Raw genomic sequence first — 72,089 nt, 5'->3', positions numbered from 1 at the left:
CTGAAAGTTGCTGCTAAAACAAGACTGGGTTGTTTTCTTACTGCAAATCCAGTGTTTATCCAGTCCTTCCTTTTTCAATTTCTGAGTTTAGTTGACCTAACAACAAAACATATAACCCTTGGATTTCTCACAGAGCGACAAAGAGCAGAATAGTCACGGCTCTGGTCAACATTCTCAGGACGAAAACAAAAAGCTATGATTCTCAGTCCTTTGAAACATTCACAAATTGTATTTTAAACTATGAGATTCTAGAATATGCTTCTAGAACAAAGAAAAAAAAAGGCCAGGAAATGCAGTTCACATCAAGTGTGTCAAGCTCATGAAGAAGGGTAATTTCTACTGTGGATAAGAGCACAAATGTTCTCTCAAACTACTGGAACAATTCTTTTCCCCCACTACGTTTTTTGAAATGAAACATCTAATGCACTCATACTCTGAAATCATAGAAAACTCATTATTAAACCTTCCACACAAAGATAACCTAAGCAAGGCTTTTCCTACAGCAGACCAAGTTCTCCTGTATATTCAGGATACGGTCATCTTGCCATCAACTGGGTTATGTATTAAACATTTTGAATTAGATATCATTACTATTGATTTCCTTTTAGAAAAGCAATTAGATTTTTATAATTACACCATTCTGAACATTTAACTTCTTTAAAAGTTCTACACAAAATACATGTCTAAGGAGAAAAAAAACTAATTAAAAAAAAAAACAGAACGAAAACCCCATATAGTATCACAGAGTTTAATTTCAACCACCTGGTATAACAATGAAGTGTCAGACCTTCTGAAAATGCCCTAGGAATAATGAATAAATTCTTGTGTTCCTCTGTACTGCATTTTTTCTTTCTTCTTTCCCAATACTAAAACTTACTAAGGATAGGTTTTCGAAAATAAAGTATCTTTTCTGGAAAATGGCCTACATTCAGAAATGTCTCAGAACAAGCATTAGAAAAAAAAACTAATAAATAATAAGTCAAATACATTAAAATAAAATTACAGTACATCATCCCTCCTAGAAGGTCCACCAAACTGGAAGATCCTCTCAAAGGTTCATAAATAAAGCCTTCTGGACTCAAAACCTTTCCTGCATTGTGAAGAAGAGGATGCAGAAAATAAGTGGAATCACGAGTTATCAGTCGGGTTCTGTTCCAACTACTTGATTTGGTGCGGGGCGGGGAGACTTGCTCTCGATCCAAGTGAAGACAATAGAAAGGTGCTCATCCTGCTTCCTCAGGTCCCCAAAACCTGGAAAGAAATGACACGGACGGAAGTGAGAAGCTCGGATTCCCACCAGACCCAGTTCTCTTGGCATCTGGCCCGCGGACAAAGGAGCTCAGACAAACACGGGGGTCGCTCCCTCGGGGGCCCACAGTCCAGCGGCGCCGAGAGCGCCAGGAGACGGCCGGGGGCGCGCGTCCTGGACGCGGGCGGGTCGGCGGGTCGGCGGCGCTGCGGGCACCTTCCCGCCCAGCGCGCATTCCTCAGCCTGCCCTCCCCGCCCGGCCTCTGATGCCTGCAGCCTGTGCCCTTCTCCCCACCTCCCAGAAACCTAGGTTCATTGCTCCCTTGCCCACCCAAGAGCCGAACCCGTGAGCAGGCTTCCTGCTCTGACACCCCCAGAACCCGCTCCCCGGACCCGCGCCGACCTTACCGTGTTCGGGCCGGGTGCTGCCCTCTTCAGGCCGAGTTGGAGGTGCTGCGGAGGAGCCGGTGTCCGTGCGCCTGCGAGAGCGGCGGTGGGTGCGGGTGCGGTAGTGGGTGCGCGTGCGGATGCGGGTGCGGGTGCGAGTGCGAATGCGGGTACGGATGAAGCGGCTGCGGCTGCGGCTTCGGCTGAGGCTGGGGTTTGGGCTGGGGCTGCGGTTTGGGTTGGGGCTGCGGCTGGGCTTGGGACTGAGGCTGCGGCTGCGGCTGGGCTTGGCTTTGGGGCTGAAGCGGCTGCGGCTGCGGAGGCTGTTGCTGGACCAAGTGCTGTTGCTTCTGCCGCGTGGACTTGACCGCCAGGATGGCCTGGCGATTCTTGTACTGCACCATCTGCAACGTGATCTCGGCGTTCCAGCCCTGGTCCTGCGGGCACCGAAAGTCGATCTCCTTGCCCTCAGCCATCACCACGGTGAAGTACATGTACTTGCCCTTGCGCTCCACGCAGTCCACGGTCTTCATGTTGGAAAAGTGCAATTCCTTGAGCTTGACCGGCGGCTCGAGGCTGGCCACGGCGGGGCCTCCGGGTTGGGACGGCTCGACCGACCCCTGCCCGGGCTGCTGCTGCTGCTGCTGCTGCTGCTGGTGGTGCTGCAGCTGCTTGGGCGGGATGAGCAGCAGCCCCTCCTCGGTGAGGATGCAGCACTTCTTCTTCCAGAGCTGCAGCAGCCCGTCGCTGCGCTTCTCCAACACGCCCTCCTTCAGCGCCTTGCAGCCGCTGCTCTCCAACATCCTCCCTGCATAGGGGGCGCCGCCGCTTGGCTCGGCCTCTCCGCTTCCAGCCGCCCGGGTCGGGGGCAGCAGCAGCAGCCGCGCGCCGTCCTCGCCCCAACGGCTCCCGCGGCCTCCGGGCCGGAGCGCGCAGAGGAGGCTAACGCGCAGAAAGCAGAGCGGCGGCGGCGGCGGCGGCGGCTCGGGCTCCGGGCAGCAGGGCAGCCGCGTCCTGATGCGCCACAACGTCCCGGAGCTGCGAGCCGCCGGGGCTCTGCTGTCCTCCTGCGAGCGCTCACTGAAGGGCACTGGCCGGGCCCCCTCGCGGCGCTTTTGAATGGGCCATACCCCCCACCCCCGAGTGACACCCAGCGGAAAAGGCGGCTCCTGGCGCCCGCGCCGCGGGGGAAAGCCCAGCTCGGAGAGGCGCTCTGCCGCCGGCGCGCGCCTCATTCACTTGGGGCCTTTCCAAAGCCGGCCGGTCCACGCCCCCCGCGCCCCTCGCCCCGCCTCCCGCCGCCCGCTCTCTTCCGCGCTCCTTCCCCAGGCTGGCGGCCGGGACGCGAGCCTCGGAAACTCGTCTCCTCCGCCCGGGGCCGCGGCCGAGGGCGCCCCGGCTGCCGGGCGAAGAATGCCGACGCGCAGACGGCGCCGAGAGGCCATCCCCAGCGTCGCGCCTCTCCGCCCGGCGGGGCTCTCCGCGAAGAGCCTCGGGTGGGCACGGGACTGCCCAAGTGGACGCAGTTGCCAGACTGCCAGGCACGCCAGGCGGACCCTCTGCGCTCCGGAACTAGCCCTGAGGATCCGCGCTGGGTTCCGAAATCTCGGAGAGCCCGATCCAGGCCTGGGCCAGCGAGGAACTGGGGCTGAGGTTCGCACACCGCGGAGTCCCGCGAACTGTGCCTCCCCCGGACTCCACGTAGACATCTTGGTGCGCAAAGGGCGAGAGGACATGGTGTCTTTACACTCACATTCGCTTACGGCCACTACCCAGCTCTTCTTAGCGCGATTGTTAGAGCAACCGTCTGTCCCTTTTGGAGTGGATAGAAGGGGACCCACTAGAAATGACATTTCGCCTTCCTTTTTTCGAGCCTGGAGCGCAAGCACTCCTTATCTTACGTGACCCAAGCCCTTAGGCTTCCTCTGGACCCATCCGTACAGCCTGCAGTATCTTACAAGAGTAACTGCAAATTGCGGTAACATCCGGTTCTGAGATTCCGCACTTTAACCTCCAAAGGGCAGGTTGGCCTCCGCGGACCCGTCTCTTTGCGAACGCCCAACAGGTCATATCTCTCCTAATCTCATTTATCTGTAACCCCGGGGAAGGTCATTCTGTGCTCGCCCCTAGCTCCCTCCTATTCCATTTAAGCAATTTCTATAGAAACTCTGGGAAACAAAGATTAAAGAGCATAAACCGAAACCAAACCTCTTAAGGAAATGTACTAGAGAATGCCAATTATGTACCCACCCTGGAAAATATGAATTACACAAAAGAAAGAAATGAGGGGTGGACAGGGTAACAGGAAAGGCTGCTACTTGTGCCCAAGGAAGAAAGGAGAGCTGAGTTCATCTGTAGTGTCTGTCATCTGGCTGGAACAAAGAATTCAAGGGGGAAGAAGTGACACATGAGCTTGAAGAGCCCCTCGAGAGTCAAATTCTTTGTGTCACGCTTAAGAAATTCGAGGTTCATCCCAAGGTAATCGAGAACAAAGGATAACTTTTAATCGCGGGAGGGTCCTGAATCTTGATGAAAGGAACAATGTTTCAGCACAGAAAACAATTCCAGCAGTCCTGAGACCCACTGAACTGCACTTAGCATTCTCAGGGACTTCACATTGTTGATAGATGAGCAGTCTCGGTAGGAGAAAGGCGATTAAAATCATGTAAAGATCTCTAGTAAAACAATTCTGTATAACAATGACAAACACTACACCTGGTATGTTTTCCCCCTGCCTTTGCAGGACAAGTGAGCATTCCAAAGAATTTCCACATGACCAGCTGTTCATCTTTTTAACAGAATGCCATTCTTCAGCTCCTTTAGAAAGGATGCTTCCAGTCTTTGAGGCAGGTGTAGTGGGGAAAGACATTTCATATGGAAAAATGATACAATACAAAATTGATTGGCTAAAAGTAAGACATCTCCTGGCAACCCAACTCATTTTCTTAAGAGAAACTGAATGTTTTGGTGTTATCTAACCTGCAGTTTATCAGGATGCATCAAATGCATTTCATCTCAATTACTTAAAAATGTCTAACCAAACAGCGTAATTTTCAAAAGCACTTCTTATATAACTAGAGACTTTAAAAATCAGAATTTTCAGTTGTCTATTTGATAGCTTAGTGAACAGTCCGTAAGTCCAGTTTGCCTTCTCCAACCACCTGTGAGCGTGCTGTTGCGGCTGCAGTCTTTGCAGCCCCACGGACCAGGCTCCTCCGTCTGGGATTCTCCAGGCAAGAATTCTGGAGTGCGTTGCCACTTCCTCCAGGGGATGGAACCTGTCTCTCCTGCACTGGCAGACATGTTCTTTACCACTGTGCCACTTGGGAAGCTCTCCAACCACAGTGCAACTGATTATTGGAAATTTCAGTAATATAATACAGAAATCTTGATTAACTTCACCAGTCACCACCAACTCATACAAATGGCCATATTACCATTTGTAAAGACAATTTATTTCACAGAAAATGAATAACAGGAAATAACCGTCCCCCTTCCTCTCCCCCACAACTTCAAGTGTAGATAATGAAAACCTACAAATGTCACTTAAAAATACTGAAGTTTAGAAAGCTAAGTAATCCATTGCTCTGGTAAACAAGTCTGAAACAGCTAAGTCAAAACGGATATTATAGTCAACTGCATCAAGTTGTCTATCTGCAGCATCTGACAGAACTGGTCACCTTCTCCTCTGGAATACAGTTCTTTACTGGCTTCAAGAACATCATTTAGCTTTCTTTCTCCCTCCCTAGGCACATGGTCTGATTCCTCTAGAGATGCCTCCTCTTCCCAATCTTTTAATGACAGCCCCAAAGTGCAACATGTGGTTCTACTCACTCCCCTGATGATCTCATCCAGTGTTATTCTCAGTTAACATCTGTATGTCCAAGACTCCCCAAATTATATCCAACTAATTGTTACTAAAGAATAAAACAAAAACTATCGCCAACGTTAAAAAATAAAAATGGCAACAACCTGGGCAAGGGAACATATACTGGTGAGTAGTTTATTAGAGGGAAAAGTCTGAGGGGATCATTGGTCACAGAAAGCAGAGTTCTTAGAGCTTTTGCTAAAAAAATAAGATAGTGTGCTGGATAGGATGGAATCGAGAGGCTTATATACAATTGGCTTGATTGTCCATAGGCTGATATATTTACCTTAATTCCTAGACGGAATCAGTTCAGTAAGGGTCTGGAGTCATTTAAAGTTTGTGGTTTTTGAAGAGACTTCACTGGTTAGTATAGCTGTAGTGAAAAACTGCCTTCAGTTTTTACATATTCCAGGCCACTGTTAATGTTAAGTTGAATTTTTTCTTTTTCCTTCTACTACTGGGTGTCTAATAGAGACCTCAAATATGTGCTTATCTCCTCACCCTAACCTATTCTACCTACCTACAATCTCAGTACACGACAATTTTATCTGTACAGCTGCTCAAACCAAAACCCATGGAACGGTGCTGCCCTTAAAACAGAGAAGCCCTGAGCTTTAAAGAACCAATATTACACATCTATCTGGAACTCATATTCACTCTAAACTGCGCTCCAGGTATTCAGGATTCCAAACATCCTGTCGAAATGACCTCGGCAATTTCTATCACCACTGTGTGCACTGGTGTGTAAGGGAAGTGGACAGATTTCGAGCATGCAGGCTAAGGTGTTCACACAAATGTGCTTGAGGCCCCCTGCCATACAATCAGAGGCAGGGATGGGAGAAGGAAGGTGGGACACAGACAGAGGACCAGGTCGCTTGTAAGGAAGGTTCTGGCACAGGACTTTTAAGGATCTGAAATTCAAACCTGGCCTTCCACATACTTATGAAGGTGTATTTGGCAAAACAGTAGCATGGGACATATTTTCAGGGAACATAACTTTTAAGATATTTAATCATTGGTGTCTCCATTGCACTTACCCCAGGATGGAAATGTTTAGAAGCATGCCTGCCTTGCATGAACCCAACTCACTTTCCAGTACTCAAACCACAAGCTGAGTCAAGAAATCCCATCAGTTGTCTTCAAATTACATCTATATTCTTTTCATCTCTCTCTGCTTCATTACCACCCAGATCACCTCTCCCCTGAATTACCGCCATGGCCTCCCTAACTTGCCTCCCTGATCCTACCCTTGCTGTCTTATCATCTATATTATAATCTCTAAGTCATCCCAATCATTTTCTTCATCTTTGCTCGAATGTTATTTCAATGAAGACTTTCATAATCACTCTAAAACTGCAACCACAAATTTCCCTTAATTTTCCTCACAGCATGCATCAGTATTACCTCCTACCTTCATAATTAATAATAATTTATAATGCCTACCGCTTATTTTTGTTCCCATTCCTAGACAATGTAGCTCAAGAGGGCAAAGATCACTGTTCTGATGTGTCCTGATCACCTAATACATTTCTTGACACAGAAGTTCAACACATGTAGAAATTCTAAATTGACACAAAAGCCCGTATCTGTCATAAAAAGAAAATCAATGTCTTTAAATACTTGACAGATTTTCATAATGCATCCTATTTAAAGTTGTCAAACTGTAAGAAAACTTAATGAAAAGAACTTCTAAAACCTGACATACTAATACATGTATTTGGTGTTTGTTAGTTTTTAACAGATTCACTACTATACATGGTAGGCCTCTCTGACTTTTTTCTGTAAATAGTTTATTTTTTGGCTGCATAGTGTGGCATGCAGGATCTTCATTCCCCAAACAGGGATGGAACCTACACCCCCTGCAGTGGAAACAGAGGCTTAACCATTGGACTACCAGAAGTCCCTGGAAAATTTCATGGACAGAGGAGCTGGTGGGCTACAGTCCATGAGGTCAGATCAGAGAGAGTCGAACACAACGGAGTGACTAATGCTGTGGATTTTTTTTAATAACCTACAAATGCTATCTAAAATAAGTCTCACAAGCCTTTTACCGAGCAACATGCAACTTAATATTGAGAGGTATTTATATATCACACTATTACTTGTTTTTCTTTTAAAGTCGCTTAGTCACGTCCGACTCTTTGTGACTCCATGGACTGTAGCCCACCAGGCTCCTCTTCTATGGAATTCCCCACTGGAGTGGGTAGCCGATCCCTTCTCCAGGAGATCTTCCCAACCCAGGGATCAAACCCAGGCCTTCGGCATTGCAGATGGATTCCTTACTATCTGAGCCACCAGGGAAGCCTGTTGCTTGCTAGTAAGAATAATTAAAAAAAAAAAAAAAAAAACAGTAATGGAACAGAATTGGTAGCAGTTTCTTAGTTGGCTGTCAGGTATTTGCTTAGAAGTTCATTAATCAATACTGGCTTAAAGACATGTAACAGAACTTAGTTTTAGTGTATACTTGATTACCAGATTGTAAAGCTTTTAATCTATAGACTTCCTAATTTGAAATATAAACAAACTCATGAAAAATGTTGTTAGTGAAGATGTGGATAGAGTTCAAATCTTTTCAGAAACAGTTAAAAGCAAAAGCCGAGTAAATCATGAAAATACAAGTGAGGTCCTCTTCATCAGTGTATAAAGGCCCACATTCAGACGGCATTTTAGATTTCTTAACCATTCACTTTAAAACACTCTATTCAGTAAAAATACTGCATAAAAATGCCAAGTTGAAAAGCTTAATAGACAACTCTTAAGACTGTATACATAGCTATCTGATTTTCACAGATGTGGCCCTCTACTTCCCTTCCTTTTCGCCGTAAAGTTGATGAACTGTGCCTCCTAGTGACCAATCTGTGTAACAGCTTAGAGCAATTTACAGTCAACAGTAATTCACAAGTCATTGTAACCGGTTCACAGACAGCACTGTCAATCAGCTGTCTCTGTCCTTTCTGCCAATAACCTCAATTTTTAGGTTCTCATTTCTCACTCATGCTCTTGTAATACCACTTGAATCCACACCAACATACTGCATTGCTAATATTTCTGTCCATAGAACAGGAAACATCCAACCTCCTGTTCATCAGAGAGCACCCTAACTCCTCGCTCTAGCATGGAAAGCTATCCGCAAGACTGTAATGCCCTGCTTGCATTTACGTTTCCTTCCGCACAACCTACCGTCACTTGTGTACTCGTTCTGTCTTTGCTCTTCTAAATCCTCAGCAACATTTCATTTTTCCAATGACTATCCCCCCTTAGCTTTCTTTAGGCTGAGTTAATTCCTTCCTAATCACACTGCACCACTTCCAACCTGCTATGTAGTTAATATTTGGGGTTAGTACTTTCCATCACTGTACCTAGGAGCACAGTGTTCTTGGTGGAGACTGCTGATTAAGTGCAAACTGACAGCACTCAAACTGAGACTAAATGTTAGTTCTGGCTGGAAATACACCAACATTCAAAACAGGGTACACAGGCTAAAGACATTTTACTGAACAGTCAGCAACTGAGTCCAAGAGAATCTGGTATTCATTAAAGACACTTACTAGGGTAATAATACCTTTTAAGTGATAAATGGAAATATGAAGGTGAACGAAACTCAGCAGACGTTCAGCTCTGTACTGACTACATTTGAGTACGCAAAATTATGATGATACTCTGAATTCCAGCAGAGTGGACGTAGAGAAGCACCAGGTATGCCAGCAGCAGACAGTGGAAGCACAGTAACTTTTTAAACTTTGAGCATTGCGCTGGCAGGTTAGCCTCTGCCTTCCAGTAAGACCCTTAAACACCTAATGTTCTAAGTCCAATTCTACCCAAACTGGGTAAATGCTTCTCTTGTTTACAACTCAAATAGTTCATGGATAGCCAGTCTGCAAACCTCTCTGAAGGGGCTAAATTACACGGGGAACTCTTTTTCCAACATAGCACACAGTCTGAGAACAGACGTTTGATCATTACTGGTACCTGCCAAAAAATGAGTAAATCAGTAAATGAGCAAAGGGTTTTTTAGGTGGTAAAGGAAGAAATGTACAAACAGTGAGTATAGGTAACTCCAAAAATTTAAGGATAAAGGGGAAAGATGGTATGTTAAAGTTGCTTGGGTGATGTGATAAAATACAAGGTTACTTTAGAAGAGGAACTTGGGTTTTAAAGACCAAGGATAGGAAGGTGGAGGATGGCTCAAAGATGACAGGGCAACTGACAGAAAACCAAGAGCAAAAGAGAGAACTCTATGCATGGCCAGGCTCAGAAAGATTAAAAAAACACTTTTTTTTTTAAACCAAAAGATAGAATTTTTTATGGCAAGCTTACACACTGCCACTAAACCTAACAGGAAAAGCAAACCCTCCTCTTTGAGGCAACAGCAGCAAAGTCGCCATGCAACTCATGCCTACGATTTAAGTCAGGATTTAACAATCCTTTAACAGGTCAGACAACTGGAGCACTTAGTAGTTCTTGTTTCTAATGAGATTCTATTTACCTTTTTGCTTAAGTCGTCGTCACTGTCTCAATCTCTCTTATCCAAGCAGGGTTTCTGGGAAAAACACTGCTAGGATAGTTAAAAGCCTTGGATAATGGATAAGACTCCAGTCAGAAGTCATCCTCAGGCTGTACGCCTAAGTTACCTTTCTGGGACGGCTTTACTTACTTCCAAAATGCAGCTGGTTTGTTTCCTGTCTTCCAGGGTATCCTCAATCCTTTTCTAAACCTGAAGCTCTTCAGCATACACACCTGACGTGGCTGTGATCCCAGCCTTCGTTCTCAACAAATTTCACTTTGGCTTTAGATACCCAGGGTCTACAGCATTAACAAGATCCCTGCCCCACTCTGCGCCCCGACGCTGGAAGCACTGATCGAGCTATCCCTTAGGACGGCATGTGAATTTCGCCTGCTTTAGCGCTCCCTGCTGTCCAAAACCTGCACATCATGGGTCAGTGGCAGCAGCGACTTCAGGACAAGAAGGCAACTGTAAACATGGAAGCCATGTGTCAAACACAGCAAAGCAGAGGAGGAAACTCACACAGGGGAGAACACAGGCAAAGGCCAAAACAGCTGGCATCAGACTCCAACACACATCAACTGTGCAACATTAACGCTTATCCTACATATAGAGAGGGAATTACCATCCTCAATTAGTACTAAATAGAACATTATTCCTATTATCTTAAATATCTGAAAACACATTTGGGTTTTTTAAAAGATGCTGATGAAGATTTACAATGCAAATTCTTACCTAGTCTGAAATACAAACAGTACAGCAATGAAACTTCCCTCTGAACTAACTATGGATCATACCCATCCTTTGAAGAGAAATGCATACTTTATGGTAGGATTGTATATGGATCTGCAAGGAGATCCAGTCCATCCTAAAGGAAATCGGTCCTGAATATTCATTGGAAGGACTGATGCTGAAGTTGAAACTCTAATACTAATGCAAAGAACCCACTCATTGGCACAGACCCTGATGCTGGAAAAGACTGCAGGCGGGAGAAGGGGACGACAGAGGATGAGACGGTTGGATGGCATCACCAATTCAATGGACATGAGTTTGGGTGAACTCCGGGAGTTGGTGATGGACAGGGAGGCCTGGCGTGCTGCAGTCCATGGGGTTGCAAAGAGTTGGACACGACTGAGTGACTGAACATCAACAATAGAGAAATGTTGTCTACCTTTTTGTTCCTGTTAGTAGATTACAATTCTTTCCATACAATTTTTGCTTACTCTTGTTAGCAGTGGCAAACAGTTTTCAACAAGATGGATGCTTTCGAAAGTGGACTTTTGAAATGACAACAGAAATTATGCTAAAAAATGTCAGGTCAGGGGAGCCTGGAGTGCTGCAGTTCATGGAATCACAAAGAGTCAGACAGGACTTGGTGACTGAACTTTATGGTCATTTATACTTAGCATTTAAGGTTCTTTTACCAATCAAGCTTGACATTATCATGGTCCAGAATGACCTAATTATGTATACATTTGGTAATCTTTGCAACCCCACGGACCGTAGCCTGCCAGACACCTCTGCCCATGGGGATTCTCCAAGCAAGAATACTTGAGTGGGTCGTCATGCCCTCCTCCAGGGGATCTTCCCAACCCAGGGATCAAACCCAGATCTCCCACACTGCAGGGGGATTCTTTACTGTCTGAGCCACCACATCTGACCTTCATAATCTTGATGGCCCAGATAAATTCAAATTATGAGTGCAGTATGATAAAGTAAAACATTCTTTCTCCATAGATACGCATACAATATATAATTTGACCTTTCTTCATGTTTTAATTAACATATTTGGGAAAACTTTTGCAGCTTTTATCAATACTATTACAGCCAACTATTTTCTAAAGACAAATTATGGTCACTACAAGATCCCAGTTCCTCTCACCTTCCCCACACTTTATCATTTCTCCAGCAAGATGGGGAGACCTCTCCCATTAAACTTTGGTGGGTTTGACTGTAACCAATAGAGTACAGAAGAGATGACTTAAAAACAATAAAACTAATTCTTAAAACCCAGCCATCATGCTATGGAGCCAAGTCTAGGCAGAGTTCTGGCCACACCCCAGCTGAAGTCCCATCCAGCACTGACCACCTGAGTCTAGTCCCCAGCCTTCAAAGTTGCCCCCTGATGAGAGAAAATGAACTACTCAAGTGCAGTCAGCAAAAATGAATCCTGAAGAGTGGTTGTTATGTACTATAATACCAAGTAACTGCAACAACCACTGATTCAACTCCCCACGTTCCCACTGAGACGACATAATATACAGTCTAGTTTTGTGTACATACACAAGTCAGTATGCAGAAACGGGACAACTACAAAGGCTCTTAGAGCATCTTGGTTGACTGAACTGAGAACCAATCACTTCCTTTACTACACGGCCCCATTCAGTATTACAGGTGGTAAACTGGGAGGTGACCAGATAAACCCTAGTTGTTTGATGCATTTGTTGTACAAAAACTTTCTGTACACCTATCATCTTCCTGGCCCCAGACCAGAAGCTAGGGAATCCAGTAGTGAACAAGCATTCCTATAATAGTACTTCTTGAACTGTTAAAACTAGGTAAGAACTAAGAAACCAAATGAAGTACATACTAATTCAATGCGGAGAGACTGTTGAGCTAATGAGATAAATGCACACAAGAATCAGTAGTAAGTGAAAGAAAAGGCAGCCAAGCATAACTGAAACAGAACACAAATACAAGTTACACAGGACAGGTGGTTGACATTCAGGTTGTCCTGAAGATTTTGCATATTAAAACATATGCATACCACGTTCTATGTACTTGAACTACTTCAATAAAGAATGTGAAGACATCACAGCAATGAAGCTGAAAGAACAAGTGGTAAATGAACTCCACTCACCAAACCAACTGGATAGCAAAGACAACAAGCCTGATCCAAGTTTAAAACCACATCTGGACTGAAGACAGACACCCGTCTCACTGTCCACCCGCCACGTCCAGGAATCGAGGGAAATAAATGTTAAGGATGGAGTCAGATGGGCTGACTCATGACAGCTTGTTAGTTTTGGAGCAAGAGGTATCAACTGAACTTCATTTAATTTTATTCTATATGACTTCTGGATTTAACAAAGGAAAATAAATCAGCACTTAAAAAATATTAATTTTAAAAACTGACTTTACATAAGGGTAACAAATTATTTTTTCTATTTTTACCTTTATATAACACTAAAACCCCTCAAAACGGGGACACAGATTTATATTTATTATCCAGTCTTAGTCTCAGGGTTCTTTTGTACACCGAGGGCCACCTCTTAGCCAAGAGCCATTTTGCCTTTAGAACCAACCAAACATAAAAACATAAAAAATAACCAACCAATTCTGAAACTGTCAGAATCAACTATCCAAGACGATCCAGACCAAATTCTAGATTTTATGTTTAGGAGACACATTTACTAGTTGCTCATTATGTATTAAAACATATGCATATCATGTTCTATATACTTGAACTACTTCAATAATGAATGTGAAGACATCACAACAATGAAGCTGAAAGAACAAGTGGTAAATGAACTCCAAACTTGTATGTAACCACTCTACTAACCAATGTACCAACTATTTTATTCCCATACTCATTAGAAAGATGTTACAGTACCTGTTTAGGGCTGCAAGGTTTTTAGTCTAAGTCTGAGCTTTTCCACTTTTATTCCTGGTTTCTTATTCCTATGGAGCAACCTCACCTATAATTCCCAGCTGGATCAGTTATTACCAACCCTACCTGTTTGAAGGTAATTACAATTATGTACTGGAGTAAGCCTAGAATAAAATCCTAATATGTTGGATTAATTTTGAGGTTTTCAGTGTGTACTAAGGTTTTACTATATTTCCTAAGACTCACCTGAAAGGACCTAGAAAAAAGAACATCCCAGAACAAGCAAACTCACCATCTAGACTTGGTTTCCAAGTATAACTCCCACTGAAGGGAATCAGGGATGCTTGGGGAAATAGCCAGTTTCAGAGGTGGGACCAAAAAAAAGCCCATGATGAACCCAGAAAGGGCTTCCCTGGTGGCTCAGTGGTAAAGAATTTGCTTGCAATGCAGGTAGTGCAAGAAACATGGGTTCCAATCCCTGACCCAGGAAGATCCCCTGGGCAGTGAAAATGGCAACCCACTCAGGTAGCCTTGCCTGGAGAACCCTTTGGACAGAGAAGTCTGGCAGGCTACAGTCCGTGGGGTCAGACATGATTTAGCAAATGAATTTTGAGACTGAAGTGCAGAAAATCTTTTTGAGCTATAAATATGCAAGTGTGCAAATGATGGACACACAGGAACCAGCTTTAAAAGGATACCACTGATCGAATCTGAGATGATTTAAGCATCAAAATGAATTGTATGTTGTAAAATTTTGATTTTGATTAAGTGTACTGTGATCTCTAAGAATGTCATCCTAGTAAAAGAATACAGCATTTAGATAAAGGGGCACAATGTCTACAACACTGCCAAATAGCTTAGGGAAAAGATATATGCATTAATTTAGAACTATGTAGAAAGTAAATAAATGGCGATTTTGTGTCAAAGAACATGGAGGAATTCTTTTAAAGATTGTAATTTTAGAGTTAAGAGAAAAGCTGCAATATTGATTGATAAAGGCTCCCCCACAAAAAGCAACCTGGAAATCTAAGCAGATCCGTTGCAGATAGCCTTTAATCTATTTTTCCTTTAACTTCAGTCCTAGCCTCTAGCCAGCCCCAATGTTCTTTACCAACAGTTGACAGCATGTCTTTAAGTCATCCCCACCCTCACTTGGAGCCTCCCACTCTCTTACTGCCTTTCAGGTGGCGTGGACAGTCCTACTTTAAGAACTTCCTGGTCCCATGCTCACCTTCAGCTGCTCTATCCTCCACCCCTTGCTACATGAATTTGTACTCCCAGCTAAAAGCACAGGATTTGAGTACTTTAGCAGACACGACCACTCTGTAAGTTTCTAAACCACAATTACCTGAAGTTCATTAATAAAAAAACATGAGTATTAATACCACTAATTCTTGATATGAGATCTGTCTGCTTTTGGCACTGTCATTTTTCAATACCTATACCCAGTTACTTTTTAATTTAAAAGCAGCCTTTCTGAAGAACCAAGGTGGCAGAAGTGGAACCACTGGGTATGACCTATGAGCAGCAGACAGTTCACAGGATGCAAGAGGCAGAGGCGGCAGCAACCCCGCCAACTGCGGAGAAAGCAGCGCTCGAGGCTAACGCACCTGCGCAAGGCCAGGTAGGTAGGAGGCTAGAGGTGCTGAGTTTCAAAATAATAAAGCTCTACAAAAGCTATAAACTCTCATTTTTCAGTATGAATATTAAGCAATATGATTACCAACTTATTTCCTGCTGGCAATTTATTGTTGCTAAGTTGTTAAGCTCCATTTCTCGTTTATTTCACACTTAAGAAAATCAGTCAATACCTCAAATTTTTAAAAAGCTGAAAAACAAAGTACAATATAACATCAAATTGAAGAAACAAAAGATACAGCTTATATTGTATTTTTGAAAATATAATGAACTGAATACATCAATTTTTCTAATAAACATTTATCCTTAAAAGTAATTCCATATCCCAACAAAGATGTTCCCATTTCTCTGAAGTCAGTAAGCAAACCTTAATTAGTCCAAGAACTTGGCTTTTCCTCTAAGTTAAATTTTTAGCATCTGGATTTTTAAACTAGTATACAAAACCACCACTATATATATGTTAATTTTGCCATTATCATTTACATTTATTTTTCAGCTATTAAGAGACTTAGTGCTTTAAGTAGCAAACTACCTAAATTATAAACATGTATTTTCAAAACAAAATCCAGTTCACATATATACAGTGCAGAAGATTAAAAACTACATTAGCATGTGATTTCTTTTTCCTAAAGTTCCTATAAAGAATGTATGCTTGTTCTATACTATCCATTAATTCTGTACATTTAAAACAACATTTGGCTTGACTTAGTCAAAAATATAAAGGCTAAAATTTTTATAAGACTAACTCATTAAAAGTAGGACTCAAATTCTAAACCAAGTCCTAAAGCCAAGCAAAGAATATCTGAATAGTTTTAGTATTTCTGCATGGTATGATGAGGTTTCAAACAATAATTCATAAGTTTTATTATTCAATGATGGGAATGTCCTACAACTCAAGATAACCCACAAATTCATAGTTTTACAAGCAACAGTAATATAAACAGTTAATTCAGTTAAAGACCTCATTATCTACCAATCAATACCATTAACCTGTTCACTGAATAATTAAAATATTTCTATCAAGTCTAATGTGTCCTTTTAAGGTTTATGTGTTGCCATTAAATGTGTTATAAAGGAATGAGGTAGAATCCCATTTTTTAAAGTATTGCTAGGTAAGCCAATTTCACACTATTAAGACATTTTTATGTCACGTAAATATTAATACAGCTTCAATGAACTAGGAACTTTCAGAGCCATGTTAAAGAATTTATGGAACTGTTGTTCTCTGCTTATTACCATATTTGAGTAACCATAAAGACAGAAAAAAATCTTAAGTGTATTACTTTGGAGGTATTCGTATGGGATTTTACCATTTCTAGAAAGAAATGAGAGAACTTTTTGGTAGTCACAGCCTGGACTAGAGAAAACTATAAATTGAAAATGTCAAGATAGAATTCAAAGGGCTTCAAAAACATCTGTAGTAACTGAGAGCATAATCTGCAGAACATGAAATTCCTTCCTTTCTAGTCTCCCAGTAACAAACTCCACTTAGCAGGGCTTGGGAAGTTGCTTTTAAAATTATACATTTTACAGGCCATCATGGCCTAAGCACAGAACAGCCTACTCAAAATATCTCCACTCTTAAAAAAAAAAAGCATACATACTTATCCTTTTTCAAAAATGACCCAAAATATCACCAGTACGTTTTATAAAATTAAATCCAAATTTTATTAAGGATTTCAAATTACATGTCAGATTTCTAAAATGGAATAAAACCATACTGAAACTGGAGAGATGGCATTGATGAACACTGATATCCCTTGCAACTCCAACTTTAAAAAACATTCCTCTGCAGACCATATTCCCCCGATATAACAAGAAGCAGTGACCTATCTCTTCTCGACAGACAGACCTGTTGCTCTTGGCAACAGCTATTTCCTAAAGGAATGGTTTTGCTGCTACTTTTAAGTTCATTGAAAATGGGATTCTATCTTCAGATTAAAATTTTCCAGTTCAGAAAAAGCTGTGTTCAGATGAGCTACGGGTACAAAAAAAAAATCAGTGCAGAATATCTAATTAAAACAAGCAAAATCATTTTGAAAATAAAGAGGAAAAACAGGTGTTTTCATGGCATTTTTTATAAACTACTGCAATTGGTTAAGGATTTCCAGTAGCTAAAATTAAAATTTCAGGAGGAATGGATAGTACTATACAAATAACAAAATGTGTTTATATTCTAAGACCTTAATACTAAGTTTTTAAAACAGAAGCTCTATCACCTCTAAAAATGAGCCCAATGTAGTTTTATTAAAACCAGGAATTCTAAGCTTTCCTATAATTACAACCCAATTAGTCCACTGTCCAACCTTTAATATTCATCCCCAAAAGTAACAGTATTTAGCCTGAGGTATTTTAAATGAGGCTTTACAGTCCCTAATTTAATGGCATTTCCCCCCTCTAACAATGGTCTTATTTCCACTTTAGTCCCATGCCATCTATAGTATTTACTACAACATAGTCAAAAATTAAAATAGCTGGAAAAAATCCTAGGACCCCTTGAAACAGCTGCTCATTACCTACTTCTGTTGAAATAGGAGCCACACAAAGGTCTGCAAGTGTTGCCTGACTGGATCCAGAATAAAGGGTCTTAAACTTGGTTAACCAGTTTAACTATTCATATCAAGCCTTGGTATAATTAAGATGCTGAATATCACATACTTATGGTACAACAGGTCCAAAGTTTTGAGCTTTTAATCCAACTGAGAAACATTTCATAGAATTTTAAACTTAATATGCCTTAACACATCTGTGAGGTAGTTAAGTCAACAGTACTACCCATTTTAATACACAGTAAAACAAAAGGCAAGGGTAAATAAATGACACACGGTAAGCAATAAGAATTGGAATTAACTGTAGAGGCTTGGGGCCTTCAGTCTAGTTAAGACCAAAGGAAATGAAATTTAACCTTTCACTTTTTCTATGCAAACCATGAAATCATCTAAGAATTTTCTGTCTTTTTTTTTTTTTAACACTTTCTTATTAGTAGGTGCAGTAGCCCCTCTTCCAAATCTGGCACCCTTCTCTTCAGATATGGTAAACTGGGCACATAATTTAGGCCAGGCCTCTGCTTCTACCTGCACTAGTACGAAATTAAGACATTATCTTTTGAGAACTAAAATTATACGACACTTTTATTTTAGGATGCAAAAACAAAAATGAGCAAACAAACAAACAAAAAACTTGAAATAGGCTTGTCAAATGATGTAAATTCATCCTTTCCATGGAAGCAGAAGGTAGATCCTACCACAAAGAAAAGATGCTTAATTAATGGAGGTTAAATTTTAAAAGTACAATTGAAATGAAAATAATGAGGCATAACTTTCTGAAAATACTAGGTTTTATTCACCTCCCTAAGATAACCAATAACCATACTATTAGTTAATCAGCTTTTCTTATAGTAAATAATGTCACCTGACATACAAAAACCTGTTAATCTAAATTATCAGGTGTAGTCTTACTGGAAATTCTTAACCATATACTTGTCTTGACAAGTTTTGCTTTTCGAACGATGAATTGTCTTAATGCAAGTCATTGTATTTCTGTAACAAAGTAATGAAAGGCACAGCTCTTGCAAGCAAACTGAAACCCATTCAACCAGCTGAAAAAATACTTTGGTTCTTCAGGAAAAAACTTAGCAAGACAAAAAAATCTGGTTCATTTCACAGTTCTGTTCATTTTCATAGCTTTAATCTGACAGTTACATGATAAAAATATTCCAAGAAGAACCAAACTATATAGCAATGGACGAACATGCGTGAGAGATTCTGTGCATTCGATGCAGCTGGCAGAAAAACTAGTTAAAATGCTAAGTAGAACAAATTTGGTCTTTAAAATATCAGTTCCTTTCCTTTAAAAAAAACCTCTGAGTCTACCAGGAAAATACAAAAGCATAAGGCTGTAAGGAAACAATAGCTGTGTCCAGGCTATTACAGTGCGGTCATCCTCAGGGCCTCATACACTCTGCTTCACTGCTGCTTGCACTCGGCTGGGTTTTGATCCTTCTGTTAAAGGAAAACGACAGTCAATCTATCTTTTTCTATCTGCTTCAGTTAATTTTTCAATAATAATTATTTTAATTATCACACTATCTCACTGTTCTGTCAAAATGTTTGCCGAATTAAAAAAAAAGGGATATAGTAATTATAGCAAATTACCCATTCAAATATTACAGTCACAAAAATGCTAGAACAAAGTCCTGATTTTACACTGCAGAATGAATGCCATTAAGTGAAACACATTAAAGTATAATCTGAAAAGAGCCAAACAAATTATCCTAAGTCATATACCAATTGTTTCTGCCTTTCAAAAATACTCATTTCATTCATATTTAGCTGTTAGACCAATTCAGACATGTCAGAATATCTGATTTTTTAACTACCCTCTCTTACCTGATGACTAGGTTAAAGCGTCTTCTGGGTATTTTACAGCATAAGCAAATGAATAAATGCATTCAAGAGAACCTGGAAGTTTCAAGTGAATCCTGATAACAAGCCCAGCATTTTGCAGGAGATGAAGTCCTTTCCTAACCCTGATATGACACCTTCCTAGGAACAGAAGCCTAGCCTCGGGTATGGAGAAGAGGTGACTGGAGAACCTAAGAGCGCCGCTCCCCGGGTTCTGTGCACTCCGGCACGCAGATGACTTAAAAACTATTCACAAGCTCTCCTTAGGAGAGAAAACATCCTCAACGCCACCAGCATAAGTAATGCTGAATGCTTAAAGATGCCCAAGATAAGGCACCATTAAAACAGAATCCTAGGGGTATTTAGGCCAAAACTATGAAAAACCTAAGGTCAGAACCAAAAATAAAAGTTTCTTAGGAAAGGTACATTGAAATTACACATACTGTTGAAATGCCAGTGAGGAGACATTTATTAAAGACTTTAAAGGGCAAAAATAAATTTTATATTCAGAAACATACTTAACCTGCCTTAAATTTAACAGAAAACAGCACTAATTGTGCTCACCTTTGGGTCATAGTCTGGATCATTTTCCTCATCTCCTTCTTCTTCCCCTTCCTATATTAAAGTTCAAAATGCATCCATGAAGTAGGTACACAGTAGGAAGAATGGCTCATAATGTAGGGAGAATTTAACACAAGTTACTCTCTAAGTCAACAGATTTTTCATGATTACAGAGTTTGGTGACAATGCAATTTAATTTGAAAGCTTCTAATATGAAAAATTTCCCAACACAACTTGAGACATCCAGACAGGTTTTATTGAAAAGATTTACTGCAGCCAACGTTGAAAAAGTTTACTGCAGCTTTTGACTTCTTCAAAGAGCTGATAACCCTGCAGCAGAACAGAATTATTTGAAATAAAAAAAGTGTTCTGAGTTTTGCAGTTTATTTATTGAAACCTCATACATACATTGCTTGGACGGAGAATTCTAAAACCACGTTTTTCCAAAAAAAACGTTTTTATCCCATATCATGGAATAATGAATATACCAATGGAATACATGCGTCACTCAATTTGCTTCTCAATGTGTTAAACAGAGAATTATTTGCTCATTTGGTAAACATTACCTCATCCGCTTCTTCACCTTCTTCATCATACTAAAAAAGGGAAAAAATATGACGTTTGAATGAAGCTAACATCTGAAAGCAGCATTTACTTAATATCCACCACTGTATCCACTAATGTCTAAAACAAAGGAAAAAATACTTCCACTTGGCAACTGATTAAAACAAGGACAACAGCTACATGAATCACCCAGCTCAGTGCCATGATCTGAATTTAACAACTTAAAAAATAAAGAACACAGGATAATCATGGGTAAAGTGTGAGCAGGTAACTATGACTTGTCTGTAAATAATATTACTTGTCTGTAAAAAAAAGGACCTAAAGCATATCTGAATGATTGCCACTGAACAAGACAGACGTCCAAAATATTGGAGAACAACCTATTTTTACCTTAAATTGTTCCTTTGTATTTCTATGAGTAAAAATTCCATGCTTTCTAATAAAGATTTTTATCAGAATTCAAGAATGTCCAAGGTTGTGATTTGTTTGGTCAAAAACATGTAATGGATTTACAACACTAATCCAACATACTGAAGTTTTACTATTTCAAAGTAGCCTTCCTAATAGTAGGAAAATATAAACTACAATAAACCAAACACAGATTCTAAGAGAATCTGTTTAAAACAATTCAAAGCAGTTACTGAAAAGGATGTAAGTAATGAGCCTAATTTGGAATTATTCTGTCTTGCTTTTTAACAGCTCCCTCTATTCATTAGACCGCTCAGCAGTTCTGGCTACCACAGCCTCACCAAAAGATTTCACTGCAGGATTCAGACTCACTCACATCATCATCGTCATCTTCAATAGCTTCTCCAGTGAAGTATAACACGGATCTTGGGATTATACGCTCACGTAAAAAGTGACCAATTTCAAAGTCTGCAGCGAGGATAGCTTCAGAATCATCATCCTGTTAAAGAAAAACAGAAGCACAAAATGCAGTGAACTTACTAAATTTGGCCTATGTGGGACTGCTCGGTTTCAATCATTCACAGAAACTCTCAACTTCACTTTAAACTTTTAAAAGCAGCTCATGTGTGCACGATCAAGTAGTCTTCTGCATGTGCCTTAGGTTTACAGGTTTTTAATAAAAAGAAAATGTTAGGAGGTCAGTGTGCCTACTGATCATTGCTTAGTTTCCTCTAGTTTAAAAGTTACAATAGCAACTTTGCTATATGATATTATTTAAAGATATTATTGAAAACACCGAATGGAATAAAAGGAAGGATCTTAGGCTCTTATAAATAAAATTATGTATATGGCACATAATATAGACCAGAGAGGAGACTTATCCAAGCAGCTGGGTAGTGCCAAATGTCATGAAGTCCTACTTGATAAAGACCAAGTCAGTCTCAGATTACTACTTAATGGCAAAGGGCAGCATAGGAATGCTGCTGACATTATTCACAATTAAAGTTATGGATAAGACTAAAGTTCCAATTCTGTGATACTAAACAATGAGTAAATATTCTGTGAAATTCTAAATGTTTATTTTTGATCCATCAACACAATCCCATCTAGTAACAACAACAAAACACCAAAGGGTTAGGGGAGAAGACTTTCAAGGAAAAATTCTAATCGCAGACAGAGATGTTCTATCCATAACTACTCAAGACTGGTTTTTGTTACCATCAATACTTGGTAATAGACTTAAGCCAAATTCAAAACATGTCTAGCCTACTGCATGTATAGATTTCTTTAAGGCTGTTCCTCATTCCAGGTTGTATGCCAAGGACATTTCAGCTATATGATCAACACATATAAAATAACCACATTTCTACTGGAATAATAACCACAGAAAAGAAATATAAGCAGAATGTGGTTAGTGTTTTCTAAACAGTATAAATGACTTAATACACTCCATTTTCAATAAGGAAGAAAACTTAATAGTTTGAAAACTTGACTCCCTCACATCAGTATTTGCAAGTCTCAAAAGAAAAAATCTTTAGCCTCCCACCATTTCTCAGTGGAAGCAGCAAAAGCATTTTCAATGGAGTAATTTTTCAGATGTGTAAAGGTCCTCTTTTCTGCATTACAAGCATCAGTACAAAATACTAGCAGCCACTTCCCCACTCCTCACATTTGAGAACCAGTCTTTTAATTTTATATATAGTAAACAATTCAACAATTAAACAATTCAGCTTACCAGATCTCCACTCTCAGGAACTGCAAAATTGAGAAAAGAAATCCAAATGAGTAAAAAGTTGACCAGATCTCATAAGAAAACAACCATAAATACTCAAAGCAAACACTATTTACCTTCAGGAGGGGCAAAAAAATTAAAGAAAGAGTCATTAGAAACTGTTTTGGTCACAGTACGAACTGTCCCACGTCCCTTGTGTTTCTGCTTCTTCTTAATAGTTTTCAAAGTGACATTCTTCCCTTTTTTCCAGTCTATCTGGCACCTTCCAAAACAAACAGAAAAGAATGTCTATCACAACGCATTTATACTTTGAATTGCTGGAAAACTGACATTTTTCTAAGTAAATGTTTTATTTTCCAATTTTAGAGGGGAAATTTGTGCTGCTTTCTGTAGCAGTATAGACAGAAAATTTTTATTTCTCAACAAAATTTTTCAATGTATTTATAATTACCACAAACTCACAATATAATACATTTAAATGTGTACTCCTTTGGAAAAATATCTATTATGGTCCATGGAGAATCCTGCAAAAATAGTTAAGCTCTTCTCAGAAAACATTTTATTGAAATATTTGGAGATAAACTATGTATGTATGTGTGTACCTAGCAGACAGACTAGAAAATAATAAATATCACAAATCCTAAGTAAAACAAAAACAGATGTAGCATTCTATTAAAGTAGTAAAATGAAACTCACCCTGTACAACCCATAATTTCTGGTCCATCAAAAGAAAAGGGATCAGAATCATCTGGTTCTGACCTCATCCTGTATGTCTTTGTCAACACTTCATTTGTGAAATATTCGTTGGGTTCAAAGTGAAATTCTAAGACAAAACTCTTAAAAAAAAAAAACCAACATTAAATTAATTTTTTATATGATAAAATTTCAATGCTTTAGTAAATAAAGCTTAATGTATGATTTCTATAAACATAAAATTTTAAGTGACAAAGTTCTATTCTGGGAAAGTCATGTAAATCCCAAATTACCTTAAAAGCAATATATGACTTTATTACAAATAAACTGAGCAAAACTTAGTTCAGCTTATACTGTTTAGTAACATGTTTATGAAATAGGTTAGGTACAGCTGAACAATCTCTCCTTTCTTCCCTCCATCTCCCCAGAGAGGACTTTCAATCTTAGACTGACAGAGAAAAGGCCCAACCTTAGCACATGTAATAGAAGAACCTACAGCCCACAGAACCTTTGCCCATGCTTTCCATAAACCTGACGGTTTCAGGGAAAAGCTGTTGGCTGATCTTCCATAATGAAAAAGTAAGAACGTTCTAACACCTTCTGTTCTATTTACTTTCCAGACACATGTTTTTTAATACAGAATAAGCACTTTCTTATTCATGTTACTTTGCTGTTATTTTTAATACATTTTAAATTCAGTATCAAAAATGGATGATTTTTACAATCAGAGGAGGAAAAGGAATAAATACAGCATCACAACTATCAACATGCGAACTGTAATTCCAACTAACAATTGAAAGTGCCAAATATCATTTTCAACTTTTCATTCCCTTGTCTAATTATTGAATGTCACCTTTCTTTAGAAAGTTCCACTGATCTACTATGCAAACATCTAATGCTACAAAACTGGAAATATTTCAAGATTCTTTTACCATAGGTTGACCAGCATCTGAGAACTTCACTTTAATATCTTTCAAGTGCTTCAGAATAGGCTCATCATGTTCCTTTAAAAAAAAAAAAAGATCAAAACAAGTATCTAAATGGCATTTTAAGACTAGTGTTCTTCTATTGGACAATATGCATTTAACGAACTGAGACATTTTACTGAAGTTTTATGTATAATTATGAACCTTAAGATTTACTCTCCAGGTTATGCCTTATATGAAGCTAGTTTAAAAATGTTTCCTGATCATAATTGCTACCATTTCCGGCTGGTTCTTGTTCCTTTACTACTTTGCTAAAAAACAGAAATGCAATAAGCTGTCATTGTTTTGAGATAATTTCTTTTTCTTGACATTAACTTCCAACAATCACAACATGAGATAACAAGTAATAATGCAGATGAAAGTGGCCCAAGAAATGATTCAGATTAGGAAAGGCAAAGTTTCCCAAAGGTGACATCTATATTGGTTTCCCAGAGAAAAGGACAATTATTAAAATAGGTAAGTAAAGAACATGCTTATCAATGCAGGAGACATAAGAAGACTAAGGTTCAAGTCCTGGATCGGGAAGAATTCCCTGGAGCTGGGAAAGGTAATCCACTCCAGTATTCTTGCCTGGAAAATTCCAAGGACAGAGGAACCTGGTGGGCTATGGGGTCCCAAAGACTCAAATATAACTGGGCATGCATCGACACACACACACACACACACACAGTGGTCTTTGACAATGCAAATATTCCTTGGAATAGCTTCAGACTGAAAAAGGTCTCTCTGGTCAGACAATCAAAACAACCCACCATAACCTCCATACTCTGCCATCTAAAACCAAAAGGCACAGGGCTATGTGAGAATTACAGTGAAATGACCAATTACATAAGAAACTGTTTCATTATTTAATTTTTGGAAATGAATTATAATTTATTTGATTACATTAATCAAAGGTGCAATTCCCCTTTCTACCAATAACAGCTCTTTCAAAAGAAAGCCATCATGGGAATTCCCTTGCAGTCCAGTGGTTAGGTTTCTGTGCTTCCACTATCAAGGGCCCAGGTTTGATCCCTCATCGGGGAACTAAGATTCCCATAAGCCTTGGAGCCCTCTTTTCCCCTCAAAGGCAATCATTCTATAAAAGTCAACAATACAGAGACCAGTCATCACAGTCATTTAAATTCCACAGGTTTACTCTTTGAGGTAAACTGTTGTTTTATGAATAAAATTACCTGAACCATATCACTGAGCAAGTCAACATTCTTAAAAACGGTCAACCAAAACTCAGGAATTCCCTTGGGATCTTCTTTTTCTTCATCCTTTTTCTCATCTTCAATCTTGGCCTTTTCTTTTAGCTCCTCCTTAATAAAAGACAGCATTAATGAATGCTGGATACCTAGATTAGACATCTTGATAAAATGTTTCACATTCAGGACCCAACAAACCTTCAACTAATTCTAACATTCAGCCAAAGTCTAGTCTAATTGTGTAAACACTACTGTTACCCACAGAAAACCTTTACTTCTATAAATATTTACTATACCATATCCCTCCCCAAAGAAAGCTACTAGGACCCATTAGGTGTAGAGAAAAAAATTTTAGCTTCATGGAAAAAAAAGACTTAAGCATAGTAAAGAGAAAAAGCAAAACAACATAAACCTCGTTTACTGCCTCACTCACTGGTTTTCTTAATTAAAATATATTCTCTTAATCAAGCTTAAAATATGAACACTGGAGAAATGAGATCAGGTAACAGGGCACTCAATCTGCGTCACAGCTCTGCCATCTATAAAGGTGGGCAGGTCACTTACAAGCCTTCACCTCCACTCAAAAAATGGGAACAATCCTTTCCTATGTCATAAGGAAGTTCAAAGTAAAAGTTTATATAAATCTATAAACTTTAAGTACTATAAAAATACAAGGAAAAAGTAAATTTGGGTATAGACAGTGCCAGGCTAACAGGGGCTCATCTGCACTCATATCCATCTCACAATAAAAGAAATATTCCCAAAGTATAAAAACACACTAAAGATAATACCAACCGAAATTTCATCTTCCTCGTCTGGTTTCCATTCACATTCTTCTTCTGTAGGTTCATAAATGGCATTAATGATCTCAAATCGCTGAAACGATTAAAAAAAAAAAACAAATTGCATAAAAACTCTGGCATCCAAGCTAAAAACTCTCTCTCGTTAACACTCATAGATTTAATGACTTCATACCACAAGCTGAATTGTTATTACAATAGTTTCCCCACATACCTTTAATAACCACTTTGCTAAGAGGTCTAACAAAAGTTTGTTTATATTTTCAAAGCTTTATTATCTATTTGAACTTTAAATAAAAAGTATTAGAAAACATTACCTTATCAAACAGAGGCTGATAAAGAACAGCATACTTTCTTTCAAGATCATGAACTTCCTCATAGAATTTGGCTTCTATCTGTGCACATTTTACTTGAAGGTTTTTGAGAGCATTCACTCGTCTTTTAACTACCCTAGGCAAGCTGAAAGGTTAGAAAATACCAGTTATACAGCATCACCGTAAGACACAAGTCACTTTTGTCATATTGAAACTGAAGCATAAAAGTTAGTCAATGACGCTCATAGTTAGCAACATGCATGCTCATTCATGTCCAATTCTTTGCAACCCCATGGACTGCAGCCTGCCAGGCTCCTCTGCCCGTGGGATGGACTCTCCTGGCAAAAATACTGGAATGGGTTGTCATTTCCTCCTCTGGGGATCTTCCCAGCTCAGGGATCAAACCTGGGTCTCCTGAATGGGCAGGCAGATTCTTTACCACTAAGCCACCTGGGAAGCCTTTAGTGAATGACAGGTTTCCTATTTGAAGCAAAAGGTACATTCAAATACAGACCTGATGACCATTAAGCATTTCAAAAGAGCAAATTTAACCAGGTAGCAAATTTAAACTGATAAGAAAATGTAAATTGTATCACAAATCCTAAATCTTTCATTGTAGTCAAACCTTAGCACTGAGCTTGTCAGTGCTGGTATCTCAGGTGTGAAACAGCCTATCTCATACAGTTAAAAAGTCATGAACTGACTATCCTGATAACCTGAATTATTTTTTAAAAATATGAACAACTGAGGGAATTCCCTGGCAGTCCAATGGTTGGTTAGGACTCTGAGCTTCCACTGCAGGGTACACAGGTTTGATCCCTGGTCAGGGAACTAAGATCCCACAAGGCATGCCAAAATCACTGAATAAACACAAATAAAATATGTACAGTTGACCCTTGAACACAGGTTTGAATCACTTATATGCAGACATTTTTCAATAGTAAATACTACAGTATTATACAGTGTGTGGCTGGTTGAATTGGTGGAGATGGAGGAATCCAATACAAAGGGCGACTCTTTATACACTGTTATACACTATGTGTAAAGTTATACACTGATTAGGTTCCTCATTCAAGGGTCAACTGCATATCTCACCTGTGTCTGTTATTAGGGGAAAGGAGGGGACCATATCTCTTTCTGGAAAAAGAATAGTATCCTACAGCATTATTTTTTTTCTAGTCTCTATATTTAATTTGGAATTTGAAATTACATTAAATAAGTTCATAGTATTTTATGAAGAGGAGAGGGGGATTTTTTAAATAACAGCTTTCCTGAAGTATAACTGATATGATCCACTATGGGACATTTTTTTTTCTTAAACAATACACACACCTAGTTTATGTGCCCCTCAAAAAATTATTAAACTTACAAATCCCTCTAACACCCAAAAAACATTCACTCAGGCTGTTTGTACAACCCATCCAAAATCCAGGTTAGAATTTCCTGCCATAACGAATGGACCTAGAGACTGACATACTGGGTGAAGTAAGTCAAACAGAAGAGGAAATATTGTACGACATCCCTTATAATCAAATCTAAAAAGAAATGATACATATGAACTTATTTACAGAACAGACTCACAGAGAATGAACTTATGGTTGTCAGGGAGGAAGGAAAGTATGAGGGGGAAAGGACAGTTAGCAAGTTTGGGATCGACACGTACATACAGCTAGACTTAAAATGGATAGCCAACAAGGATCTACTCTGTTATCACAGGGAACTCTGTTCAATGTTATGTGGAGCCTGGATGAGAGGAGAATTTGGGAGAGAATGGGTACATGTGTATGTGCGGCTGAGTCCCCTGGCTGTCAACCCGACGGTGTCACAGCACTATCAACAATTCTCCAATAAAAAATCAAAAGCAAAAAAAATTTCCTGCCATAGACATCTTGTTGTAATCAAAGTAATTCTCTTATTTAGCCACATAAGGTAAGTAAAACAAACAAAAAACAAAAACCTGAAGTATCAAGTTTTACTTCTTACAATTGAAAGTAAAATGTTCTGTCAAGGAGGTCAAAGAACTTGGTCACCTAGCTTCACCCTCAACTTCACATGTCCAAAAAAACCCCCAACCAACCCAAGAAACTTTATGGAAACAAGAAGGCTCCATGGCTCCATAGCTCTCTGACAAACACACACATACATGCGCGCGCGCACACACACACCGTGAGCAAACTGAGAGACACACACACAGACACCACTCCCCCACCCCAAGACCAAATTCTGAGTAAGACCGCAGGCTGCCTTTAACTAGTACAGACAGGGTGAGCGGGCTGTAACTTCAATGGCAGGGATGGGTGGTGGTGATAACCAGAGTACGTAATGGTGAGGTCAAGTTGGAAGAAAGCTTTTGTGCAGCAAAGCTTTTAAGTTCTACATCTGCTTTCAACACTCACTGCCTGTCCCCTTCATCCTTCACAGAGCCCAGTTCTTAGGATAACACGAAGAGCTGACCAAAGCTGGATGGGCTCAGAGCCGTAAGCACTCACTCTTCCCCCTACTCCAATCCAGGAGCAACGATTACAACCAAAGTAGACTGCTTCCTCCCAAGAAAACCGTCTGCAATTGCCAGCCCACAAGTCTGAGGTGACGGGAGCTCTCCTCAGGCTCATCCTGCCCCCTCTCTCTCTAAACCTCATGAGGCTGAGGTGACAGGAGCTCTCCTCAGGCTCATCCTGCCCCTCTCTCTAAACCTCATGAGGCTGAGGTGACGGGAGCTCTCCTCAGGCTCATTCTGCCCCCCTCTCTCTTTAAACCCCTCATGAGGCTGAGGTGACAGGAGCTCTCCTCAGGCTCATCCTGGCCCCCCTCTCTCTAAACCCCAGGAGGCTGAGGTGACAGGAGCTCTCCTCAGGCTCATCCTGGCCCCCTTCTCTCTAAACCTCATGAGGCTGAGGTGACGGGAGCTCTCCTCAGGCTCATTCTGCCCCCCTCTCTCTTTAAACCCCTCATGAGGCTGAGGTGACGGGAGCTCTCCTCAGGCTCATCCTGCCCTCTCTCTCTCTAAACCCCATGAGACTGAGGTGACTGGGCTCTCCTCAGGTTCATCCTGGCCCCTCTCTCTAAACCCCATGAGACTGTCAAAACTGAAGTCTAACTGCCATCCCTCCCTCGATACTCACAGGAGTAACTGATATCGCCCAGTGAGCCACAGAAACAGAATAACTAGACGGTTCCAGGGTACTACGAAAGAATGAAATATTTAGCATCTGAAGCATTATTAGACAGATGAAGGATTTAAACAAGAATGTAAATATATATTTAAAGGGAGAAGGAGGATAGATACTATGAAACAAGACCAATAACTCTAAAACAAGGTGGGAATACTAAGTATTAGAAATACAATAACTAAAACAACCAACAAATAGGATAAACAACAGAGGTTCAACTGAAGGAAAAAAATCCATTAGGTTTAAAAGCTCTCAGACAGGCAGTGGTAAGGACAAAAAAGCTACAAGATATGGAGACATGGATGATAAATTTTAACAACAGCTGAAAAAGAGAAAGAAGGTGGATTATCTGAAGCAATGAGTATAATAATAAATTTCTCAGAGTGGAAGAAATATGAAAATCCTTACTCAAAGCACTGAGACTTTCCTGAGACGTATAACTGTCAAAGACAAAAGTAAATTCTAAACGTGTTAATGAAAAAAGCAAATAACCTATAAAGGAAAAGGAATCAAAGTGACATCAGGCTTCAAAGGAAACACAAGAATATACAATATAGAAGAAAAAAAATGAAATGAAATCTTTAAGATATTTAAGACTTTGAACCTAAAATTTTCAGATATGAAGACCAAGTAAAATTTCAGATACGAAGGTAAAATAAAAATTGCCTATGAGGCTTCCAGAAATATGCCACACTCATATTCATTAAAAATAATTTTGAGGAAGTAAAAAAAAAAAAAAATCCAGATGTCACATAAGGTATGGGTGAATTAAAAACTGGTAAAATTTACTGTTGCCTAGAAGGAAAAAAACCAGAAGCCCACAGGAATTACATTATCGGTGAATTTAAGATCAATAAGGGTAGGTAAAGCTATTAGATTATAAGCTATTTTACTATAACAAGAGAGAGGTAAATTAAGTGAATGAAGATTTTTTACACATCTATCCCCGAAACTGATAAAGCAATTAATCAATAAGCAGAAATAAAGAGAATCTGAACAGTACAACTAATATGCCTAACCTATTGACTTTGGCATATAGATCTTAACATACCCGTAACATTTATAAAAAGTTTTATAGCTGTTGAAGGTTTTTGGAACTAAACATGCAATCAAGAAACTGGAAAGAGGAATAGAGCAAACCCAAATAAGGAAATAACGTTAAAGGCAAGGGGGAAAAAAAGCAGCAATAACAAAAATACATGAAAATGGAAAATCAAAGGCTGTTCTTAAAACATTAAGATTGAGACAACTGACAAAACTAATGAAGATACAGAGTACAGAATATGGAAGGGACAATTAGATTTTTTTAAAGTACAAACTATATACTAATAAATTTGACACCTAGATAAAATGCATATTTTTAGAAAATAAAACTCCACAATTGACAAGAGAAACTGAAGACATTAGTTTACCAGCACACGTAAGCTCTTTTCACTACTGAATAAGGTAACTACCTACCCTAAGTAACTACCCAACTCATATTTCCAAAAGTATATATTTAATATAATTAGTAAATTCAAAGAAAAGGTCAAAAGATCATCAGAATCTATAAAGGACAAAAAGACCATTAAAAAATCACCAATAGACACCAAATTAGTTAAGAGATTATATATTCAATTCTGGTGAAGATTAGAATGCTCATTTTGATGCTGATGCTTAACACAATATTGAAAGTCCTGGCCAATGTTATCAAGAAAGAAAAATTACCATGGAGTGTGATATAATGTGGAAGATGAGAATTAAAACTGCCATTGTTTACAGATGAGACTTTGGGGCTATGGGAAAAATAAAAGAACAAATTACTATACAACAAGAACAGCAAGGTTTCTGGACACAAAATCAACTTTAATACTAATCAACAGCACTCCTTTATCATGAACAACTCAAATGGCAGCCCACTCCAGAATTCTTGCGACCAGCCTGAGGGACTACAGTGCATGGGGTCATGAAAGAGTTGGATGTGACTCAGCAACTAAGCACAGTGCATATACATATACACTGGATAACAAAATTAAGAATCTGGAAAAAAAAGTCAAACAGAAAATACAGTAAAAAATAAAGTAACAGTCACAATAACAATAAAAATCAACTAAGAATACTTTGTAATAAAATACAGAATACGACCTGAATAAATACAAGGACATGGATGAGACAATTTAATACCAAAAAGATAGTGGAATTCCTATCAAAATTTTAGTTGCTTTATTGTGGGGGTTCTATTTGTTTTTTAAGAAAACCCTGATAAACTCGCCCTCAACCATACATGGGATAACGGGCTACAGATGGTAAGATCAATCCTAAGAGTGTGTTCCATGATGGGTGAGAGATGGTAGGAGAAAGCAACTCACCGTCAGACATGAAAACATCCTCTATAGCCCTAGTCAGTAAGTGGGACAATGACAAAAGAACAGGCAAAGAAACAGCAAGGAGTGCTGCTGAGAGGTAAGGAGAGAGCGCTCAGAGACAAAGGGGTTTACAAGAATCTGATACGTAATAAAGGTGGTAACAGAAATAAATGGGGGAAAAAGGAACCGTGGAGTGGAGCGTTATAAAAACTTACTAAGAAATGGAAAGGTGATCTCTAGAAGGATTCATGGTCTAAAGGTAAAAGATAAAACTAATCAAGTCAATAGGAAACGTAGGAGCAAGGAAAAGACATCTTCAAAAGAACAAGACATAGGTAAAAAATTTAATGAACATAAAAATTAGGGATTTAATGGAGGAAACCATGGACAAAATCAATAGAAAGGACACAAAAAATTAGTTACAGAGTCTAAAACAGAAAGGATTAAAATCTAGAACACATAAGAACTCCTATAAAACAAGACAGTAACCCCCCAAAAGTGAATGGACCAAAGGGTACATACAAATGAGCAACGTAAAAGGCTCACTCCCAATTATCATGCAAAGAAAGTCAATTCATTAAAAATCAGAAAATACAAACAAAACCAAAGGAGCCTGCATCTCTTAGGCTGGTAAAGACAAAAACTATAAGGCTGATTGATGCCAACTGCTGACAAGGACACAAGGCTAAATCAACCTTCACATATCCTGGAAGTACTGAAGGCTTGCATATCCCATAACCATCAATCTCACCGGGAAGTACATACTCCAAAGAAACTCTCACACAGCCCCTTAAGAGGACAGGCACCAGGATGACCATCACAATGGAATTTGTGTTGATGGAGCTTGGAGACAATCCAGATGGGCGTCAAAGAAAGAGCATACAGTGAAGCATGGTGGACACACATCACAGAGAGCCAGGGAACACAGAGAAACCACTGACTAGAGATACATACAGATAGCAATGTGGGCAGATCTTAAAATCAAAGTTGTGTGAAAAAGCAGAATAAGATATTTGGGTTATTACTAATGACTTTTATCACCAATGAAATAAGTAAGAAGTCTGTATTTCTTCTAATTCTCTGCATTTCTAACAAATCTCTGAAGAAATCTCAGGGATGATTTAAGATTCATATACTTCCTATGGAGATGAACCAAAATAAACTTTAAAAGACCAATTCTAAATTGGTACTTAGCAAAATTTTAAACCCCTAATAATCCTATGATGAACATTAGCTTTTCCACTGTGACATACATTAAGTCCCAGATGACCTTAAAAATATTCACCTGCAATGCTGATTATAGAAAGACAGACTATGAAAAAGAAGAACGTGTACCTTTCAATGTATCCTGTTGGTGTTTCTACCAGACCATCAAGTCTTTCTTGAAGGGCTGCAAGAATCTGAGGATTTTGCATCATCTGAACAGTCAGCTGACGCGCTTTAAAAAAAAAACACAAAAGGGCATCGAAAGAAGTATTTTATGAAAATGTATTATGCTATTTTTATTAGGGCAATCCAATCATGAAGCTTTCCAGACTAGCCCATAAATCGCTGGTATAAGTACAGACGAATAGCAAGCTAAGGAAAATTCGCTCTAGGAAAACCTAGTGTACAGAAAAAGTTCAGGTTCCTAAAGATGTCTAAGGCACATCACTTCTTAAGGCCACTGCCACAACTATTATGAACACTATCCTTTATCTTCCTATGTGTTTTACCCACCTTGTATTTTGAGAAGTAAAGATTCATCCAGATGCCTATCTGTACCCTTTGAAGTGAGACAACACATAAGAAAACTGCAAAAATAGCAACACTTTCAAGCCTGGGAGAAAGACGGTCATATGAATGGCCTGAATGAGTCTTTGAGCTTGTGAATGTGTTATGCGCATGTGAACAAAGTTAACAGTGACAGGCAAAGGCTGTAACTAAAGCCAAACAAAATTTGGTTATTAATGGCCTCTACAAATTACACTCTATCCAAAAATAAGCTAGATTTGTACAAAACAAACTATTCTGCTATCTTATCTGCTCTGTCAATACAGACTTTATCAAAAAATTGCATTAATTTCCCAGTTTATGTCTTTAAAGATCAATTTACTTCTAATAGTAATTTGACTCTTGGATGACGTACAGTTGTGATAACCAACATACTTTTAGAAGTACCAATACTGGCCATAATGATACAGTCCTGTATCATTAGTTCAGTAGTCTTTTCACAATAAACCTCATTCTGGCCTAAAAACCGAAGTCAAGTCATCTGGTACCTTGATATTCTTGGCCCCTTTAAGCAGTGTAATTCCCCACTAACCATTATTGCCCCCTTTAAAAATAAACTGCTGAAGAAAATAGAGTGATTTTTGTCTACATTTAATAAATGTTCTTTTTGTGGTTGGTTAGAATGGATTAAAAAAAGACAGACATACATACCACATATTTCCTACATGTTAAACATTTTCAAGTCCAGGCTAATGTTTAGAAGCACCACTACCAACAACTCCTACCACTACTACCTAAGACACTTCTAAATTCAGATAAAACTCATAGGGAAATGCTTGACAAGACATGATGTCACACCAGCAGCAGAGGGCACACAGTGACCGCGGACGGGTCACCAGACCCATACCTTCCTCCCTTACTCCACCTCCATCTCCCTCTTCCTTTCCGTTTCTCCCTCCCCATCCCAAACATACATTCACACGCAAAACTGCTGCTGTGGGTGCGGCTAGTCAGGAAAGTGGACAGGTATTCAAAAAGAGAATGCTGTTTATTACTGTCCTCTAGAAGAGGTGAGCCAGCAATCACTGGCTCCTGAAGTAATTTAAAATAATACCTTTGATTTTTGTTTCTTCACCAGTTTCTTCTTCTTCTACTTCTTCAACATCATCCAAATCTTGATCAAGTTCAGACTGTTCTTTGCTACAATATTATAGTATCACACCAAGGTTCAAATGTACCAATTACCAAAAAAAAAAAAAAAAAGAAAACTTCAATTCATTTTCTAGGTTAATATGCCTCTTTCAAAAATACGAAATAGCAAATCTAAAAGATAATTCAGTTTTCCAACTTCATATGTAAATAAGTACAAATTGGAAGTACTTAAATTTTCATTTAAAAGCTTTTCAAATATAAAGTTTACACTTTAAGCTAAAAATACGGTTTGATGGGTTGTGATTCAGAGAATATAACATCAGAAAGTATGTGCTTCCAACTCAATATCTACTGATTTCACTCTTCCTACTTGATTTTATATGCGATGATAATACATCAATCTAGTAAGTCTACATATTCCAGCCTACCTTTCAGCTAGATATGGCTATATAACCAAATTCTGGCAGTGAGATAAAAAGGAGAAGCAATGCAGAATTTTACCATCCTCCTTAATAGGATGGTAAACAGCTGGAGGCTTTTTTGGTATTGCTCTCTCCCTACAACAGGGATATGATGGCTAGTTCCAGCAGCCATGTGGACCATGAGGCATCCTGGAGAAGTCTCCAGCTAAGAATAAATAAAGGAGTCTGGAAAAACAGAATGCTTCTGAATCTCTCTTAGCTGTAGAACCACCAGATAAGCCTGTATCTATCTTTGGACTTTCCTTTTTCTTTACTTCATAGTGGAGATGGGGAAGAACAGTATACGTTAAGGGGAAGACCTGAGTATACTTCATGCTCAGAGTAAAACTAGGAGAAAGTAACAATATCCTTCCAATTTAATCTTAAAAATCTAGTTTTTGAACATGATATTACAGTCAGTATTAAAACAGGGATATCTAAGTCAATATAAAGATCATCATACAATTCCTTATGTAATTCTACATTTTAGTATTTGGTTTAGAAAATTAGGTGCTTTCATATCTTGAAAAAGCATTTGAAAACTTAATTTTCATACAGTAACAACTACAGAAAAAGTCAACTGTATCTACAGAAATTTGTTTCTGTCAACTAAGGGGGGAAAAAGCAGTCTTCCCATCAGAAGCAACACAGACTATTTTGGGAGTATCTTTTATTATAAAATTAAGCATATTTAGAGCTAAGGTCACTAACTAAAGATAATATGAACAGTTCTTCCCCCAGGTGTCATCTCATTCAATCACTTATTGAATATCTAAACCTTAAAGCTTTAAAACAAGAGTCCGCAAACTGCCATATGGCCAAATCCAGCCCATTTCTATTCTTTAAATAAAGTTTTACTGGAACACAGCCACATTATTTACTGGCTATGGTTTCTTTCGTACAGCAGAACTTCCCTGGTGGCACTATAACAGAGCTGAATAGCTGTAACACAGACCACATGGCCCAAAATGCCGAAAATATTTGTGATCAGATCCTTTACAGAGTCTGCTGACTCCTGCTTTGAAGAACAAGGATCCTCTCTCCTCCTACCCTGCTAAGAGCTCACAGGCATCCAACAGTAAATAACGGAGTGGAAGGGGGTAGGGCAGAATCAAGCTAGCACAACCAATTTATTTCTTTTTTCATTAAAACAAAATGAAGGCTAGATGGCAGATTGCACATATTCATCTGATCTTAATCCTTCTAAAATCTCCACTTAGATTATGATAAATAAGTTTTAAAACAAATACTGAAGGACAGGGACATAAGGGCCAACAAATTCACCAAGAACTGAAATCTAAGTCCGTAGTGGTAGAGCTGAGAACCAGCCTAAAGTGTCTTTAAAAATATACAACTAGAACTAGGGCTTGGTGGTGAAGGTGGGTAAAATAGGGAGGATAAGCAAAAACTGATAAACAGTTAAATCTTAGGATGCTCTCTCTCTCTAGCAGAATAGGTTCTGCTTTGGAAAGGGAACTGAGAGCTCTGACTAGGGGACCACAGAGAAAAGCATACTAGAATCCCAAATACAGACATTCCTCCCTAGCTGCCCTCTCCCAAGTTAGCCCCCCAAACACTCTTCACTGGCCCGTGTGACCAGCCCAGGAAAAAAGTATCATTCTAACACTGGGGATTCTCACAACAAATACCCACCCGAATGGGTATTAAATTGATTTAATACCAAATTGGTAAGTCCTTCCCTCCCCAACACTCAAACTCTCCAATTAACTTAAAAAAAAAAAAAAAAAATCCTTCAACTATGCATTCCCCCCATCCAAATGTTAATGAGTGAACAAGTATTACTTCCCATCTGAGGAAAGCCTCCTACACTGAGACCAAAACAGAGGAGAGAAAAATTTAAGACTGAACAGACAATACAAGGGAATGAATATCCAGAGAAAAGATATAATCAATGAAATAAGAACAAGAGGCTATAAAAACAGGAACAGAGAGCAAAGGAATGTTTGAAAACTAAAATAATAGAAATTTAGAAACTCAACACAAGAGTTAAAAGATAGTTTCTTCTGCTTTGCCCAGAAAGAAGAGCAAAGAGACAAAGACAGAAACTAGAGCAAAAAGCAGCAGTCCAACATGTAACAGAAGTTCCAGGAACAGCAAAGCGGAAGGAGACATTCAACAGAGGGAGTCAAGAACATCCCCAGAGCTGACAGATGAGAGGGAGTCAAGAATACCCCCAGAGCTGACAGATGAGAGGGAGGGAGTCAAGAATATCCCCAGAGCTGACAGATGAGAGGGGCCCCCCACTGTGTGCCTAACACAAGAGAGAAACACAAAAACCTAACAATGTAAAAATTTTTGAACCCTTGAAGCCTGAGTAGCTTCCAGAAATAGATATATATGTCTGTATTTATTTAAAAGTGTCACATACAAGTGATTAAGAATTATGACAACTTTGAAATTCAACACTAGAAGCAAGCGGACAATGGAGCAATGCCTTCAAAATTCTAAAGAAAAGTGATTCCCAAATTAGAATGCTATATCCAAACTATCAAGCAGAAGGGTAAAACAGTCATTTTCAGTCATGCCATCTCAAAACAACTCACTTCCCTTGTACTCTTCCAAGAAGGTGTGCTAAACCAAAAGTACAAAAAAAGAAAACATGGGCTATAGCAAACTCTGGAGAGAAAAAGAAACCCCAGGAAGATAAAATAAATCCACAATGACAACTGTGAAGCCAAGGTCAAGCAATCCACACCGGGGCAGTGTGACTCAAGAGACCATCATTTGGAGAGCCATTATCACTGACACCCACACTTCTCCTTTTAATGAAGACAGTGTGCATGGGAGGACTGGCCAGATTCTTAGAAGTACTTGAACAGCGTGCTGCCCTTGTAATCAAGTTTCCTGCCCTCCCACCTCCATGCTCTGCTGCTTGCAACAGCTGTGGGATAATCACATTATAACCCCTTCATCCTGAAAGGTTGTTTTACCTACTCCTTTGAGTTGGCAGACTACCATGGAACTACAAACAGCACAGCTCATCCCAGTCTCCTTGACCATACTTCCGCAAGACAGTCTTCCACACTAGAAGCCTGCCAGATGCCGACATCAATAAACCTATGTTTCCAGGATGTATGGCCTTGCCCAGTGACTTCTTCAAAATAAGCCTTTGTAAAGACTCAGGAACGCTGAAGGCAGACCATGGCCCAGACAGTCTCTTTTTATTTTCCTACTTTTGACTCCTCAGCTATACTGCAATTTTTCTTTACACAGCTAAGTTTGTGACTGCCATTTAAGAGTTTCAAAAGTAAACCGTATTAAGAATTTGTAGGTGCTGAAACTCTACAGAAAAACATAGAAGCGAACTAGACAAAGCCAGGATAGTACTGACACGTCTGGAAAGAGGAGGACGCAATTGAGAAGGGTCACACAGGTCTTCTAAGAGTAATGCTGCAATTCTTAAAAACTGTACACAAGTGTCCTCTTGTTCTTTCTTTCAACTCCACACATTAAATTTTATAAACTTATCTTTATGTATGATATTTTACAATGCAAGTAGTAAAACCTTTGAGAAATGGTAAAAAACGAATTCCCCAAATATTTATGACTCATTATTGTGCTCAGCACTTTCCTAAGAATAAACACCGACAAATGGTTTACTATATTTATGACAGTGATTATGTATACTAAATTTTGTCTTGGATACACTGTACCCAACTTTTAAAACAGGTACTAAGCATCAGTCATTACCATACATTTTCATAATACATAATTAGTACTGCTGTTAATTAAATCACACAGTACACAGTGAAGCCAAATCTCTGAAAAAAGAACCAACTTTCTGTCACTTACTTGTCGATGTCTGCCATGTTGTACAAATGCCAAGTATCTATGGAGAGAAATATCAATGTTAAAAGAAGAAAACATACAATTTATTTAAAACCAGTAAAAACATCTGAAACCAAAACTCTTTAAATCAATACCATGTTAAAGCTGTTTTACACACACACACACACACACACACTCCCATTAAAATCAGGGGCAGGGTGGTGGAACACTGACACTCGTCAGTGAAGTAATTTTCAGAGGATGCTACTTAAAACAAGAAAGTTACTACTTGGCATTCAGAATCTATTGGGCAAGGATTTTTACAGCAGCACTGCTGGCTAAAAGAATCTGAGGTATGCTAGAATCACAGGAAGAGTTAATACAAAGAGTCTTTATTCAAATTCCTTTAACCATGAACGGTCAATTTTGGGGCTGCTTAGTACCTCCCAGTACTCTTCAGGAGTTCTGATGAATATATATATATATATATATATATATATATATATATATATCTCTCCATGAAACCATCACAAGTCAGGATAACAAATATACCTCTCTGCCTTGTTAGAATACCTCCCTTCTCCTCTTCCTGCCTCCCATCCCAAGCAAGAGTTGCTCTGCCTTCTGTCACAATAGCTTATATTTTCTGGAATTTTATAGAAATGGCATCATAGAGTATGTACTTTCCCCCTTGGTCTGGCTTCTTCCATCCAGAATGAGATTTATCTATGTTGTAGTACTTACCACATAGTTCATTACTTTTTATTGTATAGTGGTATTCCATTGAAAACACACACTCTATTCTATGTTTAAGTTTTCAGCTGCTGATGGACATTTGGGTTTTCTTTTGGGGGAGGGGATATTACAAATAGAGCTGCTATAAGTATTTGCCTTTGTATGGACAAATGCACTTCCCTGGTGGCTCAGAGGGTAAAGCATCTGCCTACAATGTGGGAGACCCAGGTTCAATCCCTGGGTCGGGAAGATCTCCTGGAGAAGGAAGCGGCAACCCACTCCAGTACTCTTGCCTGAAATATCCCATGGACAGAGGAGCCTAGTGGACTGCAGTCCATGGGGTTGCAAGGAGTCCGACAGGACTGAGCTACTTCACTTTCACTTTCTTTCACTGACAAAATGCTTTACTTCTCTCAAACCCACTCGATTTTTTAACAGTATTAATTTTTATCAAATTCATGTTAAAAGCCAAAATCTGCCACATACTGCACTCATGACCCCCTGGAGATCTTTCTTTTCCCCCTAAGTTTAACAATTCCTGTTATTAAATGTCAGCCCTTTAAACTATTCAGTGGCAGCTGTAAAGCTCTGGTCCAGATCCACCAAGTAAACATTCCCCATCCCTTCAAACGCACCTGAAGTCACATCCCCGCAAACCACCATGCCTCCAGCTTACCCTGAGTGTGTCAGCACACTGCCCACAATGTTCTGGTGATTAGGGCTTCCCTGGCGGCTCAGACAGTAACCGGCCCGCCTGCAGTGTGGGAGACCTGCGTTCGATCCCTGGGCTGGGAAGATCCCTGGAGGAGAGCACGGCAACCCACCCCAGTATTCTTGCCCGGAGACTTCCACAGAGGAGCCTGGCGGGCTACCATCCGCGGGGTCCAAAGAGTGGGACATGACTGCGTGACTAAGCAGTTAGGACTGGCCAGAGCATATTCTTTCACACTACAGGATGAGGATTAACTTAGAGAAGACTGTTTTGAGAAAAACAAACCTCAGGACAAAATGTGTTACATTCGTCCAGAAAAACAGCTGAGTGCCACTTACTTTTTTAATAAGCTTAGTTTTTGCACAACAGGTTTGCCACCAGGACACAAGTATCGTAAAAACCACCACTAAACCTGAGCAAAAATGGGAAAGAAGACCCAAGTCAACACTGTTGTCACTGGACATGTAGGATCTACAAATGCGGTGGGATTCACTTGGGAGCCACTGAAAAGTCCAAAACGGAGGCTGCCAAGATGGGAAAGGGCTCTTTCAAGTACGCCTGGGTCTAGGACAAACTGAAAGCTGAACACGAGTGATTATCACCAATGATATCTCCCTGTGTCCATTTAAGACCAGCGAGGACTCTGTGAGCTCGCTGACGCCCCGGGACGCAGTCACTAAGTTGTGTCAGACTCTTTTGCGACGCCATGGACTACAGCCCACTGGGCTCCTCTGTTCATGGGCTTTTGCTTTTCATGGGATTTTCCAAGCAAGAAGATCGGAGTAGGCGGCCATTTCCTCCAGAGGACCTCTCCACCCACTGCAAGCAGCTCGTCACTGAGCCACCAAGGGAAGCCCCCAGGACACAGAGAGGTCATCAAAACACAACCACAGGCACATTCTGGCGCCTGTGCCGGCCAATCTGAAGCAAGGGCAGACCCACGAGCAGGCCCTTCTGGCTTCCTCTGTGGGTGTGGAACCTTCGTTACACTGGCGGTCATGAAATGGACTGCACTGTGCCTCCCTACAGCCAGAGATGCCTGCTAAGGAAGTCAGCCTCCATTAAAAAAACTGGCTACAATCCCAACACAGAAGCATCTGTGCCAATTTCTGGTTGTCACGGTGACATTGCTGGAACCAAGTGCCACCATGTTTTTCAAGGGATGCCAAGTCACCCATAAAGATGGCAATGCCCATTGAACCACACTGCCTGAAGCCCCAGACTGCACCCTGCCACCAACCTGCCCAACTGATAAGCCCTTGGGTTTGTTCTTCCTGGATGCCTACAAAATTGGTGGTAGTGGTACTGTCCCTGTGGGTCAAATAGAGCCTGGTGTTCTCAAGCCTGGCAATGTGGTCCCCTTGCTCCAGTCAAGGGAACAACTTAAGTCTTTTGGAATGCACCATGATGCTTCGAGTAATGGCCCTCCTGGGGACAATGTGAGCTTCAAGAACACGTCTGTCAAAGATGTTCTTCGTGGCAGTGTGGCTGGTGACAGCAAAATGACCCACCAACGGAAGCAGCTGGCTTCACAGCTCAGGTGACGATATTGAACCATCCAGGCCCAGATCAGTGCTGGACCGTCACACAGCTCTAATGCAAGTGTGACGAACTGAAGGCCGAGTGTGCTGGAAAAAGCTAGAAGGTGGCCCCGAATTCCTGACATCTGGAGCTGCTGCACCACTGATACGACTCCTGGCAAGGCCGTGTGTGCTGAGAGTCTCTTGGACTATCTACCTGCCTCCTGGCTGTTTGGCTGCTCCTGACATGAGACAGGCAGCTGTTGGCGGTATCAGCAAAGCAGCGGACAAGAGGCGGCACGGGAACTGGTAAGGCCACCAGGTCTGCCCAGAGAGCTCACGGCTACATGAGTATTACCCCCAGTACATGCCACCTCAGTCTTAATCAGTGGTGTTTGTCTCAACTGGCCATTTAAGTTTTTACAGTAAAAGTCTGGTTAATGGTTACTGCACTGCAAAACCTTCAGAAGAGTGTTTTGTGAACCATTAGTTTTGTGTGTGGCAGTTTCAAGTTATTAACTTTTAAAATCAGTACTTTTTGATGGAAATGACCAAAAATCTGTCATAGAATTTGAGACCCATTAAAAAAGCTTAATGAGAAACAAAACAAAAAAAAGGCTTACTCCGTTAAAATCAGTTTTTAACGTTTGAAAAATTAAAACCTTTCTTTTAAAAATCATTTTGCTTATTAATCTGGCCGCACCGGGTCTCAGCCTGGCCGTGCGGCACGCGCGGACCCCCAGCTGTGGCCCAGGCCCCCAGAGCGCAGGCTTCTGTGCTCCGTGGCACGTGGAGTCCGTTCCACAACCAGAGATCGAACCCACATCCCTCGTATTGCCAAGTGGATTCCAAACCACTGGACCACCAGGAAGTCCCCACACCTTAGTCTTGCACTCACAGACAGTGATAAGATTTGATTCCTCCTATCAATATGCTTAATACACTCTTCACTTTAAAAACCTGAGTTTCTGATTTTAGCAGTCAAGTGCTATCCTTTGGAGCATTATTACTAATCTAACATCCATCCTTTAGACAAGTATAAAGGAAATAATTCTTCCTACTGTAGCCTACTCTATTTTTAAATATTTTCTATTTACTGTAAATAATCTCTAACAGCACTGATGTATTTCTCTAGCGATGCTGGTTAATTAAGTCAGCATTAACAAAACATTTAGCAAAAAATTACAAATATACTAATTCAAAAATAACAAAAATATTGAATCAAAGAAACACAAGCGGGCTTCAGATCTATCAGATCAGCAAGGGTTTTCTCTCAATGCAGGGAAAATTATGGTGAATATGCATTCTTAAATATGGCTACTGTTTATATAAACGATTTTCTTTCCTTTAATTATTTATTTTTGGCTGTGCTGGGTCTTCCCTGCTGCACACAGGCTTTCTCTAGTTGTGGTGAGTGGGGGCTATTCTCTTGTTGCAGCTCTAGCAGTCGTGGCAGGTGGGTTGAGTTGATCCAGGCATGTGGAATCCTTCTGGACCAGGGAGCAAACCCATGTCCCCTGAATTGGCAGGCAGATTCTTAACCACTGTGTCACCAAGGAATTCCATAAACTGTTATCTTTCTGGAGAGCAATCTGGCTATGGGAATAACAAACACCTTAAACATGTCCATATCCAGATGTGGTTATTCAATTTGTGAAAACCTACCCTGAAAAAACAGAAGTAAAGGATCTAAGTTAAGTGCCTGTACACATGTCACGTTTGTCTAACAGGTTCTTCTAAAATCCAAGTCCTACATATTCTTTGACTCTCAGCTCAAAGTTTTACTTCTTCAAGACAAAACAGACTGGCATTGACTACTTCAGAGATGCCTTCTCCAATCTGTACATCTTGGCTAAGTAAGATTTCTTGGTTGTACACACTCTTATAAAGTCCCATTTCTTTCCATCATAAGATACCTCCAGTTTGTAATTATAGATTATTGTGATTATTTGACTAAGGTCTGTCTTCCACCAGTGACAAGACCATAACATTCATGATTACAGGGATTATATCTGCTTTTTCCAACCACTGCATTGTATCCTTCAGAGTAGTATAAAAAGTTTATACATATACGGCAGCTACAATTACTCAGCCAAACTAAACTACTAGTGTGGAATGCGCATACAATGGAATGCTTTGCAATTAAAAAAACAACCACAGAAGAAGAAGAAAAAGCAAGACTTCCCTGGTGGCTCAGTGGTGAGGAGTCTACCTGGCAACTCAGGAGACGGGTTCGATCCCTGATCTGGGAAGATCCCACAAGCTGCAGCTGCTGAAGCCTGCACACCACAGAGCCCGTGCTCTACAATCAGAGCCACGACGCTGAGAGGCCCACGCAAGAAGAGCCTGCACAGCGAGCAGAGGCCAGCAGAACAAAAACAAAATAATTTTTTAAAAAAATAAAATAAGACACAGATCTGAGTTGATATGGAAAGAGCAACAAAGCGGGAGTAAAGAATGTATGGCAAAATCCAACCTGAGTATATACGAATATCCATTCTCATACACATACTTTCTTATGAATAAGACATTTCTAAAAAATATGCCAGAAACCTAACAGCAATTGTCTATGAGAGAGAAAAGACTGGAGGTGAGAGAGCTTATGTTTCATACTGCATTATTAGGTTTTCCTAACCAGATACTATTTATTAACAGTTTAGAATTTGCTCCCTTGAATATATAATCTACTAAATCCAGCAATTACCAAAAAGTATGAAACAAAACAGAAACACCCAAAACTTCTAAATTCAAAATTCTGTAACATTCTAACACGTTCACGGAAGACGGGCTATACCGCTTCCCTCGGAGTCCACATTGCTGCCATTACATTTAGAATTCAAACGCTTATTGTTTCGATGCATTATTACAGAGATTCAAGATAGAACAGGAGGGCAATTCATTCCCTCAGAGATGCCTTCTCCAACCTGCCCATTCCGGCTAAAGTAATAGATTTCTTGGTCATATACACTTCTATTTTTTAAAGTACGCTTCTCTGATGGCTCAGTGGTAAAGAATCTGCCTGCAATGTAGGACACACGAGTTCAGTCCCGGGGTTGGAGGATCTCCTGGAGATGGCAACCCACTCCAGAATTATTGCCTGGAGAATCCCACAGACAGAGAAACCTGGCTGTAGACTGCCACAGGGTCGCAAAGAGCCAGACACGACTGAGCGCACGCACACACAACAATGCCTGATTCTGCAATCAGAACATCTGGGTTAACACCAGCTTTGTGGGAATTTAGCTCAGGCAAACAACTTCTGGCCTTATTTCATCTTCAAAACAGGAGAAAATGGTTCCTTCATTAGTTTCTCTTATTAAGAAGCAAATTCATGTAAAAGATCTGTTTGATATCTAATTAACACTCAAAAGAGTTTCTTTCAATCTGTCCATTTTGAACTATCCTTCGCAAAACAATTAGCTGGCATGATAGCTAAAATCACATTCTTTCAGTTCTGATAAATGTACAGACTGACCAGTAAATGCACTCTGGTAAGATATTAACATTAGGGGAAATTCAGTTCAGTTCAGTTGCTCAGTCATGTCCGACTCTTTCAGACCCCGTGAATCGGAGCACGCCAGGCCTCCCTTTCCATCACCATCTCCCGGAGTTCACTCAGACTCATGTCCATCGAGTTGGTGATGCCACCCAGCCATCTCATCCTCCATCGTCCCCTTCTCCTCCTGCCCCGATCCCTCCCAGCATCAGTCTTTTCCAATGAGTCAACTCTTCGCATGAGGTGGCCAAAGTACTGGAGTTTCAGCTTTAGCATCATTCCTTCCAAAGAAATCCCAGGGCTGATCTCCTTCAGAACGGACTGGTTTGATCTCCCTGCAGTCCAAGGGACTGTCAAGAGTCTTCTCCAACACCACAATTCAAAAGCATCAGTTTTTCGGTGCTCAGCTTTCTTCACAGTCCAACTCTCATGTCCATACATGACCACTAGAAAAACCATAGTCTTGACTAGATGGACCTTTGTTGGCAAAGTAATGTCTCTGCTTTTTAATATGCTGTCTAGGTTGGTCATAACTTTTCTTCCAAGGAGTAAGCGTCTTTTAATTTCACAGCTCCAGTCACCATCTGCAGTGATTTTGGAGCCCCCCCAAATAAAGTCTGACACTGTTTCGTTTCCTCATCTATTTCCCATGAAGTGATGGGACTGGATGCCATGATCTTCGTTTTCTGAATGTTGAGCTTTAAGCCAACTTTTTCACTCTCCTCTTTCACTGTCATCAAGAGGCTTTTTACTTCCTCTTCACTTTCTGCCATAAAGGTGGTATCATCTGTATATCTGAGACTATTGATATTTCTCCCGGCAACCTTGATTCCAGCTTGTGCTTCTTCCAGCCCAGCGTTTCTCATGATGTACTCTGCACAGAAGTTAAATAAGCAGGATGACAATATACAGCCTTGACGTACTCCTTTTCCTATTTGGAACCAGTCTGTTGTTCCATGTCCAGTTCTAACTGTTGCTTCCTGACCTGCATACAGGTTTCTCAAGAGGCAGGTCAGGTGGTCTGGTATTCCCATCTCTTTCAGAATTTTCCAGTTTATTGTGATCCACACAGTCAAAGGCTTTGGCATAGTTAAGAAAGCAGAAATCGATGTTTCTCTGGAACTCTCCTGCTTTTTCGATGATCCAGATGTTGGCAATTTGATCTCTGGTTCTTCTGCCTTTTCTAAAACCAGCTTGAACATCTGGAAGTTCACGGTTCACGTATTGCTGAAGCATGGGTTGGAGTATTTTGAGCATTACTTTACTAGCGTGTGAGGTGAGTGCAATTGTGCGGCACTTTCAGCATTCTTTGGGTAAAGGGCAAATGGGAACTTTGAGCTATCTCTATGAGCTATCCCATAAATCTAAAATTACAAATAAATCTAAAAAACTAAAAATAAGGGACCAATTCCCATACCCAGATTCAAAACTAACATGTCTGAGAGAGTAGATGCAAAAAAAAAAAAAAAAAAAAAACTAAATAAGAAACCCAGCTTCTGAGACAGGTGGTCTCAGGCAACCAGATTACATCAAAAACCACAAGTTTAGTTTAATAGCTACAGATTTTTTTTTAACTGCAAGTCAACAACTTTAAGTAAAATCAGTGAGATTTTTACTTACCAGACATGAATTTGCTTTCTAAGAGATCTGAAGACTTTCCATTCCTGGAAGTGACAAGCTAGATTATGCAGACCAACTCTACTAATGAAAACTAATTAAAAGTACAGAATCAAGTATCTGTTTTAAAAAGTAAGATAATAAGAAACTACTAACTCCAAACTGAAGGCAAAACAAAGAGGAAAAGGATAAGTAAAAGGAATCCTGCCAACCTCAGATGTGAACAGTCTGCGGAAACCAAAAGCCCTGGACTTACCAAGGTAGGGAATCTTTATAGCAACCTTCCCAAATTAAGCAGAAACCTCAAAGTGCTATGTTCTCAGAGAAATAAATGACTTTTCCAGGACAAAACCCCAATCCACCTCATCAGCCTTGTGCCCCGACCTTCGAGCTGTGAGCTTAGAGCCATCATCAGCACTCCCAGGCGCCTGCATAACCAGATGTGAGAGCACCACGCTAGACCTCACACAGTTCACGAAGTCATCTGCAAGAACAGGAACCACAGAGAGCAGCAGAAGTCAAGCCTACGGGAGACTTCAATACTGGCTAAAAGACCACAAACACAGAGAAAACACCATGCCGTTTACGTTTGAAATATGTGTCTGCAACAGTATCTAAGAAACTCATTTACTAAAGGTCAAGAGAGCAAATCCGGCAAAGAACTAAACAGAATTTCCAGAAATAAAAATAACAAAATTCAAACTAAATGGGCAGGTTTAACAGTAAACCAAACACGGCTGGAGAGAGAATTAAGTGGTTTGAAAGTGAGCTTAGTAGAAATCTTCCAAAGTATGGCAGAGACTAGAGAATAAAAAATATGGAAAAGACATTTTAGGATACAATAAAAGTTTAACAAAGATTTAATAGACATTCTAGGAGTAGAGGAGAGAATAGACAGAATATTTGAAGAAATAAATAGCCAAGTTATCTTCCAGAACTAATGGAAGACAAGTCCTACAAACCCCAGTTAGCAAAATAAAAAACCCACTCAGATACTTGAGTGAAAATGCAAGACAAGACAGAAGTCACCTCAAAAGCATTCAGAAAAAAGACTCAGATTAATGTCAAACGCATAAGACTGACAGCTGTTTTCTCTTCAACAGACATCAAAAGATGACAGAATGGTCTGTGTGCTCAATGTGCTGAAAATAGCTAAGGACTAATACACCCAAATGAAACATCCTTGAGAAGGTAAAACAGGTACTTTCAGGCTAAAATATCTCCAGCACTCTCATTAATAAATTCTGTAAGTATATTCTTCAGGCAAAAGGCAAGCAGTGATCCCAAAGAGAAGGTCTAAAGACATAAGACGAAATGAGAGGCAATAAGGATATTAGCATACTATCAAAATAAAGCATTTTAAAGGAAATATTACCACTGTGTAATGTGTCAAATTTAAACTACCATAATATTAAGTCAGCAGTGAGAATAAGTGGGAGGAAATGGATTACTCTACTGTTCTTAAATAAACACGTTGTAATTTCTAGGGTGACCCCAAAAGTTCAGAAACAGATCACTCTTGTGATCCCATAGACTGGAGCCCACCAGGATCGTGTCCATGGGATTTTCCAGGCCAAGAATCCTGGAGTGGGTTCCCGACTCAGGGATCGAACCCGAAACTTCTGCACTACAGGCAGAATTCTTTACCACTGAGCCACTGGGGAAGCTGTATTTATTTTTACATCAATTTAAAACAGGTTGGACAAATAAAAAGCACACATACACAAATTAAACCTAATCATAGTGATTACATAAATCAACTAAAGGCTTCCTTTTAGAACTATCAGATTGAAGAAAATTCAACTGCATCCCACTTATAGTAAAATACAATCCTTAACCAAAAGCTGGTATCATTGTACTAACATTGGAAAAAAAACAGATTTAAAGGAGAAACATTCCTAAGGATTAACATTTACAATAAAAGGTTCAATCCAGTACCGTGTTACAGATCTCAATGTAAAGACAGGGTTCATAACAAGACTGAAGGCAAATCTTAACCAGAAAACCTGAACATGGAGAAAGAGGTGGAAATGAGTGATTCAATCAGATCATTAGCTGATTATTTTGTGGTTGTGTAAAAGCCAGACATCCAGAAATCAAATGACCTACCATTCCAGTATACTTGATTCTGTTCTTACTTCCAACGAGAAGGAAGGAAAAGTAACATTTACAGAGCTTACTCTGTAAGACTTACAGGCTTTCCTCTTATTTGCAGATAAAATAGTAAGCTACTTGCTCAGCAACACAAAAATGAAAAAACTAGGAATTAAACAGTACTCTTGCCTGGAAAATCCCATGGATGGAGAAGCCTGGTAGGCTGCAGTCCATGGGGTTGCTGAGGGTCGGACACGACTAAGCAACTTCAATTTTGACTTTTCACTTTCGTGCATTGGATAAAGAAATGGCAACCCACTCCAGTATTCTTGCCTGGCAGGCTGCCGTCTAGGGGGTCGCACAGAGTCAGACACGACTGAAGTGACTTAGCAGCAGGAATTAAAACCTGACTTCCAATACCCATGCCAATTCCACTATTCCAAAAGCCAAACCTATCACCTACTACAAACCCCATCACCTACTACACAGATTATATAACCTACAGTTATATAATACAGAAAATAGCTGCTTCACAGTGAAATAGCCAACCATTAAAAACTACACGTTTGGGGTATTCTCTGGCAATCCAACAGTTAAAACGCTATACTTTCACTGTGAGGGATTGGGTTCCACCTCTGGTTGAGAAACTAAGATCCCACAAGCCTCGCAGCACAATCAAAAATTTAAAGTAAATCAAAAATTTAAAGTAAAGTTTTAAAGGATAACAAAAAGAAAACTGTAACAAGTGTTAGTTGTTCAGCTGTGTCCAACTCTTTGCGACCCCGTGGACTGTAGCGTGCTTCTGTCCATGGAATTCTCCAGTCTAAGGTACTGGAATGGGTAGCCTTTCCCTTCTCCAGGGGATCTCCCCAACCCAGGGATCAAACCCAGGTCTCCTGCATTGCAGGCAGATTCTTTACTGTCTGGGCCATCAGGGAAGCCCACAGTGGTAACCCATCCACCTGCCAACGCAGGAGACAAGAGACTTGGGTTCAATCCCTGGGTGGGGAAGATCCCTTGGAAGAGAAAATGGCAACCCACTCCAGTATTCCTGCTTGGAAAACTCCAGAGAGAAACCTACCGCGATACTGAGTGTGCAGGGACACACACACGTTTTAAAGCAAAAAGGTTCAAGGGAACCAATAAAACCCCAAAAGGAACTTCCCTTTACCTGAGACCTATCTCAAGCTGAATGCATTTTAAACAAACCTGTATTTTGGACACTGCTGTTCTACCAACAATTTCGGTGGGCCAGGGGCTCAGAACTTGATTCCAACACAACCTTGTAGTAGCAGTACATCTCATTCTTTATGCTCACTTTTTCACTTCAGAGATACCAAGTCAATCTAGAACTGACTTTTATACAGGTCCCAAGCCGAATACATTCCTATTTCTACCTTCTGTTCAAGTAATCGCATTATCTATAGTACCATCTGACCAAACAGCAGAGAAACATACACAGACTGATAATCTGGTGAAAATGCAATCAGCATTAACAAAACTACAACAAGGTAGTCACATATTAGACATATATTGGAAGAAATCTTCATGACTGTAAGTGCTTTAACTATCCTTTGAAGCCCAGTGGAACCCAAGCCAAGAGTGCTTTTAAATTCTAAGCAGATATATACTGTATAGTGAAGTGAAAGTCGCTCAGTCGTGTCCAACCCTTTGCGACCGCATGAACTCTACAGTCCATGGTATTCTCCAGGCCAGAACCCTGGAGTGGGTAGCCTTTCCCTTCTCCAGGGTATCTTCCCAACCCCGGGATCGAACCCAGGTCTCCCACATTGCAGGCAGATTCTTTAGCAGCTGAGCCACAAAGGAAGCCCAAGAATACTGGAGCGGGTAGCCTATCCCTTTCTCCAGGGGATCTTCCCAACCCACGAATCGAACCGAGGTCTCCTGCATTGCAGGCGGATTCTTTACCAATTGAGCTATGGGAGAAGCTCTATATACTGTATAGAACAATTAAGTCAAGGGAACTTCCCTTAAACCAATATAGAATCCTTATTATAAACCATCATTTCGCAGTTATGTAACTTTGGATATTAAGTTCTTTAACTGCTCTGTACCTCAGTTTCCTCATTTAAATGTTGATACTACTTATCTCTAGGAGCACTGAGTTATATATATGTAGTAATTTTAAAACATCGCCTGAATAATCATGCAAGAAACCCTATTATTTTATGCCTGTTGTATTCATTCGTCTGTACCCTCTGTACCTGAGACAGTATTTTCAAAGTAATTAATAAACTCTTCAAAATTATGACCCCCTTTTCCAATAAAAACCAAAATGTATAAAACTTCTGAACAAGTAAAAATATATCAAACTATGTAGCAGTAGAAACAGAGTTGGTAACCAGAACTAACTTTGGGTTGAGACCACTTGGCAAGTCCAGCAATGTGATCTACTGATGTGCAGTTTAAGTACTAAGGAACTTACAAGGATGAGTGAAAACAGCAGTGCTCAAGTTCTAATCCCTACTCTGCCCAACCTATTCAGATGAAATCAGTACGAAATGGGACTTAATATTAGCATAATTTTAACAAATTCCTTCATGTAAAGAGGTTATAGATACTCCTCCATCTCCCACTTTCCAGCTCTTTTTCTTCAGAACACTCATAACCACTCAATAATGTATATCAAATAACCAATTTGCCTCTTTGGCTCATGATATAAGATATATGTCCAAATAGGAGCTAAAATATTTACTCAAAGAATCAACTAAGAACATAAGCTATTACAGATTTGATTAGACTTGAGGGTATGAACAGATTGATCATTATTTCCTAAATTGATCAGGATTCATTGCCTCTTTCATTAGTATTTCAAATTATCAAGCAGAAAACAAAGTAAGAAAAGCAATGTTTAATTCTGACATCTTCATACCCTGAAGTCAAACAGATTCTACCTTTTTTAGCCACTTTTCCTACAAAAGGATAGGTACTGAATACATTTGGTAGAGTTCAGAATCAGTCATCTCAAGGCAATATGGGCAAGCTGAGTAAGTAATAAAACAGGCAATAGCACTGTGGATTAAGTTAGTTCTGGTACACGTGTGGGTTTTGTTTTGTTCTTTTAATCGTTAGATGACAAAGACAATCGTGTCACATTTAATATCAGCTTAACAATTTTCCCTGTCAATAGGTCCAATATCAAAAACAGGTACCTTACAACAGATAAAACTTACAAAAATTTTCAGACTGGTATGAAAGGACCAATCTTCTTAAAAAGTAAAAGGCCCATTTTAGATCTGGGCCACTAATCTGAACTCGGACAACTTTGAAATAAGCCTGAAACATCAGTCCCAGAAGGTCACTGTAAACCTCATTTACCTCCTGTCAGCTTTAAATAAGTTATTCTAAATATAAGGCTTTTCCTTTATCCAATCAAAGGTGTATTACTTCCTAAGGAAAATAAGTATAGAAGTAGTTATGAAAGCTAACAACAAAACAGGACCTAAAACACTAATTTGAAAAAGTATTTTTGATGCCACCTACTTTCAAAAATGGCAAATTTCGTTTTCCAGCTCAGCTCTCCTGAAATCAGATAAGCAGTGTAAGTTGTGAGCTTTTAAAATGCAGTCCTTACAGAACCCACAATCAGAGAATAAAATTGGGGCTCCTTGAGGACATCACGTGCCCGGCTCTTTCTTCCTCCAAAAACCCAGCCCTCCCCTACACGCCTTCATTCCCCGCCTCCTTTCCCGGCCTCTTTTTTTTTTTGAGGGCAAAGCATGAAGCACTGATGAGGCAGCAGGTTACAGACCTGGCTCAGTACGTTTACTTGTGCGTCTCATTTCACCCCATACCGCCTCCACCATAACGTTAAAAACCAAACAGCTATCTTACAGTGGGAACGTGAATAAAGGAACTAGTAAGAAAACAACAGAAGCCCTCGACGAATTAAAAAGACACTGCAGGCCAAATCCTTTACTTCCACTGTTCAGGAGTCGACTAATTACGATCAATGCTTCCCAAATAAAAAAACCCTGATCAAGATACCCATCCTAATTCTAATTTGTACTTGAGAGGACACAAAAGAATCTCTTGTTAATAACAGCTAACCTAAATGCTTTACACGCGATAATTCTTAAAAATCCTAGCAGTGAAGGCCCCGCTCCTTCATCCAACTAACATTCACGCTTTCTTGCGGTACCTAAAAAGATTAAGATCAAAGAGAAGCAGGGAAGAGTTGCAAACCCAAGAGCTGGACTGATTGGCTCCCCGCTCACCCTCGCAGCCCACCACCTCCTCAACTTTTAGTGGACGGCTACCAGAAGGGGGTCTGCACCCGCCCCTGGGCCCCGGCCACGTGCAGAGGGAAGCCGCGGGGGCTTTCCCTCCCGGCCGGGTCGCCACCTCCCGGGGGCGGGCAGCGCGGAGCCTCGGCCGCCTCCCCGCCCCGGGGCCTGGTCCCCGCGCAGCCCCTCCCTCCCGTCGGAATTCGCAGCCTCCGCGGCTCCTTCCCTCCCCCCGCGGCCTCCGCTCCAGGGAGTGGGCTTCGCGGCGACGGTGGGCTGCAGACCCCGACTCGGGCTGCGCCCCGGGCGCCTCCCCGCTCCGGGCGCCAGGGCTTCGCCGGGGCTGCGCCCTCGTGGGCGCGTAGAGGCCGGCGGGGCTCACAGGGCCCCGGGGCGGACCCTCCCGGGCCGCGCCGACGCTCCCCCGCCCCACGCGCCTCCTAGTCGGCTCTCCCGGGAAGCGTCGGCCGAGCCGCGGGCCCTCTCCGCCGGCGGGGTCGCGGCTCCCACAGCGGCTCGGGCTCCGGCCTCCGCGGACGGCCCCGGAGGCCCCGCTCGCCGTCCCCAGCCCCCTCACCGCTCCGCTCACGCGGGCCGCCCGGGGCCTCCACGTCCCTCCCTTCCCCGTCGGGCCCCAGCCCGTTACCGGTGGCGAGAGCGGGGAGCCGAGCGGCCCGAGCTGCGCAGGCAGTGACTCAGGGCGGCGCCGGGAGGAGCAGGAGGCGGCGCCGCGAGCAGATGGCGCTAAAAAAGACCCGAGAGCCCGCCGCTCGCGCTCATATACAATCAGCGTCAGCACGCAGGGCCGGCTCCGCCGCCCGCCCCCTGGCCTCCCCGTCTCCTAGCGACGCGACTGGGAGGCGGGGCCGGGACCGGTCGCCTAGCAACGGAACCTTCCTCCTTTCCCCCGGCGACCTCCAAACTCGCAGCGCCAGACTTGGGTTCCCGCCTCCGCCCCCTACGACGCCTCCAGCCATCTCTTTTCTACGCCCTTAGCAAGAAAGGAACTCGCCGCCCCTTCCGTTCCGGGGTACGGCCCAGACCCCAGCCTCGCTCACGGCCCACCTCGGCCCCCGCCTCCCCCAACTTCCCACCCCGGCCTGGTACCGGGAAGGATGAGGGCGGGAGGCCAACCTCCGGGTCCTGCCTTGCCGCATCCGGACAGCGAGCGCTCCCTAGTTCCCTACCGTGTCGGGGCCTAATTCCTACAAACTCTCCGATCCTGGGTAACCGTTTCCTCTCCCCGCCCATTTTTCCCCGTAAGAACAACAGTTCTCTCCTCCTAACCGCCTCGGCGGCATCTTTTGCCGGGTTTTTTTTTCCCAACTCAGTGGGTCACCGTGGCTTCCGGGGATGCTCTTCATTCCAGCTTCTCCATCCTTTTACCTGACTTGCTATCCCTCGTTTCTGCTTTCGTATGTTTGATGGATGAGAATGGCATGTTCGTGTACGGTCTGGACGCTTTATAATGAGGACAGCGTTGTTTCCTCATTTTGAAAAAGTAAATCCAACCTCATGGCTATTTTCAATTGAAGCTAGATTGACTAATAGTAACTCTTTACAGTGGTTCGTAAAGTGTGGTCGGAGGGTTCCAGTACTCTTTCAAGGGGGAAGTCAAAAGTATTTCCATAATAATTCTAAAATGTTATTTGCTTTGACACTCATTCTGTCATAATTATACAGTGGAATTTTCCAGAGGCTACATGACATGTGATATGGAAACATTGAAAACAGAAGCAAATATTAGAATCCCAGTCATCTGCTGTTCAACTAGACATTAAAGAGATTTGCAAAAACATAAAACCACTCTGCTCAATTTGTTTATTTTAGAAAGTAGTTACTTTTCATATAAAAGATTGTCTGTTAACATTTAATCGGTTTGTTGTTTAAAATGAAAGAATACTCATTTCTTAATTTCAACTATGATATAGTTATCGTTAATGCACATAAAACATCTTTGGACTCCTAAATTTTAAGACTATAAAGAGGTCATTGAGATTAAAAACTAACAACTCTTCTCTGTTGTAGTCCTTGAAACTTCAAACTACTTAGAGTCATCTATTGTAACTAACCCAGTTCCCCTTTAGAGGATACAGGGTTTTTCCGCAGTGCTCCCAGCCTCGCTGAAACTAGTTGCCTTTCCCACTCTGCTACAGATGCCTCGGTTCATCCATTCATTTCGGTTCTTCACATGCGATTCTTTTGGTTTCTCAACCATTTGTCTTCATTGACACTCTACTCAACAGTCATGTAAAACTCACAAGGGTTATAATAACATCAGTAATGACTCCTCAAGAATTGACAGTATACAAGGTAGGTGGACCAGTACCCAGTACATCAGTAGCCTTGGCACTGATTTCTATGGCAGCCTCAAGAGCAATGCAGTCTGAAGTGAAATTCGTTCAGTCGTGGCCGACTCTCTGCGATCCCATGAGTCCTGGAGTTGGTAGCGATTCCCTTCTCCGGGGAACCTTCCCAACCCAGGGATCGAACCCAGGTCTCCCACATTGCAGGCAGATTCTTTACTGTCTGAGCCCGGAGGGAAGCCCCAATGCAGTCTAATCAAAGCTAAATAACCTGTACCTCCTTTCTGTAACCTTGTACCTTTCCTTTCTGTAAACCTTTGTGGTTTGACCATCTGAGATCAAATTGAAATTAGCCTTTGTGATGGCTTCTATCCCACTCTTGGGAACCCCACCAATTTCAGCCACTGATCTAAGGCTATTAATGTCTGACGCTTCAACTCCCACCCCCTATTCAAAGGGTTATCATTACCAGTTTATATTCTCTCTCCCTTTTCTTCAGCTCCTTCCTCCAGTTTCCTCCTCCCTTTTCTTTCATTTATCCTAGCCAATCTAAGAAATGGAACGCTAATAGATTGCTAAAGTGATCTTTTGAACCACAGTTTGTAAATCTAAACCTCTACCATTTAAGCCCAGAGGAGGGCAATCACTTAGGCAGTCATTCAGCAAATGTTTGTCAGGAACAACTTGAGACACTGGGAATACAGCATTGAACAAGAAAGACACGATTCTTAGTTTTATTGACCTCGTGTTCTGGTGAGATGGGGCAAGTGGTAGACAAGTAATGAAATAACGTTACGTATTAGTAAGTGAAAGAGCTGTGGAGAAAGTGAAAAGACATAAAAGGGTAGAAGGTGACTGATCTGAGCATCAGTTCAGTTCAGTCTCTCGGTCCTATCCCACTCTTTGCAATCTGATAAACCATTGAGGTTTTCACGTGGCTTTGACCCCTTTAGGCCCCGGAATCACACAATGGAGTTAACTCATGTAATTTATTTACAATAAATGGTGGCTCTGGTCACTGATTTTGGATCATGCAAAACTTTTTATTAGAGTTTCTTTTTTCTTCATTCCCCATTATTTTCATTTGATGGATCCTTACAGCATTGTAGCCCAGTGGGTTGGAAGTGTGGTTTGAAGTCACATAGCCCATTTTATCTGTATTTTATTGTAAAATGTTAAACAGCATCTAAGTTGCTTGACCTGGCACCTGATAGATAGAAAACATTCCATAAAAGTTAAACATTATGAACTTCTTACTGAGGTTTTGTTTTATTTAAAGGTTGAAGGAACTATACTAAAGTCTAATCATATTTGACTCCATTTTATTGGTAAATGTTTTATCAAAGCCATTTGTCACAAATTTGAAAACATATTTTCCTGAGCTGAAATAGTCCACACTAGAAAAGTACTATATTCCACATTTCTAAATACTGGATATAGACACTGTAGAGCTCAACCAGACAAATCAGTGACAGAGATGCTATCTTAAACGTGCTTGTGTCTAGAACTGTCCCTAAGTCATAGGACAGTGCACAGGTTTGAAAGACAGGCTTAGCTTCATCCTAACACTGTGACCTTGCAAAAGTACTTACACATACTGACCCTTAGGCTTCCCCATCTGAAAAGTGTATGAATAATTCTAATAAAATTTGCTACTTTGACAGCATCAAATAGAAACTATATGTAAGCCCCCACCCCAGAGCAATGATTGCATTTAAGCACTCAATAAATATTTATTTTCTCTCCTCACAATCAATATGTAAAATATGTAATGGCACCAATCATAATTATCATCTAAAAACTGCACATTTTAGTACCTTATCTTAATTTTGAACCTGGTTGGTTTTCTTTTTTTCCAAATTATTATATAACTGCAACATAAAATCAACCAAAATTTCAGTGAGCAATTGTGGGAAAGTTGCCTTAAATATCCCCTCTACATCCAAAAGAGGATTAATAGGTTTTTGCAGGGGAAGGTGGTTGAAAATATCTTTATTTTGCTTTTTTTTTTTTTTTTTTGGCTGCACCAGGTGACATACGGGATTTTTAGTTCCCCAACCAGGGATCAAAGCCAGGCCCCCGCACTGGAAGCTCAGAGTCTTAACCATTGAAGTAGTTGTAGATTAACTCACAATTCTATAAAATAATCTGTGTAAACTTTACCCAGTTCACCACAATGGTAACAACAATCCACAATCTTATTCAGATTTTCCCAGTTTTACTTCAGCCCACTTGTGTGTATTTAGTTGTACACAATGTTATTATTTGTAAGTTTCTGTATCACATCAGGCAAGATAAAGAACAATTCCTTCACTGCAAGGATCCCTTGTGTTGCTCTTTGATTCTTTTTTCTTTTCTTCTACTTCTTTAACTCACATGCTAAATAAAGTTCTACTTTCCCAGATTTTACTTTTTCCCTTGTTTCTCACAAATAGACAACTTAGTGAGAAAATAGGCCATGTCTGTGTTCAATATATCTTACCTGAACTATATGTAAAAGACTTGCAATTGGTCTCCTTATTACCAATCTCATCCCCCTCTGGCCTAAATGGCAAAGTTATGGTTCTAAAATACAAATCTAATAAATTCAACTTTTTAATAAAACCTTTAATGGCTCTTTGATGTCTACATGACAAAATAAGGCCTGCAAAGCCCATCCCAATCAGAATCATCCTATTTTTCTAGCCATACGTCCCACTATCTACCTTCATGAACCTCACATTTCATGATTTTGAACTCAACATGAGGAGTGTTTCTACGCCTTCTGCTCTCCCCTTCTATTAATCCTTCAATATCTAGTTCAAATCTTTGTCTCCTGTGGGGAATCCTTCCTAACTCACCAAGGCCAATCTGGCTGCACTCCCTTGTCTGCTTTCAGACAACTCTTTCCTCTATGTCTGTCTGTATGTCCCCATGTTTCCTTCTCCGCAACACACACCACAGCAGAGCAGGCCAGGTCTTTTGTGTATACACTTGGCTTGAACAATGACTACTACAGGCAAAGATTTTCAATAAACATTTTGGGGGGAGATTAAATGAAAGAAGCAAGGAGGAAAGAAAGAGAGGGAGGGAGAAAGGAAAGAAATGTCATTGAAAACAAAATAGAAGTCACAATACTTTAATAAATCATCCTTTTTTGAGGACAACGACATCATTTCTACATTTTATCACAGAGTCTATGTGAGAAAAGTTGAGAACCTAGTCAATACAAGAAGATTTTTAGATATGGTTTGGATATTGTTTGAATATTTGTTTAGATATTATTTTCCCTCATGTATGAAGTAGCTTGATGATGAAAAGAATGTAAAGAAATACTGAGATCTCTGAGATCATAATGAATAAAGAAAATAAATTTCATGGTAGTATTTGGAGAAAGTTGGAGCGTCTGTCATTGGGAGGATTGATAGTGAAGTGTGGTAGATGCACGTCATAGAGAATTATACAGCAGAACCTGGGGTGTAATATGGCAACAGGAATGAATCTGTAAAATGCAGTGCTTGCAAAATAAAAACCACAGTTAGGGGAACTCTTTGGTGGTGGTCCAGTGGTTAGGAGTCCATGCTCTCACTGACAAGAGCCTGGTTTCAAACTCCGATTGGGGAACTAAAATCCCACAAGCCATATGGTGTAGCTAAATATAAAATAAAATAAGATTGAATAAATAAAACCACAAGTAGATATTATCACACACCTATTAGAGTTGCTCAAATTAAAAAAAAAACTGGGAATACAAAGTGCTGGTATATATGTGGAACAACAGGAACTCTCATTTATTGCTGGCATGAATGAAGGGTGGCACAGTCATTAAGTCGGTTTAGCAGCTTCTTATAAAACGAAATATACACTCACCATATGACCCAGTTTTCTCATATCTGGGTGTTTAAGTGAATTGAAAACTGCGCATGCACGCACATACACACACACACCTGGAGGTGAATATTTATAGCAGCTTCATTCATAATTGCAAAATACCAGAAGCAATAAAGATGTTTTTTCCACAAGTGAATCGATAAATACTGCTACAATGGAATACCACTCAGAGATGAAAAGGAACAAGCTACTAATTTACTCAATAATATGGATGAATCTCAAATGCATTTTTGCTATTGAAAGAAGCCAGATTCAAAAGGTTATATATTATATAATTCCATTTATATGGCTTATGGAAAAGGCAAAATTATAGGGATGGAAAACATACCACTGGTTGCCAGGGTTTCAGGAGTGGTAAAGGGTTGACTCTGAAGGCGCTGTGGAGGGAGGGGATGCTTTAGGGTAGAAACTCATCTACATGTACAAGTGAAAGTGAAGTCGCTTAGTTGTGTCCGACTCTTTGTGACCCCATGGACTGTAGCCCACCAGGCTTCTCCATCCATGGGATTCTCCAGGCAAGAATACTGGAGTGGGTTGCCATTTCCTTCTCCAGGGGATTTTCCCAACTCAGGGATCGAACCCAGGTCTCCCGCATTGGAGGCATACACTTTAAACTCTGAGCCACCAGGGAAGCCAAATAGACATGATGCATTTGTCAAAACCCATTTTCTGTATTCGAAATTTTAAAAATCAACCAAGATGCTGAGAAATCCTGGGATGGAATGCAGGCAGTGACAAACTATTATATTACAAATATATATTATATATTTGTAATATAATAGTTTGTCACTGCCTGCATTTATCAATAACCTCAGATATGCAGATGACACCATCCTTATGGCAGAAAGTGAAGAGGAACTAAAAAGCCTCTTGATGAAAGTGAAAGAGGAGAGTGGAAAAAGTTGGCTTAAAGCTCAACATTCAGAAAACGAAGATCATGGCATACGATCCCATCACTTCATGGGAAATAGACGGGGAAACAGTGGAAACAGTGTCAGACTTTATCTTTTTGGGCTCCAAAATCACTGCAGATGGTGATTGCAGCCATGAAATTAAAAGACGCTTACTCCTTGGAAGAAAAGTTATGAGCAACCTAGATAGCATATTCAAAAGCAGAGACATTACTTTGCTGACTAAGGTCCGTCTAGTCAAGGCCATGGTTTTTCCTGTGATCATGTATGGATGTGAGAGTTGGACTGTGAAGAAGGCTGAGCGCCAAAGAATTGATGCTTTTGAACTGTGGTGTTGGAGAAGACTCTTGAGAGTCCCTTGGACTGCAAGGAGATCCAGCCAGTCCATTCTGAAGGAGATCAGCTCTGGGATTTCTTTGGAAGGAATGATGCTAAAGCTGAAATTCCAGTACTTTGGCCACCTCATGCGAAGAGTTGACTCATTGGAAAAGACTTTGATGCTGGGAGGGATTGGGGGCAGGAGGAGAAGGGGATGACAGAGGATGAGATGGCTGGATGGCATCACTGACTCGATGGACGTGAATTTGAGTGAACTCCAGGTGATGGTGATGGACAGGGAGGCCTGGCGGGCTGCGATTCATGGGGTCACAGAGTCAGACACGACTGAGCGACTGAACTGAACTGAACTGAATATGATCTAATTGATTGAAGGGGTAGGTAGAAAAGGAACTGACTTTGGAAAACAGTGTTGTGACTAGATACTATAAGGCTAAAGGCAAAAAGAGCTATACACAAACTTTGTACTCTAATTGGTAAGTCTGTTTCTCATAGGGCTAAGTATTAGGAATTTCAAAACTAATTTACCTGTACACTAGAAAATCTATATTAGTTTGCTAGGGCTGCCATAACAAAGCACCAAACTGGGTGGCTTAAGCGACATACATGTTCAGTTCAGTTCAGTTCAGTTCAGTTCAGTCGCTCAGTCGTGTCCGACTCTTTGCGACCCCATGAATCACAGCACGCCAGGCCTCCCTGTCCATCACCATCTCCCGGAGTTCACTCAGACTCACGTCCATCGAGTCCGTGATGCCATCCAGCCATCTCATCCTGGGTCGTCCCCTTCTCCTCCTGCCCCCAATCCCTCCCAGCATCAGAGTCGTTTCCAATGAGCCAACTCTTCGCATGAGGTGTATTGTCTCACAAGTTCTGGATTCTCACAGTTTTAAGTCTGCAGTTGTGAGGAAACGATCTGCTCCAGGCCTTTCTCTTTGGCTTGTGGATGTTCATCTCCTTCCTGTATCTTCACATCTTCTTCCCTCTTTGCATGTGTCTGTGTCCAAATTTCCCCTATTTTTAAGGCTACTAGTCATATTGGATCAGAGCCCACCCTAATGATCTCATTTTAAGTTGCTTACCTCTTAACTCTGTACACCCTCCAAATAAAGTCACATTATAAGGTACTGGGGGCTAGGACTTCAACATATAAACTTCGGGAGAACACAGTTTAATTCATAATAGTAGGCTCAAACAAATAAGTAAATATAATTGTAGATAATGGGAGCCAGGTCTCTCATTATTAAAGAAAATATCATAAACCAAGAGAGAAGGCTAAAATGAGCCCTGGGGTGCTGAATTAGGGCCATCAGCAGAAATTCATGTTATAGATGAATAGATAGATAGATAGATATGTGTATACATAGCTTAGTATATATATGTATATTTCCTAGCTTTGTCCATTGAGAGGGTCTTTGTCCATTGAGAGGGTCTAGAAGCAATGGTATTCTAATAGCAATAAGCACACCCAGCACCCTGATTTTGATTTCTAAATACCATTTTTCTAGAAAAGGAGAAATGGCTGATTTTCTAGGACTGGGGAGGGAAAATACCAGTCTGGAATATCTTCTAATGCCAAACAGGAAGGAAGTTTGAAAAAAGATAAAAGCGATGAAGCATGTCAAAAGGACAGAGAAGCCAGTCTGAAAGTTCCCAATGGCCAGAACTGAAACGATTTCAGCAAGAACATAAAAATGGTTATGCTGTCTGTTTCTTCAGTTTATTTCTTTATTCATCACATGGTGTAGTGTGGCCTGGATCATGGTCACAGACTCGAACAGCTACCAGTTGCCAGGCCAAGAATTTATTGTGTGAAGTCAGCCAGGTATAGGATAAAGGGAGAGGACAAGAATGTGAACAAGAGGAGACCACTGGCCTCCTTTACAGGGAGCAGCTACTCCCCAGCTCCAGCCAGCTGTAGACACACAGGCTCAGTATTATCAGATTTTCCAATTTTTCAAGAGAGGCTGACTTTTATATATGAAATCTCCCAATATTGGGAAGAGCGCACAAAATGAGTTCAGCTCTGGACATGCTGTGTTTGAGACAGCTGTGATGCATGAAGTTGAGGAGACTAACTCGAGTGGCAAGTACAGATTTAGAAATCCTCAGCGCAGGGAGTGTAGATGAGCATCGTTATGGAAAAGGAAAGAAGAAATTAAGAGAACCACGAACTCGAGCATTTAAAGAGTTGGCAGAAGAGGAGAAGCAAAGGAGACCTAGAGCAGAAGGAAAGGCAGAGGAGAGTAGAAATTGAGATGCCAAAGGAGGAAGGTACATCAGGCAATATCTGCCAGACTAGGGGCTTCTCTGGCAGCGCAGTTGGTAAAGAACCTGCCTGGAATGCAGGAGACCCGGGTTCGATCCCTGGGTCATGAAGATCCCCTGGAGAAGTAAATGGCAACCCACTCCAGTACTCTTGCCTGGAGGATCCCATGGACAGAGGAGCCTGGCGGGCTACAGTCCACGGGGTCACAAAGAGTCAGACACCGCTGAGTAACTTTCAGTCTTGTTCAGGAGGTTTCCCAAGTGGTGCGATGGTAAAGAATCCGTCTGCCAATGCAGGAGACTCAGAAGGCGCAGGTTCAATCCCTGAGTCAGGAAGATCCCCTGGAGTAGGAAATGGCAACCACTCCAGCATTCTGGCCTTGGAAATCCCATGGGCAGAGGAGCTTGAAAGGCTACAGTCCATGGGGTCGAAAGAGAGTCGGACATAACTGAGTGACTGAGCTAGAGCTAATCTTGTTCAGAGTTGATGTGCTGATTCTCTTGCGTGAAAGAGATCCCAGATCTCAGTAAGAAATACTACAAATTTAAAGAAAAATTATTCACAGCCCAAATGGGCTATGACTTTCTTGTATCAAAATTAGCACCAGAGGAGGATCCCAGAACTTTCCTACCGCTAATCACTCTGAGGCTCTAACTTAAAAGCGAGAAGGATTTCACTTCCGTTTTTCCAACTTTAGTAATATTTTATTAGTGTTATAATTATTGTTCCATTTCATCAGGTATTCTTTTTTTATATCCAGTTTGCTCTTATGATATATTGAAAGTTCTAAAATATTTAGCAAATTTCACCAGAACCACCAATAATAAAAACTGTGATTTTAGTGGAAAAGCCATACCCATTTAGATTTATAATTACATAAAAGCATTTTTCACACCTACAAGTTAAAACTTGGTTCACACATCAAAAATTATGTATAACTTTGCTCAGACACTTTTTTTTTTTTTTCTGGTGAATTTAGGACACCTTCTCCTAGGAGCAAGGAAAGCAAAGGAATCTATCTGCTTTTTGGGTTCCAGGGAGCCAGTAAATAAAATCCATTTTCCCTGCCTGAGTTTAGAACCAGTTGAAAGACAGATGCAGGAGGTAAGCAGACGGAGATCAAAATAGCACAGGAAAAGTAAGTCGGAGAACATGGCTTTGTATTTGCTCAGACCTCACCTCTAACACAGGCCTCCTCGCCTGAAACAGGAGGGCACAACCATTAAAAGAATGACAGAGCCCAAGGACAAGACACAAAGTGATTAGAGCGAAAGATGGGTCCAAGATGGTGGAAGAGGCAACTTCTGCGAGACCTTGAGCCTTGATGTTACACCCATCCTAACACATCAGCAAGCTAAATGACACACCCACAGCGGCCACGACAGTTTCAAGGCCAACCATAAAGGTCGAAAGATGGGTGCTGGACAAATTTCTAAAAATTCCCCCCTCTTACCCAACATAGATGGAACACTCCCCCCATTCATTAGCCTATGAAATTAACCACCCCTATAAAAGCTGATAACCCCTTTTGCTGCTCTCACCTTCTGAGAATGGCCACACTCTGCCGGTGGGGTGTATTTCTCTCTAAATAAATCTATTTCTTTCCTATCACTTTGTCTCTCACTGAATTCTTTCTGTGGTGAGACATCAAGAACCTGAGCTTCATTAAGTCCTGAGCCCAGGTCTGTTATTGTTAGTCAGTAAGTGGTGTCTGGCTCTGACACCATGGACTGGGGCCTGGCCAGGCTTCTCTGTCCAGGGAACTGTCCAGGCAGGAATACTGGAGTGGGTGGCCATTCCCTTCTCCAGGAGATCTCCCCTACCCAGGGGTCAAACCCGGGTCTCCTGCATTGCAGGCAGCATCCTTACCATCTGAGACAACAGGGAAGCACTGAGACCAGGTGTGGTCTCGGCTAAAAGACCGTGGGTTCAAGTTCCAGTTTGGGTTGCATGGCTTCACCTTCAGGCACAGGTTCTCCTGTCCCCTCAGGAAGGCAGAAGAGAGACCTGGACAACAAGCTCTGAAATAAAGGGAACCCAAGAAGAGACTGGGTTTGTTTGCCCAGTTCTTTCTTCCAACTTCCCCATCAGATACATCACACCTGCCCTGGAGATGAGCAATTCAGTCAGAAAGAATAAACCTCCTGGTGGAGGTTCTTCTAAAGGGAAACCTGCCCCTAGAGGGCAGGGAAATGGAGGCCCCTTTGCAATACTCCTTACTGCTGGCTCAGCTGGTAAAGAATCCACCTGCAATGTGGGAGACCTGGGTTCGATCCCTGGGCTGGGAAGATCCCCTGGAGATGGGAAAGGCTACCCACTCCAGTATTCTTGCCTGGAGAATCCCATGGACTACACAGTCCATGGGGTCGCAGAGTCAGACATGACTGAGTGACTTTTACATTCACACTGCCACTCTTGCCTGGAAAATCCCATGGATGGAGGAGCCTGGTAGGCTGCAGTCCATGGGGTCGCTAAGAGTCGGGCACGACTGAGCGACTTTCCTTTCACTTTTCACTTTCATGCATTGGAGAAGGAAATGGCAACCACTCCAGTGTTCTTGCCTGGAGGATCCCAGGGACGGGGGAGCCTGGTGGGCTGTCGTCTATGGGGTCGCACAGAGTCGGACATGACTGAAGCGACTTAGCAGCAGCAGTGTCTCCTTCCAAGTGCATCCCACAGGTGGGTTCTATTATTCCCACAAAACAGTAAGTAGATAAACCTGGACTCAGTCCCAGGTTGTGAGATTTTAGAACTGTGACCTTCATACTACCCTGAAGGTTATGCCCCAGAGGTCTGTGGTTAAATAGAATAATCCTATTTAAATTCCTTGGGTGGACAGTTAAGGAAGAGGCAGTAATGAAATAGCTACAATAGGCACTGTAATGGGACTTAGAAGACTTAGATCATGGTTGCAACAGTGTTCCCAACCAGTTCCTTGGCTGTGGTCAAGTCACTGTATTCTTTGTTTTTACTTAGTTTTCTGATCTGTGAAACTAGTTTAGTGAGTCTTGCCATCCTACTGTCTAGACCATCAAATGAGAGACTTCATAAAAGCACTCTGAGCCAGCATCATGCTATGGTTAAAAAAAAAAAAAAAAATATATATATATATATATACACACATACACACACTAATTGTTTGCAATGAAACTATTATTTCAATCATCTTAAATAAAATAGGAAAAGCAGACTTTTTCTGAATGCTTACATTTAAAAGGCAGATGCTAAAGAGGCTGACAGAGGTGAATTTAAATCCCAGAGTCCTCCACTCACTCACTCACTACCCAGTAAATCTCGACAAGTAATTTCATCTTTCTGAACGCTGAAGATGATCAAGACGGTATGCCACTCAAAATATTCCACTTTGGCAAAAGTACTATTTTAAGCTGAAGGCAACTGAAAGTCAACAGAGTTCTCTGCCCTCCCCTTATTGCCTGAAATCAGGATATAAATTAACCTTTGAGAAAGGTGCCTCCCCCAGCCATCCAGGGAAAGAAGAGTGACTCTTATCATCAAAGATAGGGAGTCAACACCCAGAGAAGTTTGCACAAATAGAATTTACTAAAGTAGCCCTTAATTCTATTAGCTTCCCCCATATATTTATTAGTTCAGTTCAGTCGCTCAGTTGTCCGACTCTTTGTGACCCCATGAATCGCAGCACGCCAGGCCTCCCTGTCCATCACCATCTCCCGGAGTTCACTCAGATTCATGTCCATCGAGTCAGTGATGCCATCCAGCCATCTCATCCTCTGTCGTCCCCTTCTCCTCCTGCCCCCCAATCCCTCTCAGCATCAGAGTCTTTTCCAATGAGTCAACTCTTCACATGAGGTGGCCAAAGTACTGGAGTTTCAGCTTTAGCATCAGTCCTTCTAAAGAACACCCAGGACTGATCTCCTTTAGAATGGACTGGTTGGATCTCCTTGTTGTCCAAGGGACTCTCAAGAGTCTTCTCCAACACCACAGTTCAAAAGCATCAATTCTTCGGTGCTCAGCTTTCTTCACAGTCCAACTCTCACATCCATACATGACCACAGGGAAAACCATAGCCTTGACTAGACGGACCTTCCTTAGTCGGCAAAGTAATGTCTCTGCTTTTGAATATGCTGTCTAGGTTGGTCATAACTTTTCTTCCAAGGAGTAAGCGTCTTTTAATTTCACAGCTCCAGTCACCATCTGCAGTGATTTTGGAGCCCCCCAAAATAAAGTCTGACACTGTTTCCACTGTTTCCCCGTCTATTTCCCATGAAGTGATGGGACCGTATGCCATGATCTTCATTTTCTGAATGTTGAGCTTTAAGCCAACTTTTTCCACTCTCCTCTTTCACTTTCATCAAGAGGCTTTTTAGTTCCTCTTCACTTTCTGCCATAAGGATGGTGTCATCTGCATATCTGAGGTTATTGATATTTCTCCTGGCAATCTTGATTCCAGCTTGTGCTTCTTCCAGCCCAGCGTTTCTCATGATGTACTCTGCATATAAGTTAAATAATCAGGGTGACAATATACAGCCTTGACGTACTCCTTTTCCTATTTGGAACCAGTCTGTTGTTCCATGTCCAGTTCTAACTGTTGCTTCCTGTTAGTCACTTCCCCACAATTTAGCTCAAGTTGTCTTTCCTAAGAAGTGTATAAAAGCTCCAGAGTATAATTGCTTCTTTGAGTTTCACTTGTTTTCTGTAAACTCCTGCACATGTAAATATTAATAAAAATTTCCTGATAGTCTTCCCTGATAGCTCAGTTGATAAAGAATCTGCCAGCAATGCAGGAGACCTCAGTCCAATCCCTGGGTTGGGAAGATTCCCCTGGTGAAGGGAAAGGATTCCTCTCCAGTATTCTGGCCTGGAGAATTCCATGGGGTCACAAAGAGTTGGACACGACTGAGCGACTTTCACTTTACCTAATGGGATTTTCTGAGGAATATATATATAAAGGGTCCATCATACAATCTACTCAGTAATTGTAGTTTTCTTTCTTTTTCTCGTTCTAATCTAAGGACCAACCTTGGCTATAGAAAGCTTTCCCTTTTTTTAACCAAGTGGATTTTTATGTGTTATATGCATAAACCATTAGATTGAACTATTAGCTTTTTTGACTAGTTTGATTTTTTTTCCAAATGCTAGATTAATGGACTAATCAAATAAACATGATTCCACGACAGCATTACAGAAGAAATTAGCAGCCATCTTTAATACTCCTTAATAGATGTCTTGAGTACATGAATTTTAAAACATTTGTTTTTACCAAAATAATTTAGGCAATTCCCTGGTGGTCCAGTAGTTAAAACTATGTGCTCCCATTGAAAGGGGTGTACGTTCGATTCTTGGTTGGGGAACGTGCTGTCTGACACAGCAGAAAAAAAAAATCAAAATAATTTACTTACGAAGCAAGAAGTCTGCTTCTCTTTGTTTCAAGCATCAGCACATAAACATATGTTAATCATTAATTTGCTTATTCAATTAACAAAGTTCTATTCTGTTAACACTGGGGACACGATTTTATGATCTAGTTGAGGACATATCGCAAATAAACATAAAAAAGGGAAAATGTACTATAACAAGGAACAATATTCTATGAAAGTTACATAATGTCTCAATTTCCTTATCTGTAAAGTGGAAATAATTTTGATCCCATAGGACTGTTACAGTCATTATATAGGATAATGAGGTTGGTATTAGAAGAATGATTTCCACACTCAGGGCCCCGTCAGCCTGGGAAGAGAATACCCTTTAGTGGAGACTCTTCCTTACAAAAATCCAGTCTTGTTTCCCTCCAGGGACCACGGCTGTCATCCGAGACTAACTTCCTCAGGCCCTGAACACTGAGTTATGACTGTGTTATCAAGTTCTTGCCAAAAGAATCCGAACAGAAGAGGCACGTGCAGCTTCTAGGGATGGGTTTGAAGACATTTGCCTTCTCCACCTTCTCATTGACTTGGTGGCAAAGGGTCTTCAGCAGTGTAGATGAGGACATACCCTAGGGGGTGATGGAACACAGCCACGTGTATGAGTTTGCATATTGCCTATGATTGTTTTCCCTATAATTGTAGAGCTAAACTGTTGCAAAAGAGACAAACTGTGCAAAGCCTGAACTGTTTACTGTATGGCCATTTACAGAAAAAGTTTGCTAACATCTGGTCTCGACTATGGGAAAAATTACATTTGGCATTTAGTGTAAAGTTGTATTCTCATGGAAAGCCTAAAACAACTATATTAGCTTCAGTGGGATGTAGGGAGAAATAAAATGAGGAAAATAGAAAACATAAGACTGGTCCTTCCCTCCCCATTCAGCCTCCTGCAGGCATCTGTTTGTTTAGGAGCTGCTATATTCTTTCTTTTTCTTTTTTTTTTTAGAGAGCTAGGAAATTACAGAGATAGACAGATAGACAGACAGGTAGATAGATATTGTGTATGTCTGTACATATGTAGGACTGCATCCCACAGGCCTACAAGCCCAGCTTCAAGCCCGAAGAAAGAAACTGGAATCGGTAACAGAAGCATCAGTGGTTTAGTGGATGGGGGAGCTTACACATCTGAAGCAAGGCCCACTGTCTGTTTGTGGCAGACAGTGGGCAGCTGTTCTATTCTTTCAAGGAATTTTAGATGGAGATCAACATCACAGGGTGTGTGTGTGTCTATGTGCGTGACAGTGGTGTGAGTCTCATTGGAACTGAAAATGATAGGGAGGGACCTCATGCTGGCAAACAGTTCAAAAGGAAAACCTTCACAAGCTAACTTTCTACTCCTTATAATTGAGGGCCTCACTGTGGCCGGTAATGGGGTGGGGAACAGGGTGATGGAAGCGATTTTCTTTAATGGACTACACGCACCTGCATGGGACAGAACAGTGTCCTGGTGAAAGGGTGGGGAGCTGTGGGTTTGAGACCCTGGTTCCGACACTTTCTACCAATCTCGCTCAAGGTTTGTGAGGACAAGACGCAATCATGCTTCAGTGGCTTGCACAGCACCTGGCGTGTATCAGCGTTTGTACTGTGTGCTTCATCACTCAGTCGTGTCTGACTCTTTGCAGCCCTATAGCCTGCCAGGCTCCTCGGTCCATGGGGATTCCCAGGCAGGAATACTGGAGTGGGTAGCCTTTCCCTTCTCCAGGGGATCTTCCCAACCCAGGAATCAAACCAGGGACTCCTGCATTGCAGGCAGATTCCTTACCAGCTGAGCCACCAGGGAAGCACTTAGAAGCTCATTATGTTTTCTTTTATAAACAGAATACTGATCAATTGAGAAAAATTAAGTAGAAATAATCTTAATTTTTTAGAATAATGAGTTTTGGAGAAAACAGAAAGCAAGAAGGAGGAAATGTTTTTGTCCCTAAGTTTTCTCTCACTTATTTAAATGAGGCTGCGGTTTCAGTTCCTCTGGCTGCAGCTTTAATGCCATCTTCCTATTCTCCCGATGCAGCACCTAAGGCCTGCAGAAGGGATGCCCTGAGGAGAACTAGCCCTACTGGAAAATGAAATGCTACTGTAGATTTTCCAAAAGAGCCCCACTTTCTGAATTTCTCCCTCTGCTCCTCTGGACTACTGTGAGGGGCTATTCCATTTCTTCTGGGACCAGAAATCCACCACCACCCTCTTTTCTTAGAACTATTCTAAGTGGCACAATGTAATTGATTCCAGAAGGTCACCACGAGAGTACTTCTAAGGAGAATGAAATGATGAGGCCTGGATATTTATTTTGCTGTGTGTGTTTGGGGAATTTTTTGGTGTTTGTTTTTCTGCTATTGGAACTTGATTTGTTTCAGAACCCTCTTCCCTGAAGCTGCGAGCGAGCGTGCTGGGAGTGTGTGTCCGACTCTTTGTGACCCTAAGGATTGTATTGCACTAGGCTAAGGGCTGTATCCAGTGTTCTCCAGGCAAGAGTACTGGAGTGAGTTGCCATGCCCTTCTCCATGGAATCTTCCCGACCTGGGGATCGAATCTGCGTCTCTTGTGTCTCCTGCATTGGCAGGGGGGTTCTTGACCACCTGCGCCACCTGGGAAGCCCCTCCCCGGAGCTGGCACTATTGATATGGCCTGTGTCTGTGGAGTATGGGGCCGTCAGCTTCAGAACTGTGCACCAGCTGGCATGGTTTCTTCCAACCCTCCTTCTAGGCAGAAAACTCAGAATATTCCATCCTGGATAGTAAAGGGCTGCCCAGCTCTGACATTCCATTTTTCTGCCCAGTTCACAAAAAATATTGCCCCAGAAACCCATCAGGTTTTCTGTTTATGAACTCTGAATTCCTCTTCCCAGGTGCCAACAAGAAAGGCTCTCCTAGAGTCCTCTAGGTTCAGAACTGCAAAATGAATGACCCTAAGTAAGGTCTGCATTTGACGGCACTCCTTACACGATCCCTTTCTGATAATATTCTTTCCACCTAACGTTCTGAATCCTATGTCCGTTTCTTACATTGTCGGGGGAAAAAAAAGAAAAGGGTGAGTGAAAATA

At 41.0% G+C, this 72,089-nt stretch overlaps 2 protein-coding genes across 11 annotated transcripts in view; both read right to left on the bottom strand.

The window, feature by feature from the left end:
* PHLDA1 (pleckstrin homology like domain family A member 1) overlaps window positions 1–10,592 on the bottom strand; it is a 13,898-nt gene extending 3,306 nt beyond the window's left edge. The window contains exons 1-2 of the mRNA XM_040233867.1: window positions 1,658–10,592; window positions 1–1,251 (exon numbers count right to left, since the gene is read on the bottom strand). The exon at window positions 1–1,251 is cut by the window's left edge and continues 3,306 nt beyond it. Of these exons, the coding sequence (XP_040089801.1) occupies window positions 1,684–2,871 (1,188 nt within the window). The 5' untranslated portion in view covers window positions 2,872–10,592 and the 3' untranslated portion in view covers window positions 1–1,251; window positions 1,658–1,683. The remainder of the gene's footprint in view (window positions 1,252–1,657) is intronic.
* Window positions 10,593–15,471: 4,879 nt separating this feature from the next.
* On the bottom strand, window positions 15,472–54,938 carry NAP1L1 (nucleosome assembly protein 1 like 1). 10 transcript variants are annotated; one of them, XR_005719786.1, is made up of 16 exons: window positions 54,605–54,712; window positions 53,216–53,254; window positions 39,562–39,598; window positions 35,250–35,335; window positions 33,758–33,860; window positions 26,911–27,052; window positions 26,589–26,669; window positions 25,779–25,907; window positions 24,550–24,621; window positions 23,621–23,760; window positions 23,041–23,186; window positions 22,928–22,947; window positions 21,569–21,691; window positions 20,787–20,816; window positions 20,224–20,550; window positions 15,477–19,257 (listed from the first exon to the last, which is right to left on the bottom strand). XR_005719786.1 is itself a non-coding variant. In XM_040233861.1 (16 exons), the coding sequence occupies exons 3-16, from the start codon at window positions 39,576–39,578 to the stop codon at window positions 19,222–19,224; spliced, it is 1,176 nt and encodes a 391-aa protein (XP_040089795.1). In that variant the 5' UTR covers window positions 39,579–39,598; window positions 53,216–53,254; window positions 54,605–54,938; the 3' UTR covers window positions 18,576–19,221. The 10 variants fall into 10 exon arrangements, 6 of the variants coding, with proteins under 6 accessions (XP_040089794.1, XP_040089798.1, XP_040089799.1 ...); XM_040233861.1 differs by having other exon boundaries at window positions 18,576–19,257; window positions 20,224–20,274; window positions 54,605–54,938; XM_040233863.1 differs by lacking the exon at window positions 54,605–54,712 and adding an exon at window positions 53,783–53,839 and having other exon boundaries at window positions 18,576–19,257; window positions 20,224–20,274.
* Between the last annotated feature and the right edge of the window lie 17,151 nt (window positions 54,939–72,089).

This window comes from Oryx dammah, unplaced genomic scaffold (assembly GCF_014754425.2).
Source record: "Oryx dammah isolate SB20612 unplaced genomic scaffold, SCBI_Odam_1.1 HiC_scaffold_29, whole genome shotgun sequence".
Lineage (NCBI taxonomy): Eukaryota > Metazoa > Chordata > Mammalia > Artiodactyla > Bovidae > Oryx > Oryx dammah.
Note: the sequence above shows the minus strand (reverse complement) of the source record. Positions and strands in the feature narration are given on the sequence as shown.

Coding starts and splice junctions, on each gene's coding strand:
- NAP1L1 (XM_040233861.1), bottom strand. Junction 23,761..24,549: donor CAGATGCTGGTCAACCTATG/GTAAAAGAATCT, acceptor TTTTTTTTTAAG/AGTTTTGTCTTAGAATTTCA. Junction 20,275..20,786: donor AAGGTGAAGAAGCGGATGAG/GTAATGTTTACC, acceptor ACTTTAATATAG/GAAGGGGAAGAAGAAGGAGA.